Consider the following 56,094-nt stretch of genomic DNA (forward strand, 5'->3'; position numbering starts at 1 on the left):
ACAGATATGTGTGCGCTCGTGTTCAGAGCAGCACTATTCAAACAGGAAGCAGTGCCCATCGGCGGATGCAGACAGACAAGATGCGGCCACATGTACAACGGAATAGGATTCAGCCTCAAAAGGAAGGCTGTTCTGACGCAGGGGTGACCCTTGAAGTCACTCTGCTCCGTGAAATGAGTGGACATGAAGGACAAACACCGCCTGCTTCCACCTGTATGAGGGCCCCCAGCTAGAGAGTCAGATCTACGGAGACAGAAGGTGGATGGCGTTGTCAGGGGCGGGGCAGGGGTGTCAGGATGTAAGGAGGGCAGAGATTCAGTCGGAGAGGAAAGACTTCTGGGGAGGGAGGGATGGAGGGAGGGCTGGAGGGATGGCCGGCTGGCGGGCTGCATAACGCAAATGTGTTTCATGTCAGTAAACTCTATACTTAAAACGGTGAGGATGATACATCATATGTAATGTCTTTTACTACAACGAAAAATACAGTTAAAAGAACATTTTCTCGCATCCAAATCCCTGCAGGTGCCGTGCGGCTGGACCTGAGCCTTCCCGTGAGCTGGGCGGGCGGCAGGCAGTGCTGGTTCAAGGCCCTGTCAATGATGCCTGAGTCAAAGGGCCACGGGCAGGGAGGGCCCCGCTGACCGCCAAGCGGCTGTTGCGAGGGTTGGTCTGGGCGTCGGGGAAGCAGCTGCTGGGCTCCAGCATGAGACAGCCAGGCTGTCGGCATCACCGTGTAAATACGGGCGGCGTCCGGTCCTGCCAGGCGACGGGTGAGGGGCCTGGTTTCCCTTCAAAGGACGTCAGTTGCCCAGCCCAGGGCTCCTCCTCAAAGTCCCGGGAGGCAGACGGACAGAAGAAACAAGAAGACCCACCTCTCTCCTTCATACTTGACACCCAGCACAGGGAGGGGGACCCCAGGCGTCCCCGGGGCCTCCCTGGGTTTCCAGTGCATCAGAGGCTCTGTCCAGCCACCAGTTAGGAAAACAGCATCATTCCGGGGCGTTTCATGGAGGAGATGCAACGTGGGGACTGGTTTCAGAGATGCTGGGAGAGCGGAAAAGCCAATCCTGGATAGAAGTTGCAGCCGAAAGTCCCCCCACACCCAGGTTTGGGAAGGGAAGGCTGTCAGCCCCGGCTCCGGGCAGCCAGGAGGAGATGGACCAGGGAGGAGCCCTGCCAGGGCCCGGACCTGCTCAGAGCTGGGGGAGAGGACGCCTGGTTTTCCCTCCCTCCAGCCTCTGATTTCTCCTCATTGGCTCCTCCGGCTGAACCCAGCTGGGTGCCAGCCAGCAAGGGAGCTGGGGGGATGTAGTCTGCAGAGAACAGACGGCGGCCGTCCAGGGCACGGGAATGGCCAAGTGATCTTGGCTGTCACTGTCATCCAGACCTCAGAGATGTTTCTGCTTTCTGGTGTCATTGTTCTGTCCTGACATTGCCGTTTTAGGTGCCCCGTATGCAAAGGAATTGAATTCAAGTTGGACAGAATGGATACATGGGGGGTGGCGGGGGGCGAACGCACAGCATGCAGTAGTTCCCAGGCCAGGGATCGAATCCACAGCACAGCAGCAACCTGACCCATGGCAGTGACAGTATCAGATCTGCAACCCACTGAGTCAGCAGGGAACTGCTGAATGGATACACTTTAATTAGGCTGTAAAACTGGCACTTGCCAGGCCAGCCCGCCACCTCTGAGCCCCCACTGTGAACTCCAGCTCTGCCCTTGCCAGACTGCCCCGTGCCCTCGGTCAGCAAGGAGAGGGCTGTACCAGGCCAGGGTCAGAGGTGGGACAGAGGCCAACAGAGCTGGACTCAACCCCTGCACGGGGGGGGGGGGGGAGGCGGTGTGACAGGTTCCCCACCACCTGGAGAAGCAGGAGTTGCTTCCTGCCCCAGGGCTGGGCTTCCAGGTACCACAGCAGACAGAGGTCCCCAGGGCTGGAGGGCTGAGCACAGCCAGGAACTCAGCTGCTCTCTGTTTAGCCTCAGCCAAGGCTCCCGACCTTGTGGGACCTTGAGCCAGGGCCTTTCTTGGGATACAACCTGCTTTACAGGACGAGGGAGACATGACTAGGGCATCATGGGAGGCCCTGACAGGTGTGCGCAGGGCAGGCAGGGCCAGCATCCCCATCCGCCCTTCTGCGAGGCGTGGCCTCACACAGTCTCGTTGGTCCCTGGGTCCGTCCCCGTGAAGGAGGCAGAGGGGCTTGTAGCCCATCATACAGAGAGAAACCCAGGCACTGAGAATCCATGAGCACCGGCACAGCGGGTCCGGCTGGCGGTGGATTCGAGGCCCCGTGCCCTGTTCCTACTGCTTCCAGGGGACCGGTTGCCTCCTCAGCAGGAACACCTACGGGCTGAGGCGTCTCGCATTCGGCCCACGTGCGACGATGAGGGCGGAAGGGAGGAAGGAGGGAGGAAGAGCCACGTTGGGCAAGTCAGGTGGGGACGCGGGCTTCGGGCACCATCCTGCCCGATCTGAACCCGGGCACCTCAGAGAGCCCGGCTCGCAGGGCTGGGCTGCCTCCTGCCATCACTGCCTGGTGCTGGCAACTCACCGGGGGCTCACTCAGAGGCTCAAAGAGCCACGCCCTCCCATCCACTGCGGGGGGAGCCCCGCTTTCGGCCGGGCTTTTCCTCCCCGAGGGCCCAGTTTCCCACACTGGGACTCTTGTTCCCTTGGTCGTAAGGTGGGTGTGCAGAGGCTCCCGCAGGTGCATCTGCACCGGAACAGGGGAGCGCTTCACCTGCACTGTTAGGGAGAGAGTAGGATCCGTCACCTTTCTCCCGGGGAGGGGGTCCTGCCATCCCCGCCCACGGCGGCACCTGCAGGCTGCCGGTAGGACAAGCCCTTGCAGGTGGGGCAGGTGTAGTTCTCCAGGCTGGTCCAGGGTCGGGAAAGGTGCGGTGAGGGCCCCACTGGGGCGAGGCCTCGTCCTCTGACCTCCCCAACAGCCCCTCTCCTGGCCACACCAGACACAGGACTCGGGCTGCGTTTTTAGCTAAAAGGATGACCGTCTCCTCTGGCTTAGACATCCAGACGCACGCCACCGGATCCAGACACACACACACAAATTCCACTTCTGCTCCTTTTCAACCCAAGGGGCCTTCCAGAAAGCAGAACTTTATAACAGCAAAGCTTCCTGGATGGCAGGCAGGGCTGTGCCGGTGAACCCAGGCCATAGTTCTGACTGCGCCCTGTAAACCAGTAAAACCCACGCGGGGTCTGCCCACCTCCCTGCCTGCCATCACAGAAATCCACTCAGGGTGCCCAGGGCAGCTAAGTCAGTGCCCCGTTCAGGGCATGTAGGAAAATGACACTTCTTCTTGGGTTCACGTCGTGTGTCTCTGCCCCCAGAGTCAGTAAACAAACAAGCTGTCCTTGGAGCAGACAACAAACCAGGCATCTCCCCGTTCCCGAGCGTGGCTCCGCGACGGGGCCTCCGCCCTCCCCCGGGTCGTGTGCAGAACGGGCATCCTCTGAGCCCCGCTGCCGCACTTGAGGGCCGCCAGATTATCGATGGGAACAGGTGCTCCTAATTCAGCGTAACCCACCGAGCCCTGCTTCCCTTTCTCTGGAAACCTCCTGATTTGGGAGTGAAGACTCCTGGCTCCTCCCAGGCTGGCCTGGATTTGCCGAGGTGGGTTGCTAAATTTAATTGCCAGTTTCCATGCCATGTGATGGTGTGTGACAGGCCAGCTCACCCCGTGAGCTCGCCAAGGGGTTTAAAATAAATGCTTTCTGACGGAAAGGATGATAGAGATTCCTGTTATTCACCAGCGTGCCTGGCGATTGAGCTGCTCCAGGTCTCACGGCTGGGCCCCTGCAGTGTTAATCTCATGAGCTCCCGCCCCGCTCCCGAGAGAGGCTTACAGGGCCTGGTCGGGAGGCCTTCGCCAGCCCAGGCTGTCCCAGGTCTCTGCGACCTTGGAATGCAGAGAGCCCTGCGGGGCCGGCCTCAGGGTCTCCATCTGAAAAGAGGATGGCTAACAAAAAACCAGGAGTAGAGCGGATGCGTGGAGCTTTGGGGCAGCGAGCCCTGGATGCAGATTCAGTACTGACGTGAAATGGTCCTCAGAGCCCCATCCGCAGGCCCTTCAGGGAAAGCAGCATCCTTCTTGCCCGTTGTCTTTAACACACCGCCGGAAGCAAAATGCTGGCGGACCTGGCACCTCCCCATGACGCCTTCTGAAGCCCCCCCACCCGCGATGCTCAGCCTTCCTCTCCACTGAGCCCTGGGCAACCTCGGCCGCACCGGGGAGCCTGTGAGGAAGGCAGTGTCTCCTGGACCCGTGTGAAAAGAACGCGGGGAAGGAGGCTCTGAACAAAACTCGGCGGGAAAACACAGGCCCTGACCACCTCGCACCTCCATCCTTGCCCCCGTATCGTTCGGCCTGAGCTTTCGGTTTGGTGCGAGGTGGAGGACATGGGCACAGCTGGCAGATAAGCTGGAGATTCGTGTGCCAGGGGTGACGTCAAAGGAAGCTGCTCCTGGGAGGCGACCCTCCGTGGGTCTGTTCTGTCTCTGCTGGTGTCGCAGGCAGAGGCAGGGACTGCCCTCGCTCCCGCTTGTCCTTCCAAGGATGTCTGCACAGAGACCGGCCTTCGAAGACAGAGGGGGCGTCTCCCGCTGGAGCACAGGGCTGGCTTGTTTGCCGTCTAGTACCAGAGGTGGTCTGTCCCCAGGCTAAGGTTGCAGGTAGTGTAGAGCCCATTATAAAAAGCTGGGGTTTCCTACACCCGGCTGCTGTCCTGTGTCTTGCTCCACTGCGTGCAGAGGGCCCCCCTGGCCCTCTCTGCCCACCCTGTGGGCTGGGGCTTGGGGGCCCGGCACAAGAACACGATGACACCCTGGCTACTGCCATCACTACAAGCATTAAACTGTCCTCTGACTCTCATCCCCAAGTCTCATACCCTTTGCCGGCGGCCCTGAAGCTGTCACAGGCTAACTTGTTAACTCTGCAAAATCTCCAGACCTTCCCGGCGCTGGACAGTCGCCACGTAATGAACAGTTAAGGACGCTCGGCATCAGCTCCGTTCTTGTCCCGGCCAGACGATCGGCCTGCAATGCAAAGCTGCCCAATCGAGTTCTTGTCTCCAAGTAAACCGTCCTTAAATGGTTAAAGAGAAGACAATCCGTCATTTAAAAAACGTTTACATGTTCTATATAATCGCTGCCAATCTAATATTCAAAGGGTTTTCATGCAGATTCTGCGTAGCTCTAGAGAAATGAGCTGAGAGGCCCAAAAATGCCCCCTTAATGTAAAAGGAAAAGCAAATTTCAGCCACTAGAGCGAAGCAAAAATGAGTCAGCTTGGAGGAAGTAGGTTCAGTGCCAGGCTAGATGAGCACTTGTGGGAGCTTAATGGCAGAACGAGATTGGACTAGATGACTGCAAAGATTCCTTCACATCTAAGACGCTACCGTGAAGGAGGCTGTTTCAGCGGGACGTCTGCTCAGATGCGCACCCCAAGGAGCAGAGGGGAGCCCGCAGATCCGGCCGCAATCCCACGGCACCCGGTAGGACGATCGTGGGCTCCGTCTTAACGAAGGCCTTTCTCATGCAGAAGCGCAGCCAAGTCTGGCTCACCCAGACGTGAGCTGGGGCTGGAGAATTCGTGCCAACCACGTCCACCAGGGAACTGGTTTACAAACCAGGGAGCCAATGCCTAACGCTTCGAGCAAAAGACGAGGTCTTCCAGGGACTGCCATCTTCTGGTCCAGCATACGGCCCACCCTCCCTCTCCCCAGCAGCTCGGTTCTAACGAAACCAAATGAACAGCCAGTTGTTTGTCTGAGCCACCAGACCAAGAGAAAGGGACGGAAAGGCCTGGAACTCAAGTCATCTGAGGGGTGCGTTAGGCGATTACATCAGAGGCTGGTGAAACCTCTCCTCCCCAGGGAGGAAGAGATTTTGCAGCAGCCAGAGTGTTGGCAATGTCACCTTTGACAGAGATGGAAACGCTCAGAGATTCTTCGTTTCCTCCTCCCTTTCCAGACCCCAAGAGGCCATCGGTCTACTGCTTGTACTTTGTAGCAATAGCTACATTGTGATGAGTTTACAGAGTGTTTGCTGTTAATCCTTTTTTTTTTTTTTTTTTGTCTTTTTGTCTTTTTTGTTGTTGTTGTTGCTATTTCTTGGGCCGCTCCCGCGGCATATGGAGGTTCCCAGGCTAGGGGTTGAATCGGAGCTGTAGCCACCAGCCTACGCCAGAGCCACAGCAACACGGGATCCGAGCCGCGTCTGCAACCTACACCACAGCTCACGGCAACGCCGGATCATTAACCCACTGAGCAAGGGCAGGGACCGAACCCGCAACCTCATGGTTCCTAGTCGGATTCGTTAACCACTGCGCCACGACGGGAACTCCCTTAATCCTCTTTCTTAAGATGCCGAAGGAAATACCTTCGTTGCATCAGTAGTAAACGTGTATGAGGCACCCATCAGAAGTTCCAGGGCAGGGATCAAATCCGAGCCACGGCAGTGACAATGCCAGATCCTTAGCCCACCAAGGCGCCAGGGACCTGCGACCCACTGGCTCAGTTTCTCAGTCCCAGCTCGACCCCCTCCTAGCTGGGGTCCTGTACAGGATCACTGAACATCTAGAAGCCCCAGCTTCCTCGTCTGGAAGAGAGGACACCACCTCCTCATGGAGATCCACACTCACACACGGACCGCTGGGAAGCACACACACCAGATACTTAAGCAGAGAGGCACGGAAGCATCTTAAAGAAGCTGATCTCGGAGCTGGGTCTGGAGGGATGAGAAGGTGCCCGGCGCACAGAAGAGGAGAATGGGGGTGACACGGGCGCAGGGCTGCAAGCCCTGGGGCGCTGCACGGAGAGCAAGGAGAGCTTGCCCAGCTCCAGCCGGCTGCGCGCTCTTTGAACACCACGCTCTTGATTTCAAGTCGGGAGCGGGCGTCCCCTCACCAGAGTAAAGGTCGCTTGAACACAGTGTTAGGGATTAAGAATAACGAATCGAAAGCTGACTGTATCACTGGAGGACAGACTCGTGGTTGCCGAGGGGGAGGGGGAGGGAGTGGGGTGGTTGGGGAGCTTGGGGTTCATGGGTGCAAACCAGCGCCTTAGGAAAGGATACGCAATGAGATCCTGCTGTGCAGCACTGGGAACTCTGTCCAGTCACTTACAATGGAGCCTGACAATGTGAGGAAAAAGGAATGTATACAGGTATGTGTAACTGGGTCACCTGGCCGTTTGAAAAAAATTGACAGTAGAAAATTGATAGAACACTGTAAACCAGCTATAATGGAAAAAATAAAAATCGCTATAAATGAAAGAAATAAATAAAAAATTTTAAAAAATTATATAAAAAATACTTTATAAGATCTAAATGCCTAAAAAAAAGTTAAAGTAATCCCTGTGCCAGCCTTAGAAGCATAGAGGCCACGCTACAAGTGGTGGTTGGCTTCCACACAGCGCATCCGACGCCTGGCGTGAGGTCCTAGACCAGCTACCACTTCAGGGGGCAGGAGGGTCTGCTTCTCAGGCTTTAGCTTCGCAGCTAGCATCTTCTATTTAGCCCTTTTTTTATCCTGCCCTACAGCCTAGTTCCCAACTTGCTTTTGAGACTCAGAGCTGCCTCTGTAATGGTCTGTGTTGAGAGATTTCTGTTTCCTGTATTGCACAAGGCAAGCCTATGAAAAACTGTGCTCAGGAGTTCCCATCGGGGCTCAGTGGAAACGAACCCGACTAGCACCCATGAGGACGCAGGTTCGATCCCTGGCCTTGCTCAGTGGGTGGAGGATCGGGCATTGCCGTGAGCTGTGGTGTAGGTCGCAGACGTGGCTCAGATCCCGTGTTGCTGTGGCTGTGGTGTAGGCCTGATTCAACCCTGGCCTGGGAACCTGCATATGCCACAGGTGCAGCCCTAAAAACACCAGGAAAGAAAGAAAGAAGGAAAGAAAGGAAGGAAGGAAGGAAGGAAGGAAGGAAAACGGTCAGGTCCCACGAGGACATATCCAGCTGCTCCAGGCAGGCCGCTCGGCCACTGCCCAGCCCGCGGCACTGCTGGATCCGGGTGTCCCGGCTGGAATGGGGACCCTCAGAAGCAGGTCAAAGAGCAGAAATGACCCAAATTCCCTTCACATGGAAAGATTTTAACCCAGAGGAAGGTAAAGGGCGTGACTTTGATCTTTCCCAAGTCTGTTCGTTCCTTTTCAACGCCGAAAACCAACACCAGGCCGCCACAGTAATCCACTCAGCGAAGCTGAAGACCGTGGTGTAGAAAGTTCTGCGCTGACCAAGCTTTGCCTCAGCTGCTGCCGTTAAACAACATGCAAAAACACGTCCTTTAATTTCAGCTGTATAACAAGGAAGTTCCTTCCCTAACCCACTCGGGAGCCCGGGCTGTCACCAGGCCTCCAGGTGTGCTCTGAAACCAGACCCCACCAGGAGAGCCCTTCGTGCTACAACGCGCAAGGGCTGGGACGAAGCAAATCCATCTTCTGCCAGGCGCCGGGGAGCTGTCCTGACAAGGAAGAAGGTCCCAGCTCAATCTTTTCATCGGGTTCCGCTGGGCCACATAAAGTCCGCTTGGGGGTGTAGGTGTGGGGAGATGGGGGGTACACATGTGTCGTCTACCTTAAATACTGTATTCAACTGTGTCAGGAAAGGACAGGTAAATAAAGCAAAGAGAGGCGTTCCCGCTGCGGCTCAGTGGTAAGGAACCTGACGAGTATCCATGAAGATGTGCTTTGATCCCTGGCCTCGCGCAGTGGGTTAAGGATCTGGGGTTGCCGTGAGCTGTGGTGTAGGTCGCAGATGAGGCTCGGATCCCGTGATGCTGTGGCTGTGGTGTAGGCCGGCAGCTGTAGCTCCAATTGGACCCCTAGGCTGGGAACCTCCCTATGCTGCAGGTGTGGACCTAAAAAGCAAATAAATAAAATAATTAATTAATTAATTAAAATAAATTAATGAAATAAAGCAAAGAGAAAAGGCAGCAAAGACCATAATTTAAAAGGCTTGGAAGGAGTTCCCTGGTGGCCTAGTGTGTTAAGGCCCTGGCATTGTCACTGCTGTGGCTCAGGTCACTACTGTGACTCGCATTTGATCCCTGACTGGGAACTTCTGCATGTTGTGGGTGAGACCAAAAAATTTTTTTTCAATTAACAAATAAAAAAATGAAGGGCGTGGGAGCAATGAGAGAGTATTAGCTCACGCATTCAACCAACCCATCCGACTGCGCTCCTCCCACATACCAGGTGCTTTGCTGCATCCCAGGGAGACTGGGGGGGGGAGGGCAGGCACAAAGCCACACCCAGGAAAGTCTCCGATTAATATACAAACAGAGATGACACTGAGCAGCAGCTACAATGCAGGACAGGTGCAGGGGTCTCTCTGGATGACAGTCATTGACAGGTGTCATCCTCCGGGGGCCCCAGAACCACCCGAGAAGGGGCTTGTTCATTAAGTCTTTCCTTCCAGGGCAAAAGCGATGAAGTCTCTTGTAGCAAAGAAATATGAAGCACGGAGGGGAACAAGGACACCTTCGTAAAACATCGGAGCACAGGGAGATACCACATCCACACAAGCAATACACAAAGACTTCCACTTTTCAGCTGTGAAATTTATAACGCAGAAGTAAATAATGTCCTGAAGGTCCCGTCGTGGCGCAGTGGTTAACGAATCCGACTAGGAACCATGAGGTTGTGGGTTCGATCCCTGGCCTCACTCAGTGAGTTAAGGATCCAGCGTTGCTGTGGCTGTGGCGTAGGCCGGCGGCTGCAGCTGCAATTCAACCCCTAGCCTGGGAACCTCCATATGCCGTGAGAGCAAGTCAAGAAAAGGCAAAAATATAAAAGTAAAAAAAGTAAGCAGTGTCCTGATGAATAAGAAGAACACACAAGGCACCAGGGGCCCTGAGGCTTTTTTTTCCACCTGTACTGGACACAATGTCACCGTCCTGGGAGGGGCTGTGTCGGGACCACCGTCTCGCCTGGACCTCTCCTTCTTGGCCGCCTTGCTCACTACCTCACCGTGGTGGTTGGACGTGAACTGGGCAATTGAAATGTCCACAAACCCAGGGACTGGCCTCAGAGTTAAGAAAACATCCCTGAATCCGGTTCATCTCTGTGGTTCTGGATCCCATGGTAGAAGGTAACCGGGGGTCAGGGTGGAAGGAGATGCTGTCTGGACTCCCACTGAGACGCCCGCCCCCTTGGTCCCGGCCCCCTGTGCAGCTGGATGCTCAGCGCTCCGCCACCTCTTCTCTGATTGCTTGTCTGAATCCCTGCCAACCTGTCAAGTCCTAGGGCAGGGACAATGGCTTTTATCTTCATTTTCCCAAAGCTCAGCACCTTCTAACCAGGGAGAGAAGCAGCTCACCTTACAGATTCTGCTTCTTTATCCCAGCTTTTTGTTTGTCTGTTTTTGCTTTTTTTTTTTTTTGGTCTTTTCCAGGGCTGCTCCCACGGCATATGGAGGTTCCCAGGCTAGGGGTCAAATTGGAGCTGTTGCTTCAGCCTGTGCCAGAGCCACAGCCACTCGGGACCCAAGCCATGTCTGCGACCTACACCACAGCTCGCAGCAACACCAGATCCTTAACCCACTGAGCGAGGCCAGGGATCGAACCCACAACCTCATGGTTCCTAGTCAGATTCATTAACCACTGAGCCACAAAGGGAACTCCTACCCCAGTATTTTATTTTATGAGCTTGCACACATACACACCTCAAGTTTGGCTCATAGCACAATATTTTCTTAGCACAGTCCTTTATTTTTCATTACTATTTGAATTAATTTTTTTCCTTTCTATGGCTGCACCTGCAGCATATGGAAGTTCCCAGGCTAGGGATTGAATTGGAGTTATAGCTGCTGGCCTATACCACAGCCACAGCAACACAGGATCCAAGACCTATCTGTGACCTACACAGCAACTTGCAGCAACACCAGGTCCTTAACCCACTGAGCAAGCTCAGGAACCGAATCTGCATCTTCATGGACACTATGTCAGGCTCTTAACCTGCTGAGCCACAGCGAGGAACTCCCGAATTAACATTTCTCTTTGCATATGAATGTACTTCAATCTCCTGATTCACCTTTACTTTGTGTGAGGAACATTTTAAATGCAAACATAGGAGTTCCCATCGTGGCACAGCGGAAACAAATCCAACTAGGAACACCATGAGGTCTCGGGTTCGATCCCTGACCTCGCTCCTTGGGTTAAGCATCCGGCGTGGCTGTGGCTGTGCTGTAGGCCAGCAGCTGTAGCTCCAATTGGACCCTTAACCTAGGAACCTCCATATGCTTTGGGTGCAGCCCTAAAAAACAAAAAATAAAAATAAAAATAAAATGCAAATATAAGAATACTCGACTTGTATCAGAATCACTGAAATTATCAAATTTGTATTTCGTAGCTCCTATGAGCATTCATATTTTATTCTTATCTAAACAGCAGAAACACTAAATAAAACTAATCATACTGTTTCTTCACCTCTTGACACTGCGCACTTGACCAACGATTTCCAACCTCCGATTTCCGATTTCCGACAGGTAGGGAAGAGCCCAGGGAAGGAGCTGTGGCCGCCCAGCTCCTCCTTCCCTTCGTTCCATGTCATCATGTCCAGCCTAAGGCGCTGGCTAATCAGTGAGAAAGGACACGGCAGGGCCCTTGGCCATTGGTGCCTGTTAAAGCATCACTGCCTTTCTGCCTCTGAGGCCCATCCTGGTTCCAGGGGGAAGCGTGGCCACACACACACACACACACACACACACACACACACACACTCCCTTACTCACCCTTCCCCTCCCTGGCCTGCACACTTGCCTCGCTCGCCTGGACCCCCGTGCGTGGTGGGCCCTCCAGGTTCTGTGCTCCCAGGCACCGTGATGGCTCTGGGGCGAGAGAGGGTGGACACCCTATGTCCCCTTTGCTCACATTCCTCCTCCACGGCCCCTTCGACTTCATTCCCCAAACCCGACTTCAGAGATACAACGATGAAGAATTTCAGGACGGCAACAGCCTCGCATTGCACCTTAAGGCTTTATTAACCATCGGAACACAGGGCCCTGGGCCACTTCAAGGCTGCAGGCCCATAAAGCTGGCCTGGCTCTACTGAATGGCCACAACCAGCGGCATCTGGGTTGAAAAGAGCGAAAAGAGGACGCCTCGGAGATAACAGGAAGGAGGGCCGCTCGTCTGAGTCCGAGGCGCTGAGAGTATTACGGTGGGACTCCGACGGCCATCGGACGGGACGCTGACGTGCGACTAAACTCAGCAGACACTGACTGTGCTCAGCACCATCCAAAACCCTCCAGGGCCGGGTTGGGGTGGTGGGGGGTGGGGGAGGCGCTCCTTAAATGAAAAGACTGTCCCTGTCCTCGAGAACACTATTCTGGCTGGGGAGACAGTCAGCCAGAGAACCATACGACCAGACAGAGGTGACCACTGCCGTGACAGTATCACCACGCTCTGCGGAAGCACAAGTGAGAGAGTAAGTGACTCTGACCGGGAGACAGCGGTGTATGAGCCATCGGGGACAGGTGAACTGGTCCTTAAAGGTGAGAAAAATATTGATAAAAGATGGGGGGTGGACATGGTCTTAGTCTGAATCCCTCCAAGAAGCAGAGCCTGAGACAAGCGTCTTTGTGCAGGTAGTTTGTTTTGGAAGATAATCGATCTCCAGAAACAAAAATGAAGCGCCTGGGAGGGGGGGAAGCCAGCCCGAAGGTGTGCTACTGAGCGGATAAGTGCTTTGGACAGATGGGGCTCGGTCCCACTGGAACCCACTGAGGAGCCCCGCAGCATGCACTTCCACCCCAAGACCGTGGGAGAGCGGCTGATCCCCTGGCTCCCAGCCCCACTGGTCCAGGGCTGCCCGGGACGCGGCATGACCTCCGCAGCATTTCCAGGTTTGCACACGCCCAAGAACGAGCCGGCTCCCCGAGTCATCCCACACCAAGGTGGAAGAGCAGCCCAGAGGCAGGGAAGATGCACGTGGTGCAGCTGACGCAAGGCGCGGTCAGGCTACACCTGTGCACGGCGCGTTGCCACAGCAACGCCTGGAACAAAAAGGTGTGGTGAGAGAGGAGCATCAGAGCTGTTCCCCACAACCTGCAGCCGTGCTTCTCAGACCTGCGCCTGCGTCAGAACCCTGAGGGCTTGTGAACACAGACTCAGGGGCCCTGCCCCAGAGTTTCTGGCTCAGCAGGTGGAGAGGAGGGCCTGGGAGTTAACATCTCCAGCACGTTCTCCGTATGGGCATTAAGGCTTTTAAAGACAGCTGTCTGCTCCGTGCAGGGACACAAGACTGATCAAGCAGGAGAAAGAGAAGTTGCTAACACAAACAAACAAAAAAATACATCCGTATCTCTAGGGAGAGCAGGAATTGACTTCATCACGAGAGTAGAACGGGCCTGCGTTCACGCTCCCCGGCAGTCCAAGGGAACTGCTCATCTGTTGATAATCTAATGAGAATCGCAACAGCCAAGCTCGAAAACCAGAGTGGTGTTGGTTGCTCTGCTTGCGCCTTAACCCCACCTCCATCCAGACCCGGTCTCTGCCCTCCGCTCTGCCTGGGAAGCTCATCTCTCTGGCCTGGATCACCGGACTGGCCCGAGGCGGCGAGAAGAAACCAAAGGAGGGAGAAGAGGGGTGTTCCTCTCGGTGCTTCTCCGGGGCCGGGGGCCCAAGTGGCTGCCCTCCTGCTGGGGCCTCCTCCTCTCGTCCGCGTCTCATCAAGTCATCACCCCTCGGGCCATAAGGTGGTCACAAGCCCTTCCTGCTTCTGGCCCCAGGGCCCTCACCCTCCCTGCCTGGTCCCTTAACTCTGCCTGAAGTGTCTCATTAATATTCTTTTGTTCCATCCCTGGCCTTACTTAGTGGGTTAAGGATCCAGCGTTGCCGAGACACTCCTCTAGGACCTGGCGTTGCTGTGGCTGCGGTATAGGCTGGCAGCTGCAGCTCCAATTCGACCCCTAGGCTGGGAACTTCCATATGCAGCAGGTGTGGCCCTAAAAAGACCAAAAAAAAAAAAAAAAAACTTTTCTGTTCCAAGCGTATCTTGGAGGGAAAAAATTAGAGCCAGGTAAAGCTGCATAAATAGATCAGTATTTCTGAGTCCTCTGCCATGAAGAATAAGCCTGATAACACTCAAGGGAATATTGAAATTTTAAGACTTAGCAGGCTACAATGAAATACAAAACAGAATTTAAAAAAAAAAAAAAAAAAGATGAGTAACACGCAAAAAACACACCAGGGGCTTGAAGTGATGGCAATGATTAAAGACACACCACAAAAGCAAGGAGAACTTGACAGAGGCAGGTTTTTCTTTCAAACCCTAAGGAATTTGCTAAAGGCAAGGGCAAGGCCCCGAGCGTGCTCACTCGCATCGCGCTCTATAAAACGTGTCCCCATCCACACGTGCTCTGGGAACACGGAATCCTGGCAGGAGAAAAGAAAGCGAGGTTTAGGCTGTGGACATGAAAGCCTTCCGCAGCATCTTGGGAAAAGTGAGATAAGATCAGACCAGAAATTAAAAATCTGAGAACATACTGATAACGCGTGTTGCAATCCATCGAAAGTTTGCCTCTTGCCTGCTGCATGCATCTATAATACACTCAACCAAAAAACTGCGGGCTCTTCTGTGTATTTTTAGCCTACCCGTGGCACCCCCAGCCCCAGGCTCTGACGAGGGTTCTGGGTTCAGCATCTCAGAGGATGCGGGCTCTTCCTGTGTCTGTCTTCAGGGACCAGACAAGCTGGAGAGGCCTGGAGGAGTTGTCATGTCCGGGCAAGGACAGCCAGTCACTCCAGGTGGCAAAGGGACTTTCTTAAGGGAGCCAGTGGGCGTTGCACGGCGAGGGAGGATTTCACTTGAGCCCCACAGCCCTTCTAAATGGCCCTCTGTTCTCGTACTGTTTACACTATGCCCTGTTGTTTTCCAGATTCCCCAGGTTAAATCCGGCACCCCCACTAAGGCTATTTGAATCCTTCAGAATTCCTAGAGCTTCTCTGCTAATCCGACGTGTGCAGTGCTTTGCTTTCAGCTGGGTGTGAACACAGGGCGAAGCACTGCTTTTGTTCGCTACCGCGGGCTTCCTCCCCCTGTGGTCACCTAAGACGTGGTCCGTGTCTCTCATCTTCTTGTCAAGGAGTCATTCCTGTGCACTGGTTAGAGGATTTCGCTGCAGGTGAGAGGCTGCCATTCTCATCACACACGTGGTTAATACTGACTGAACACTTTCTAGATGCTACGAGATGTGTACGGACGCCCTGAATCTTACCCCCATCCTGTGAGGTACCCCCCTGTTTACAGACGAGGAACTGAGCTCGAGCGAGATGCGGAGACTTCAATCCAAGGTCACGGCTCGCCGGTGGCAGAGCTGGGCTGCGGATCCAGCTGGCCCCTTCTTTAGTGTACCCCAGCAGTTCTCGGCTGGGGTGACGTCATCCCCCAGGGGAGGTGCAGCAACGTCTGGAGACACTTCTGCTTGTCACAACCGAGGGAGTGCTGCTGGTTCTAGTAAGTAGAGCCCAGGGATCCCCTAACCGCTCCACGAGGCCCAGGACAGCCCCTCCCGCACGTCATCCAGCCCCAAATGTCAGGGGTGCCGACCCTGTGAGACCCGGCTCTAACCTCTGCCCCTCGTTACATGCTAACCCCTTTGGTTTGCTTACGTTTCTGTCTTAGTGTTTGGCAGGACCTCTCGGTTGGACTACGTCCTGATCACGTCTGTTTCATCTTTATCCTTCGTTTTTTTTGTTTTTTTGCTTTTCAGGCCACACTCGCGGCACATGGAGATTCCCAGACTAGGGGTCAAATCGGAGCTATAGCTGGCGCCTACACCACAGTCACAGCAACACAGGATCTGAGCCACGTCTGTGACCTACACCACAGCTCCTGGCAACGCTGGATCCTTAACCCACTGAGCAAGGCCAGGGATCGAACCCACAACCTCATGGTTCCAAGTCGGGTTCGTTTCCGCTGCGCCACAGCGTGAACTCCCACTCTCAGCTTTGCCCTTGATCAGCTGGGGTGAGAAAGCTCTGCTCGTCCCCTGCCCTGTGCCTCCAACCCTCTCCCCTCCCCTGAGTCGGAACGAAGGGCTGGCTGACTGCTCAGCGGAGCGTTCACTCTGTGAGAAGAGTGTGTCAAAGCCGGATGTTCTGAGACGGGCTCTCTGGTTCCGGCAGGGCCTTGGCGAGAGGCACGCAGGCAACTGTGCAGATACCTTTTTGCTGTGACTGTCATAAGGCAGCGGGAGGGAGAAGCGAAATCTCTCAGCGTTTGCCCACCTCTCCTTATTCTCTGAAACAGCACAGCCCTGCTACAGTTGCTTGAAAAGTGCAGGGCAGGGTCAAGAAATGAGGCTTTCAGCTTTTAATTTTTTCACAAAGGTCTCCGATGCCTCGAGGCTCGCTCATTTGGGGCACAGCGATGTGTGGCTCACATGCATTCGCCTTTGGGGAAGAGCCAGCAAGAAGCCGCACCCCAGTCTCGGATCCAGCTTTTCCCTCTGTCCGACCCACGGCCTTGCTTCTTGGAGGATAAAGAAGAAAAGCAGACAGGCTTCCTTCTCACGCTGTCTATGAACAGAAGGGATGCTGCAGATTCCATGATTATTTGAAAAGACGCCTCCCTACCCCCCCCCCAAATGAGACCCAGAGCAAGCTCGAAACTTCTAGAAGGAAAGAGCAGAGGAAGGTCTGGACATCAAGGGCACAACAGGGCTGCTGGTGTGACGCAGGAGACAGCCTGGCAGCACAGAGAACTGGGAACGGCTCCTAAACCCGGTATGCTCCTTGGGCTGGATGTGAAAATCTGATAACCATGACTTTCAAGCTCTTGATGGGCAGAAACTTCTTGAAACACACCTGTGGCTCGGCTGCTAAGTACAAATACCCTGATGGAGAGAAACCCTGGGAGACAGACACAGACGACAGCCCCCACATTCCGGGGACAAGAGCCCTGGAGCAAGCGTTTCACCAGAGCCACGCTCAGCCCCAAAGCCCTTCCTCGGTGAACTCGACTTGCCCGCAGCAGAGCGGGGGAGGGGCCGGCGTTGGCAGGGCCCCCACTCTGGGCCTGACGAGGCCGTCTGGTCCCGACCTCGACGGCCTCCAGCTTTCCTATGCAGACCAGGCACCTGCAGACCCCAAGGAGAGCCTGAATTCGGGGGGCTCTGGGGTGGGGCCTGAGACTCTGCATTTCCGACAAGCTCCCAGGCCACGCTGGTCCCTGCCGGTCCTCGGACATCACCTTGAGCACCAAGGAGGAGATGAGGACGTGAAAAGCAGTCAGGAAGGGTCGCGAAGCCAGACCAGTCTTTTGAGACACAGAATCTGAGCCCATCCCACCCCGGCTCTTTGCGGTCAGAGTGACGTTCCGCCCCTGGGGCCTGGCAACTCCAGGCCCTGGGCAGCCTGGCGCACGCTCCCCGGCACGGCTCTGGCCTCCTTCAGCTTCTCCCAGGACAGAGCAGCGAAGGGGCCACACGTCACCTGCAGCGCCCCCCCCACCCCACCCCCGCTGCCCTCCTCCCTCTGCGAAGCCTTCCTGGGGCGGCTGCTCCCCACGGCTGCCGTCCGATGCCTCTAACCTCACACCCAGGACATCGAATCGTGACGGTTCTTAATTCTCTAAGTCCCCCGCTAAGCTGTGAGTCCTCGGGAGCAGAAACCGCATCTTCTGGATTTAAGTAACTCAGCTTCTTCACATAATTACCTGGCAGCTGGGACAGTTAAAAAAATATTAGGAGTTCCCGTCGTGGCACAGCGGTTAACGAATCCGACTAGGAGCCATGAGGTTGCGGGTTCGGTCCCTGCCCTTGCTCAGTGGGTTAAGGATCCAGCGTTGCTGTGAGCTGTGGTGTAGGTTGCAGACGCCGCTCGGATCCCGCGTTGCTGTGGCTCTGGCGTGGGCCAGTGGCTACAGCTCCGATTCAACCCCTAGCCTGGGAACCTCCATATGCCACGGGAGTGTCCCAAGATATGGCAAAAAGACAAAAAAAAAAAAAAAAAAAAAAAAAAAAACAAAAAAAATATTACACAAGGGACGGAATTAAGTATCACACCCACAACCACCATTCTCCCCTTTCCTTCCTCGTCTTCAAAAGTCTCTAGGGCCTCACATGTTTGAGGTCATGTATTTTCAGCGGTTTTAAAATGATCATAAGGAAGGAACCTTTATGGGGTGCCCTCGGCACGTGCTAAACATCACGCTACGCGCGGCTGTCTTCTTACGGCATTTAGCCTCCTAACGCTCGCCGTGACTCTGTGACGTTGTCACTGTCATGGCTGTTCCCATTTTAAATGTGAGGAAACCGCAGCACAGAGAAGGTAAGTAACTTGACCAAGAGTCACACGGCTAGGAAGTGCTCGCGTCAGGATTTAAATCCAGGCAGTGTGGTGTCAGAAACAAGGAGGAGGGAGTTCTCATTGCAGCTCAGGGGTAACAAACCTGACGAGTATCCACGAGGACGTGGGTTCAATCCCTGGCCTTGCTCAGTGGGTTGGGGATCCTGCATTGCCGTGAGCTGTGGTGTAGGCTGATAGCTGTAGCTCTGATTCGAGCCTTAGCCTGGGAACCTCCATATGCCTCAGGTGCAGCCCTAAAAAAAAAGGAAAAAAAAATTTAAAAAAAGATAAAAACAAGGAGTCTGGAGTTCCCTGGTGGCCTACCGGTTAGGGACCAGGCATTGTCACTGCTGTGGTGCAGGCCGGATCCCTTGCCCGGAAATTTCCTCACACTACAGATGTGGCCAAAAAAAAACCCCCAAAAACAAGGAGGAGGAGACGCTGGAGGACCCCATGATGAGACAAAGGAGCGCAACTCCGTCCTGCTCCTGGCCCTCCTCAACCTGCCCCAACTTAGAAAACACACAGCCTGGGCCACCTTCCGTCTCTACAGCGGACTCAGGGGGAGCTGGTCCACACCCTGGCGTCTCCTCCGTGTGGTCTCAGCCCTCCTGAAGGAGGCAATGCAGGTGTGAAGCCTGCACATCATCCCACGGTCTAGGCGCAGCCCCGTAGGCAGAGCCCACCATCACCGAGGGCTTAATAAGAGCCAGCCCCACACTGGATGCCACCAGCCCGACCAGGGCCCTCTGGGAACTTAGAGCAGATGAGGGCAGGGGCGGGGCAGGGGCGGGGCCGGCTTCCCAAGAGACCCTCCACGGCCCACTCCCCAGCAATGCTCCCCACTGAAAGGTGGGCTTGCCACGGGGGCTGTGCTGTGATTCAGCTTCCCCCCTGCCCAAACCTGCCTCCCCCGACCCCTCCACTGGCCTTAATCTCTAGTAAACTTGTCCAAGGCCTGCATCACTGGCCTTGGAATAGGATGTGCCCTTTCGTCTTCCTTCTCCCTGGTGATCCTGGCGCTTTACAAACCTTCGGCCTCGGAGTTCCCATTGTGGCGCAGCAAAAATGAATCCAACTAGGAACCATGAGGTCGCGGGTTGGCTCCCTGGGCTCGCTCAATGAGTTAAGGATCCGGCGTTGCCATGAGCTGTGGTGTAGGTCGCAGACACAGCTTGGATCCAGCATTGCTGAGGCTGTGGTGTAGGCCGGCAGCTGTAGCTCGGATTAGACCTCCAGCCTGGGAACCTTCACATGCTGTAGGCGCGGCCTTAAAAAGCAAAAAAAGAAAAAAGAAAACGAAACCTCCAGCCTCCACAAGCTATGTTTGTTCTAGAAAAGACGATGCACTTCTGCATGCTCCTGCTCTGACTCACGGCCACTCTCTCGGCAAAGGTCCTTCCCTCCCCCACGTCATCTACCCGGCAACCATCTAACCATCCCTTACGGCACCGCTGACTGGCCTGCCTCTCTGGGGCTTTTCTGCACAGACACCCTCCCAGGCCGAGACGCTTTGTCGGCTCCATCTTTCGCCCCACGGCGCCCTCTGCACGCTTCAGGGCGATGCTGACTACACCGCTCTCGCTGAGACACCTGAGAGCAGATGCTCCTCGTTCCTTTTTCCCAGCCCAGCGCTGGGCAGGCAGTGGGAGCACATGGAACATTCCTCAACCCAACGCCTCTGCATGTTGCATGTGTGATGAGCGGCCGGTGGGATTTCTTACGTGAATGGCTGGTTCACTTAAAGCCCTCCTGCCCCCACCCCCTGCTCTCACAACAAGGGGTCCACGGTGGCACAGGTGTGATCCACACACAGAGAGTGAGCTCAGCCTCTAGAGAGAGTTCAAGTCTTCCCTCTCTCTCTCTCTCTCTCACACACACACACACACACACACACACACACACACACACACACTCAGGCAACTCACACACTCACAAAGCGCAGGACGGTGTCCCCACGCTCCATGACCAAGCCTGTGTCAGGGAGCAGTGGCTGGGGCTCCTCTTCCTCATTCACTCACGAGGGGGACCAGAGGCCACCCTCTGTCCCCTGTCTTAGGTCACTTTTGCATGTCACACTTGGCTATACGGCACATCCCTCTTGCTCTGGGACTTTGTGGAGGGGAGCCATCGTCCTTGGCCATAGTCCTGACCGGGGGCGGGGCAGGCGAGAAACCCTAGGAAGTGGAGCCGCCTCTGGCATGTGGCTGTAGGGAGGGGAGGGCAGGGGGAGGGCGGAGACAGGGCTCATGACTGGTTCCCTCCCTGAAAAGGAGGCTTGGAGGGGACCTTTACACCCAAATGTATCCACACGGAGTCTCACGAGGTGCCAAGCTGCAACCAGGAGGGCGGTGACTCAGAGCCTCGACGAAACAGCACAAGTGGCTCACAGCATGTCAGGCACTGTTCTAGACACAGAGACAGACTGGGAGCTGCTGGAGGTGGCCCCAGCTCGGGCCAGTGCAGGGTCCAAACAAACACTAGCTCAACATCCGAAAACATATTTTGCACTCGACTGTTGTTTCGCGCACACACACACAAAAAAACACCAAAGAGGGAGCATCCATTCCTTAGAGCACCCCGAAACCTTCCTTCCCAGCTCCCCACTCCCACTCTCAGACGCGGCGGCGGCTGCCCCAGAGTCTCCTTCCTCCCGGTCCAGGCTCCTTGCTCCCTGACAACCCGCCCAACCCCTCCTTAAACGCAGAAGCAAGAGGCTGAGATGACAGTTCAAGGAAAACACAAACACATCTTCGCCCAAACCTGGGTCCCATGCCAGGGACCAAAGAATCCAGCCAGAGTCCAAAAACGGGGAGGCCCAACAGGGAGCACGTTTTTTAAAAGGGGCAAAGATACAGCCTCAGGAGGTACACGGTCCTCCTCCACCGCGGCAGAGCTGCCTCTTGCAGGGAAGGCCACTCCAGATGGTGCTTCTCAGGAGGATGGCGAGAAGGAGCAGCAGCAGCAGCGGTTCCTGCCAGGAGGCAAGAGATGCTTTGTCTTTGTTTATTGACCATTCCCGACACATCGAGCAACCAGTGTGTACTTTATCATCGTGCTGGATGGAGATCCGTGTAAAAAAAAATCACTCGTCCAGTGCTAAAGAATGGCCTTCGGCTGAAGGCAAAGCCGTGAAGTTAATACTAAACTCAACCAGACATGTTCAGCCCTTGCAGACCCAGGAGCTCCCAGTCTGCATCCCCCAGCTGACTCCGGTTTGCAGGAAATGGAAATTTCGGTCTTTGTTCCAAGCCCACCACCAGGGGAGACTGGCTTTGTTTTCACTTTGTAGCCAGCTTACCACCGGTGAGAAGAACCGCCAGGGTTCTCTGAGAGAGGACCACTGCCCAGGCCCTGCCTGTGAGCTCTGCCCATGCATCTGCCAGCCAGGGGTCACAGGGGCACGAACGGGGTCTTCGGATCACCCCCTTTGGAGACCAGAAGTCGCAGTTCAGCAGGATGAAGGGGCTGGCCCTGGTCCCGCTCTTAGTACCAGGGGAAGCCACATCGCCAGCCCCGGAGTTGGTGCCCTCGCCTCCTGGGACCTCCTTGTCCAGACCATCCTGCAAGAGAGGCAAGAGAGGGGGGCGCCCCGCTGCTGGGCAGAGCTCGCTCACAGCTCACCGGAAGCCTGGGTCTGCCTGGAGGACTCCCCCGGCTCAACGGAGCAGCTGGCCACTTTCTCAGGGACGAGCCCCACCTCCTAAAGTACCAAAGACACAAACTGCCCAAGTGGATCTGGAAGCTTCCTAGGCAGTGACTGTTAGAAATAGAATTTGGAATCAAGTGCCCCTGTTTCTATTGTTTGACACACTGCAGCTCTGCAACCCCTCATGGAAAACTTCGATCCCTGTGTATTTTACCGAATCTGAAATTGATTCAATCCCACTTCAAACGTCTGTCTTTCATTCTTCTGCTCAACTTTCTGAATAACTTAAAGTTTAAACAAGCAGAATTTAGCTTTCTCGTTAAACATTGAAATGAATGATGAACTAATGGGTGACGGGTTATTCTAATGTTACTGTAACAAAACCCATAAATCATGGCTATTATCATTTTTCTAAAACTATATTTTGTTTTCAATGCATAACTCTATCTTTGTTTGGGAGAGAGCTCCCTGAGACAACTTACTATGGAATATTCAGACAACTAGATCTCTCATCCATGACAGGGCAACCTTCACTTTGGAAATAAAAGAATTTTTTTTTTTTCTTCTTTTTTGGCCACCCCATGGCATGTGGAATTCCTGGGCCAGGGATTAGATCTGAGCTGCAGTTTTGACCTAAGCAACAGTTGCAGCAATGCCAGATCCTTAACCCACTGTGCTGGGCTGGGGACCAAACCTGCATCCCAGGACTCCCAAGATGCCCCCAATCTCACTGCACCACAGCGGGAACTCCATAAAAGACCTTTTTAAAGCATCGAAACAAGGTTGGGTGGATACCTTCCCTTGTCTGATTTAAAACGGAGTTATAATGGTAGTTTAAGTAACTGAGGCATGAAAACTCATCTAGAATCACACCAACCTAGCAAGCTTTTGTTATTTTCCCTTCCAGATGCTTGAATAACGTCACACATCTGCAGTCTTATCCTGTACCCTTTCTTTTTGTTTGTTTGTTTGTTTGTTTTTGCTTTTTAGGGCCACACTCGCAGCAGATGGAGGTTCCCAGGCTAGGGGTTGAATCAGAGCTACAGCTGCCGGCCACAGCCACAGCCACAGCCACACCAGATCTGAGCTGCATCTTCAACCTACACCACAGCTCATGGCAACGCTGGATCCTTAACCCACTGAGCAGGGCCAGGGCTCGAACCTGCAACCTCATGGTTCCTAGTCAGATTTGTTTCTGCTGTGCCACGACAGGAATCCCCCCCGCCCCCGCCGCTTTATTTTTTGTTGTTGTTGCTTTTTCAGGGCTGCACCTGTGGCATGTGGAGGTTCCCAGGCTAGGGGTCAAATGGGAGCTGCAGCTGCCGGCCTACACCACAGCCACAGCAATGCAGGACCCTTAACCCACTGAGTGGGGTCAGAGATTGAACCCACCACCTCACAGTTACCAGTCGGATTCGTTCCCGCTGCACCGCAACGGGAACTCCTACCCTGTACCCCTTCACCTCTGCTCACTGGAAAAAGAACTTGTCTTTGGACAAACGATCAGTGGGTCTGCCCCTTCTCCATCCAGCCACCCTGGGGGCCGGGGTGCTCACACACTCGGCCCTTTTCCAGCATTAAGTGAATTATGAATATTTACATATGCTCCTGACTGCCTCGAAAGGCCTTTACAGCCACTGTCTCTTCTCATCCTTGAAGGAACTCCGTGGGTTTGACTGTTTTCCTAAATGCGGGAAACGGATCACATGTTTCGTTGAGCAGGTATCCGACAGCAAGCTGTGTCTCTAAAGGACCAGACAGTAGGCATGTGCCAGGTTTTGTGGGCCCTGCGGTCTCTGCTGCAGCCGCTCAGCTCTGCCACCACGGTACAAAGGCAGCCACAGACCACACGCCCATGCGGGAGCGCGTGCACGTCCCCGGGGGGGTTTTATTTACAGGCCCCGAAGGGAATGCATGCTGTCTTCACGGGTCACAAATCATTATTCTCCTTTGGACTCAGCCATTAAACATGTGCAAGTGCTCTTCGCTTGCGGACCAACAGGTGGTGAGCCAGACTGCCCCGCCTGTGGGCCGTGGTTTGCCAGGCCCTGGTCTAGAACAGAGGCTCCTGGAATGAGGAAGGACCCCGGAAGCTCTGAGGTCCCTGCTTCTCTCCTCACGGGAAAAGGATCAGAAAGAAGCTTCCAGAAGGTAGCGGTCTGCATGGCCTGCCAAGACAAGGCCCCAGATACTCTGACGCCTAGTTCAGCACACTTTCCACCAAAAGGCACGGCTTAGAATAAATGCAACGAAGAGGCCAGTTAGTGAAATAACTGCAGAAACTGCTCCGCGTCCCGCCCAAGACCAGAGCCCGTCCTCTGGCTGGCTTTCCGGGCCTTGAGAAACCCCACGGGTTCCAAGGAACAGCACGGTGACTTCTGCCCTGCTGCTTCCTTGCTGCTGCAACTTAACTCCTTTCTCCCTGAGTTGTGACACCCGTAAAATCAGGACATTGACCTGTGCCATTTACCTCCTATGACGGTCTCACTGTGCAGCCCGGGCAGCAGCCCCCACACGGAACACGAGCACCCGCGAGGCCCACTCCCTCCCAGGTAATCGCCAGCAAGACTCCCAGGACAAAGCCGGGTGGCTCTCTCTCTCCCGCCCGCTTGCTCTTGCTCGAGACTGCGTTTTGTTGCCTCTCTTCATTTGCCTTCTCCTGTTTCAGCAAGAACAAAGGCTCATCAGCTAGAGGTGGCCGGGGGCTCCCCCACAAGCAGCAGCTGGGATCCGAGTCAGGCCCCCTGCAAAGCTGGAACAGACCATCGTGCTGGGTGTGTGTGTGGACAGAAGCTAGAGAGAGCGTTAAACTCCAGGGGAAGGGGAACAGAAGGAGCCAGGCAGAGCAGGGACAGTGGGCCGGAAGGCCACCTGAGCCAGAGTTTCATCCTGCCCCGTGGGAAGAGAGCAGGACATGCTGCCTAGTTCCTCTTCTCTGAAGCGTTGCCTCCATCGGCCTCCTCCTTCTGAGCCGTCCAGACTGGGGGCCCAGTCCCACCGCCCGCCCGGCACGCCCCGTGGCAGAGGTCCAGCATGAGCAGCGCGTGGGGGTCTGCGGGCCAGGCCCCCGTGTGCTCTGGGAGCCCCCGAGACCAAGGCGTGCCCACTCCATCCTTCGCTGGCCGCCAGCACACCCGCAGGAGGCCTGCCCCGCAGCGGCAGAAACGCTGCTCAGTGCTGCTCAGGGAGTGACCAACCCGAGATCCAAAAGAGAAAAAGTCCACAAAGATACGACCCAGCCCTTTTTTCATGACAATTTAAAGTCGGTCACAGAGGTGCCTGGTGCCCTGATGGGAAAGCTGGACGGAGCCGAGTCCCCTTGGCCCTCCAGTGGGACAGAAACAGTGTGGGCCGTGGACCCCGAAGAGCCCCCGAGCTTCCGGGGGAGGAGTGGGGAGATGCTGGGGTTCTTTCCACAGTGAGGCACTCGGCTGGCACGGGCCTGGGCTTCCTCAAGCTCCTAGGACGTCTTTGAGGTGGGTCGGCAGGGGGTGCGTCACAGGCACCCAGCTCTCCAGCATCAGCCTAGGTGCGACCCTCCGTGTCCAAAGAAACAAAAGGAGCAGCCCAGCTAGAAAGTCGGAGAGCTGTCCCCACAACAGCCCCCTCTGTGCTGCAGGTTCTTCTGCCCCAAATGGGCAGTGTCACCACCTTCCCCCACCTCACCCCTGACTTGAAATGTCACCAGGCCATTTTTGCATGTTGCTTTATTCAGACTCCTGTTTTGAGAGCCGTACCTGTGGCCTATGGAGGGTCCCAGGCTAGGGGTCGAATCAGAGCTTCGGCTGCTGGTCTACACCACAGCCACAGCAACACCGGATCCTTAACCCACTGAGCGAGGTTAGGGATCGACCTCGAATCCTCATGGATACTACTTGGGTTCCTAACCTGCTGGGCCACAATGGGAACTCCTACTCAGGCTTTTTTTTTTTTTTTTTTTTTTTTTTGGCTTTTGTCTTTTTGCCTTTTCTAGGGCCACTCCTGGGGCACATGGAGGTTCCCAGGCTAGGGGTCTAATCAGAGCTGTAGTTGCCGGCCTACACCAGAGCCACAGAAACACGGGATCCAAGCCGCATCTGCAACCTACACCACAGCTCATGGCAACGCCAGATCCTTAACCCACTGAGCAAGGCCAGGGACCGAACCTGCAACCTCATGGTTCCTAGTTGGATTCGTTAACCACTGCACCACAACGGGAACTCCCCTATTCAGGCTTTTTAAAAAAATACATATTACACTTTCATCATTTATTTATGTGGCAGGCACTGAGCTGAGCTCAGTGGAGAAAGCAGACGAAGAACAGTGATGCTTCTGAGAAGTTTGTGGGCAACTTAGTCAACAAACTTTTATTAAGCATCTACTAAATACCAAGTGCAAAAAGAAAAAACGTTAAATGAGTTAATTAGGCCCATAATTCAATGAAAAAGTTTAGCAGAGATGTAAACCACGGCCGTGCATTGTAAGTGGCACAGCAGCTGCTGGAATAAATGGGTATTAGGCACAAAAACTTCCCTCTGTGTGGAAGTCAGAGAAGTGGCCACAGCGTAGGATTTTAACTGCACCTTGAAGACGGGACAGAAATGCACGGTATCCGTGTAGGGACAGGCGAGAGGAAGAAGAGGTTGAAATGTAGGGACCGGGTGTACAGACTGGGTAAGGACCAGACACAAACCCTATGACTCAGACAACAGAAGGCTACGTGGAGTTAGAAGGAAGGAACAGAAAGGGAAGGGGCCACCCTGCTAAAAGCAGAACTGGTGACACGCCCCATGAACATGGGGCACCAGGGAAGCAAGGAGCCAAGGACGGGCCCAGGCTTGGGTTTAGGAAAGACGACTGGTGCCGAAAGAAGGAGCATGAGAGGCCAGGACCGAAGGAAACGCGGGCTGAGATTCTGACGGCAACGTGTCGTCTCCCATTCAAGGGCACGTCCCAGCCACAAGTCCAACAGGACCATCCCCCAGAGGAGGCCACCACGCTTTGACCACCGCAGGGTGTGGGGACCCCCGAGGACAGAGAAGCCAGTTTTTGTGATGTAGGAACGGAGCAGAGGGGAGACGGTGAACGCAGCAAGGCGGGGAGGGACCCAGGCCCCCGACAGGGCCTTCTTAGGGGAGGGAGTACATCCTGCTGACCCAGGTGCCACCCGGGTCCTGCAGAGGAAAGAGGTGAGCTCCTGGGAAACTCTCGGAGGAGCCAACACGTGCGTGAGGAGGAACACAGCGGGGGTGGGGACGGGTGAGGGCAAAGCCGAGGTCCCCTCCTTCACGACAGCTCTTGCCGTTTTCCATGCACTGCTGCGTGTGCTCTCACACACGACTCCCTCTGGAGCAGAGGTCGATCGGGAAGCTCTGCGGCAGTGACGCATGGCCGGACCGGGTGCTGGAAAGAGGAGCTGGAAGAAAGAGCAGCTCGAGAAAGAAAGGGCCATTCATGGCTGACAGGTGTGTGACATCTGCAGCTCAGAGGTTTGTTAACAGCCCCTTGGCCCCAGAGCAGTCCCACCTGCCCATCAAATAAAATCTGAAGGCACAAGATTCCAGCAGCCTGGTCAGACCCACCCGCAAATCCCTGCAGACGGCGGTTAGGACGCTCAGCAGGATTGATATTTGACACTCCATCCTATTTCGAAGTTGAAAACGACTTCCATGTCACTGTTCCACACACTAGAGGCTCTACTAGTTTTTGAAACAGCTATATGATAAAACAGGCTGTGAACATGTTAAAAGGATAAATGCCATCACGCAAAGGCCAGGTCACCAGGCCTTCGGCCAGAAGCCAAGCACAAGGAAAGCACTTTGGTCAAAAAAGTACAATGTGTCTGAAGGCCTGTAACATATTATACAGAATATAAATTATTAATGTAATTTAACTGCAAGTGTTAGCTAAATGCTTACTAAGGAATTTTTTTTTTTTTTTTTTTTTTTTTTGTCTTTTGTCTTTTGTCTTTTTAGGGCTGCATCTGCGGCATATGGAGGTTTCCAGGCTAGGGGTTGAATCGGAGCTACGGCTGCCGGCCTACACCACAGCCGCAGCCACACCAGATCCGAGCCACGTCTGCGACTTCCACCACAGCTCACAGCAACACCGGATCCTTAACCCACTGAGCGAGGCCAGGGATGGAACCCACATCCTCATGGATACCAGTCAGATTCGTTTCGGCTGTGCCATGACGGGAACTCCCGCTTACTAAAGAATTTTAAAAGCAAAACAATCTAATGGCATACACTTGAGATATGCAAGCTGAAAATTGGTAAAACAGTATAAAACAGCAGGGAATGATTTGGTCTTAACTCTGGGCAGATGAGAACTTAATTGACAATCAGTCTTCTAGGGTTTGGGGGTTGTTTTATTCTGCATTGAAAAAAAAAAAAAGATGCCCACAATTCTTGATGTGTGGACACTTTCTAGATTGTTCATTTCTACTTGTCTGAGTTCTTTGCTATTTCTATTACCAATATTTTCTCCTCAAACATAAATATACAGCCACTTCATCACAAATACCCTCCTGTAACAGAGAATTCAGTGTAGTGAACTGGATTTGCTCTAAGATTGAGCCTTATGATTATAATCAGAATCTTACTAGATCTTCTCTTATGAACGTTTTTATAATTTTTGATACACGTTGACAAATGACTTTTTATGAAAATTACACCTACTCACACTCTCACCTAAAGCATCTCACTGAATTCATGCCAGCAGGCGGTATCATCGTTTGATCTTTGCTAATTTCAAAATAGCATACATACCAATTTTATTTTATTTTATTTTAGTCTTTTTGCCTTTTCTAGGGCCACTTCCCGCGGCATATGGAGGTTCCCAGGATAGGGGCTGAATCAGAGCTGTAGCCACCAGCCTACGCCACAGCCACAGCAACGTGGGATCCAAGCCACGTCTGCGACCTACACCACAGCTCACGGCAACACCGGATCCTTAACCCACTGAGCAAGGCCAGGGATGGAACCCACAACCTCATGGTTCCTAGTCGGATTCGTTAACCACTGTGCCACAACCAGAACTCCAACATGCCAATTTCAAAGTGGCATATAATTGGAGTTCCTCCTGCAGCAAGGTGGGTTAAGGATCCGACTGCAGCAGCTCAGGCCACTGTGGAAGCAGTTTTGATCCCTGGCCTGGGAACTTCCATACACTGGGCAGCCAAAAAATTAAAAAATAGAAAAATAAAGTGGCCTACAATTATAGTGCTAACTTGCATTTCTGAGTGACGCTGAACATTTTCTAGCTGTTCTGTCCCCTCTTCTGTGATGTTTCTGTAGCTGTCCTTTGTCTAATTTCTTTGGGAGGGTGGGAAAGAATGGAGGTGATTCAGTTCTTACCAATGCATCCGAGCTCCACCAGCTCCACAGCTTCGTTCTGTGAGCATTCACTGAACACCAGCGTGTGTCAGGCGCTCGGGAAAACAGCGGAAAGACCCTTCCTCCCGTGGAGCTGGCTTCTGCGGTCTTGGCCATATCTGCTCATGTGAAGCCATCGGTACGTTGCCATCTATGTTTTGAGGGCATCATGTACCCCAGGCAAGGTGTCCGAAGCACAGGGCTTAGCCGTACTGCAGGGCCCGGCCCTGCTGCGCCTGGGCACGTCCTCACGACACAAGCGCACACTCATCTTTCTCAACAGTCCCAGGCAACCTCCCTCGCACACCTCAATCCCACAGAATCTGTTCTGACCCTCACCTCCACCTTCGCACAGGGCTGCCTCACTCCCTCCGCTGCCAGAGCAAAGCACCGAGCCAGATCAGCCCTCCAAAAGCTAAGCCTCGGAATTAGAGCCGGAGAGAGTCTATGCTTTGGTGATTTGGCAGAAACAAACCAACCAACAAACCAAAAAAAAAAAAAGGGAGAAACTGGTTTTATTCCAAGGCAGCGGGGGTGCAGGGCTTGACCCTAAGTGGCCTTAGGGTCCTGTCACACCCAAGCACCCGAGGACATTCCAGGTCTCCTTATTCAGGCTGGGGGTGCTCTGGGCTCCCTGGTAAGGGGGCCTCTTGTCCCAGAATCCCTGAGGTCACCTCGAACAAAACAAAGCGTGTGTGTTTTCTCTCGAACTCTGCTTCCTCCATCAGGGACAAGGTCCTGCCAGCCTCATGCTAGCTCCTTCCTGCCTCTGTGACTCCACCCAGCCTCTGCGCTCTGCATCCTGTGTAGGGAGGGGCGCTTGGGCTCCCAGCCCGCTGCCTGCGCCCCGCCCTAACGGGCAGCCCACCCGGCCCACGGCACGGGCTCCCGTGGTCCCCGTGCCCCTCCCAGCCGCCTCGGTCCCCTGACCCTGTGCCGTGGCGGGTCCTCCTCCAGGCTTTTCTGCTCCCCATGACTCACTGCAATGGGGGGTGTGGGTGGCTTTCTCTTTTAGTCCCAGTGCTGCTTTAGGCACATGGAGTGACCTTCTCCCCACACCATCTATGTCAGTCTGCGCTGGCTGCCGTGACAAAAGGCCCCAGACGGGGCGGCTTAAACGTCAGAAGTGTATCCCTCCCCGTCTGCAGGCTGGAGGTCAGAGGTCAAGGTGTCACAGGGTCGGTTTGTCCTGAGGCCTCTCCCCTCGGCTTGTGGAGGCCACCTGCCCCCTGTGTCCTCACCCCGTTGTCCCTCCGTGTGTGCTGGGCCCTCATCTCCTCCTTCTAGAAGGACACTGGTCCTAGGGGACCGGGGCGATCTCCCGACCCTGTTTGAGCGTCATCATCTCTTTAAAGACTCCACCTCCGAGCAGAGGCACTTTCTGAGCCGGGGGCGGGGGCGGGCAGGGCTTCACGTGTGAATTCTGGAGGCTACACTTCAGCCCCTAACAGCATCCGGGAATATAACACTTGTCAAGGTGTCTCTACATCACACTCCGGCCACAAGCCAGAAGCCCAGCACCCTCCCCACCGCCAATCCCCGCCTCTTTCGAAGGCCCCTCCCTCCAGACTCAGCTCTCCCTTCTCACCAGGTCCTTCAATCACTCGACTCCTTTAGACACAAGGCAGCCCTCCAACCCCTCCTGGCTACACTGCCTCCCGGACCCTCAAGAATCCACAGCCAATTACGCCCCCGCCCCCTTTTCAGGGCCAGCGGCCCCCATCCCAGCATCTGCACCCAGCCAGTGAGGATGGATCCAGGGATGCTCTTATTTACGGCCGGTGTCCATTCCAGCCCCTTTGGATGTGTCAGGGTCTGTGCCGTGCTCCCATTCTGCAAATGCCTGTCACCTCCTCCACCCCCCGTCTCTCCCCCCAGTTCTGCCTCCTCCTCAGAGGACCTGCTCCCACCCACTCGGCCAGAGAGGAGAAGCCCCCCTCAGACCACAGGTGATGGGACCAACGGCAGACGTGGCCTTAAGAGCCCCTCGCGGAGTCAGACCTCCCGCAGAGCGCTGGCTACCGGGCCCTCCTAGGCACGGCGACGCCCCCCGCCTCCAGCGCTCAGGTGATGAGAGCAAGGCCCTGCAAAGCCCCAGGCTGTGAGGAGAGGAACCGAGCGGACGCGCCCCAGAGATGAGGGTGGAGGCCAGAGCTGAGGCCGCACGGATGACTCCACAGCCCCCGGGACAGCCTCTCTTCCGCCGAGAGGCTGCCCGCCACCCCCGGAACCCCCTTCCTGCAAGCTGACCAGCATCCTGTTCCTGCCACCCCGCCACCCTTGACCGAGACACCTTTCAGCACAGCTGCTGGCCCGTCCCCCCCCCACCCCCCGCCCGCTTTCCCCTTCTTCTCGTCTCCCGGACTCTCGGGCCCGTTACTTTGGACACGGCCACACCGCACACAGAGGCTGATTTTTCACTCCAACAAATGCTGCCTGGCCTCGTCCCAAAGAGAACAAGCGGCCACCCCGTGACTTAATCACACGACAGGTGAGCCGGGCCGTGCCAGCAGCCACCCCAGCTCGCCTCAGACCTGCTAGAGTTTCCGAACAGCAGTCCCGGCGGCTTGGGTTACCCTGTGGCACAGCCAGGCTCCGCGGCGCCTGGGCCTGGTCGCAGCGGGGGGGCGCCGGGTGGCCGTGCCCAGGAAGAGGGGTCTCGGGCAAACTGTGTTCCAGGGAACACTCTGCATCCCAAGTCGCTTAGAACCTCAGCAGTGCGATTCGTGGTTGCCATGGCAACTGATAAGCCCCGGGACCCGGGGAAGGCTCCAGCCTTCTCAAGGCTCCTCGGGACGGGGGGGGGGGGGGGGGACCCTCAAAAATGCCTCCCTTCAGCCCTGGCTGAAAATAAACTTTCTCTTGCACGTTTTCTGACTTTTTGTAAAACTTTCTCTCCTGAGAAAAAGCCACTTTTTCCCGCTGTGTGACAAGGGAAATATAATCTCTTGCGATGGGGCACGATGGAGGATACGGTGAGAAAAAGCGTGCACGTGTGTGTGTGACTGGGTCACTGTGCTGCACAGCAGAAACTGACAGAGCACTGCAAATCCACTATAATAAAAACATCAATGAATAAATTCCACACATGGGAGAAAAAAGAAAAATCCACTTTTTCTCTGGGGGGGTTCCTAAAGAGAGGACGTTCTTGCCATTTTTCTGGCATTTTTCCGTCAAACGTTGCCGTCTGGGGCTATGGATCTGTTTCATTTACTTGTGTCCATTCGGGCTTTCCCTCCCTCTCCCTCCCGCTCTCCTCCAGGCCTCACTCACTCACAGATAAAACACCAAGCAGCACATGGCTGGGGGAGCTGCACGCATCCTTCTGGAAGCACCTCAATGAAAGGGGCGTGGGGCCCTGACACGGGGCAGGGCCTCTTCCCCACCCGACAGCTCATGGCTCTGAGAAGCAGGTCTCGTCACACAGTGAACCACGCACGCCCTGCACTGCAGCCTGTTTTGTTTTGTTTTTTTGTCCTTTTAGGGCCGCACCTGTCGCATATGGAGGTTCCCAGGCTAGGGGTCTAATTGGAGCTGTAGCTGCCGGCCTACACCACAGCCACAGCAACACCAGATCCGAGTGGCATCCGCAACCTACAGCACAGATCTCGGCAATGCCAGATCCTTAACCCACTGAGCGAAGCCAGGGGTCGAACCCGCAACCTCACGGTTCCTAGTCGGATTTGTTTCCGCTGCGCCATGACGGGAACTCCGCAGCCTGTTCTTGGACGGCCCCTGCGGAGAAACAAAGACTGACCAGTCCTCCGAGTGGGAAAGGGCGCAAACCTGCTCTTTGGGTTCCCGGCTGCTTTGCGTCCGGCTGATTCCCACAAGTGGCGGCAACTCAGGTAAAGGCGTGATGCCTCGGCGCACGTTTTCATTAATGCGAAGGAGAGAGAAGGGGATGGTTGTGGGAACGTGAGCCAGACCTGCGGTGCTGGGTGTGAACACGGTCCGCGCAGGCCCGGACACGAGGCAAGGGGGAGAAAAGGCTGGAGGCTGGGGGGGGCACACCCAGCTTAGGGGCCACTGCCCAGCACCCCGTTCCTCCGCCCCTGACCCTGGGGGCACGGGCTGTGCTGTGATCCATTTCCCTAAGGTATAAGCCTACGGATCTTATGTTCCACCTTATATGCCACGTGGGCCTTCTCCTCTTTGATAGCTAGGATTCGTTTCTGTCAGTTTTGATTAAACGGCTTATAGTTTTGCTTTCAATAACAAAATATATCTATGAAATACCACTAATTGAAAATCCTGCATGAAAAAATGTTTACATTATGGTAAGTATGGAAGTTTCTAGCTTTTTTTTCTTGATTTTTTTTTTTTTTTTTTTTGCTATTTTAGGGCCACACCCGTGGCATATGGAGGTTCCCAGGCGAGGGGTCCAATCGGAGCTGCAGCTGCAGCGACGGCAACACTGGATCCTTCACCCACTGAGTGAGGCCAGGGATCGAACCCACATCCTCATGGATCCTAGTCAGGTTCATTAACCACTGAGCCATGAAGGGAACGCCTTAATATCTTTACTTTAAATTCTTTATTAAAATATAGTTGATTTACAATGTTATGTCAATTTCTGCTGTACAGTAAAGTAACCCAGTCATACGTACATATGCATAATTTTTCTCATATTATCTATTATCTTCCATCATGCTCTATCCCAGGAGATTGGATATAGTTCCCTGTGCTGTACAGTAGGACCTCGCTGCTTATCCGTTTTTTGTTTGTTTGTTTGGTTGGTTTTTTTTGCTTTTCTTAGGGCTGCACCTACTGCATATGGAAATTCGCAGGCTAGGGGTCAAATCGGAGCTGCAGCTGCCAGCCTACACCAGAGCCACAGCAATACAGGGTCCTTAACCCACTGAGCGAGGCCAGGGATCAAACCCGCATCCTCATGGTTACTAGTCAGGCTCATTATCACTGAGCCACAACAGGAACTCCCTGCTTATCCATTCTAAACGTAATCGTTTGCACCTCCTAACCCCAAACTCCCCGTCCATCCCACTCCCTCCCCCTCCCCCTTCGGCAATCTCAAGTCTGTTCTCCACTCTGTGAGTCTGTTCCTGTTCTCTGGAAAGGTGCATTTGTGCCACATTTTAGATTCCACATATACGTGATAGCACATGGTGTTTGTCTTTCTCTTTCTGACTGACTTCACTTAGTATGAGAATCTCTAGTTGTATCCATGTTGCTGCAAATGGCTTTATTTCATTCTTTTCTATGGCTGAGTAGTAGCCAATTGTGTTTCTTCTTAATCCATTCATCTGTCAAGGGACATTTAGGTTGTTTCCATGTCTTGGCTACTACGAAAGTTTCCAGCCTTTTTCACTTTAATCATCAAAACAATTTTTTAAATGTAGTTTTTGATAGTTTGAGGTTTCTTAGAAATGCAACTATGGCCTTATTGCAAAATAAGAGTATACCATGAAATCTCAGTTCACCAGAATATGCCATTTTCTACATGTGCTACAAGCAGAGAGGACCCCTGAGAGCCCATCGGAGCATCACTACCTGGAAAAAAAAAAATTCCTTGCAGAGACTCTGGTCTTTCTGGTCTAATGCTGTGCCACATCAAGTCACCACCTGCCTTCTCTCTGGAATAGTACCAGGCTTAGCCCGGCAGGAGGAAGGAAACTGGGCAAATGACTGGCTTGGATTTTTAAGCCATGTTTGATCAATGAGAAATCATGAATTTCACCACCACAGAAAGATGTTCCCCATATATTGTTAACTAAGAGATCAATTTGGAAAACAAATTTGTAAAGGGTACACCCCAGGGTTGAGTTGAGGCAGGAGCTTGGGTGACAAAGGCAGACGTGAGCAGCAAGTACAAGGAGACAGTTGCAGTGGCCCAGGGATGAAAGAGGCTGGTGGCGGCACCCTGAAAAGAGGAGGAAGTACACAAATTAGGAGAATTTTGATTAGTCTTTTTTATTACAGGCCATTGAGATTTTAGCACATGTCACATTAAAAACTTTGAGGAGTTCCCGTCGTGGCGCAGTGGTTAACGAATCCGACTAGGAACCATGAGGTTGCGGGTTCGGTCCCTGCCCTTGCTCAGTGGGTTAGCGATCTGGCATTGCCGTGAGCTGTGGTGTAGGTTGCAGACGCGGCTCGGATCCCGCGTTGCTGTGGCTCTGGCGTAGGCCGGTGGCTACAGCTCCGATTCAACCCCTGGCCTGGGAACCTCCACATGCCGCGGGAGCGGCCCAAGAAATAGCAACAACAAGAAGAAAAGACAAAAGACAAAAGACAAAAAAAAAAAAACTTTGTTTGGGCTCAAGTTCAGCCTTCATGCATGGAGCTGGATTTTAACCTCTGTTACAGAAGAGGGACCGGCCAATTTGTTGTATCAGTCAGGATAGGCTGGGTTGGATACGTAACAAACAACCCCATCACCTCTGTTGATTAAGTAGCAAGTTTATTTCCCTCTCTGTCTATACACAGAACAGCTCAGCAAGTCACTCTGGAACCCAGGCTGACAAAGTCTCCATCCAACACACGCCTCCACCGTCTCCACTACAGCAGGGGGGAGACGTGGTGAGTTTCATCGCTTCTCCTCGCAATTAATTGGCAAAGCAATACCTGTTTCATTCATCAGTTTGGTTCAGAGGAGTCATTCCCTTAGATAACATTTCACTGATACACCATTTTCAGAACCTCAGACTTTGATGATTCCGTTAAGGAAGTGCCCCTACAAAGGCTCTGTCTACATCAGACAGAAGATCCCTTCCTTTATTCGGGTCACGTATGCAAATGGATGGACGGATGGATGGACAGACACATGTATATGAATATGTATATGTATATCCACAAACGCACAGGCACACCTGTAAGAAAACATAGACGAATGAGTTAAATGTTTATGGATCTTGGATGGACCCTGCAGGAGAGTTTTCTAAGTAAACAACGCTTCACGGAGGCAGAGTTGAGCAAAAAGAAAGAAGGCTTTGAAACCAGAGAGCCTTGCCAGTTACTCTCTCGGAGACTTGCCAAGACACGAAACAGCGTCTCAGCCCTGGGGTCCTCCAATGTGCAATGGACACAATAGCCACACGTGGCTCTTGAATAAAATAAAGTACCTAGGAACATAATAGGTAGCCAGCAAATGGTAGTTGCTGTTTATTTCATTTTGCTTGCTAAAAAAAAAAAAAAAGAAAGAAAAAACTGTCATTACTTGACATGTCTTCAATAAAATGGCATAAACATCTTCAAAAATCCACATTTCCGATTACATGGATACCAATTAATAAACATTTTGGTGAAAGCACACATTAGCATTCAAGCGCGCCGTCGTCTTCTCCCAGAGTAACTGGTTCTATTGAGATGCTGGGTGGAGCCGTGCTCCTGTCATCGGCTACGCCTTGGAACCGTGAACAAATCCGGACTTGAGGAACTATTTATTTAAACACTGACACATGTCCCTTTGGAAGCTGAGTGTTGAGACGGATCTTAAGATCCGTCCGCAAGGTACTGATGTTCCAGGCTAAACTGAGATGTTGAAAGACTGTGCATCCTGGTGTAACTGCAACTAAGGTTTTCACTCAAGTTCGATTAGTACTTTTTAACACGCACTCAGCTTTCAGGCACGCTGACCCTTCAATCCTTTATCACCCGCTCCCCCACAATTTAGTCAGGAGCACGTTTCAGTTGCCCATTCCAGTTTCGCCCGGTCCCCTGCCTCGTGGGTGCTGAGCCGAAGCCCATCGTACAGGGCTCTTCTCGGCACATCGTTATGCTGCGCCTGCCGCAAAGCGGATTCCTTGATTTCCGAGATGATACACCAAGAGTGAGTCCCAGTGACACTCCTTCTGCTCCGAGTCTGTTCCAGTGTCAGAGGGGCTTTTGCCTCAGTTCCTGGAAATGCAGATCTCAATCTAGAATGAGCATCTATCTCCGTGAAGACCCTGGCTGCTCACCTGGAACCTGGATAACAGGCCACCACAGGCCACCGGCCAGCTGTGGGCCACGCTGGATTTTCTCGGTAAGTGGTCCATGGCTGATTTTTGTCTCTGATGTTTTTGTTGAGAAGCAGAACAAGTGTTAGCCGCATGTTTAGTTTATGAGAAAGACAGCAGGAAACATCTCTTTTCTGCCCTCAAGTAGTAGGGTTATGACTGCATTTTTATTTCTCTCCAAAAATTCGTATTACGTTAAATAGGAAATGTAACACAGTAATTGAAACAAATTGGAAATTTCTATGACCATAACATTTATGAGTTCAAATTTCATGTGAGCACATGGAAATAGTTAGTGAGTGTACATTGGCAACGTCCAAATTACACCTAATAAAATGGCCAGAGAACGAAAGGTAACGTAAGATGATTTATTTGTCCTCCCTAATTTGCTGTTTTATTTCAATCCCTAACTGCTCCCAGTTCGCCAAATCCAGCCACTCTGTTCACCCTGAACTTTTGATAACGACTGCCAGGGTTGTCGATTCGGTTGTTAGCAGTCTTCCTTGGCTGGTCAGAAATTTAGCAGGTGTGAAATAGAGTCCTGTCCCCTCTGCATTCTTGCTGGTCAGCTGGGCAGGGTTAAGAAAGATGCCAAAGATCAAAGGCCCTTGCCCCCACTGGGCTGAGCAGTGCCCTGTGTCCTTACTCCGGGTTAAACCTGGGGCTCGTCAGGGACGGGAGAAGGGCGCGTGGGTGAGCTGCTGTCATCAAGAATGAAAGCCATGCCCTGGCCCACTGCGGCGTGGGCCTCAAGCAGGCAGAGGTTCAGGACCTCTTCAAACAGGCCCTCGGCGTCTCCGTGCCCAAGACAGGCCCATGTACACCTGGGCTCATCACTGCCCTCTTTCCATAAAACTAGGTGTTGGACTCTCTGTGCGAGCACGTGCACCCAAGGGTCCCCCTAACCATCCCCTTACGACTCAGGCATCATTTAACGGAAAAGGTGAGCTGTGTGTTGGTAGATGCAAACTAGTCCATTCAGAGTAGATCAGCAGCGAGGTCCTGCTGTACAGCACAGGGGACTGCAGCCAATCTCGTGGGACAGACCTTGATGGAAGGTAAGATAAGAAAGAGAATGTCGGAGGTCCCATCATGGTGCAGCGGAAACTAATCCAACTAGTAACCAGGAGGGTGTGGGTTCGATCCCTGGCCTCATTCAGTGGGTTAAGGATCCAGCATTGCCATGAGCTATGGTGTAGGCAGAAGACACAGCTCAGATTCTGTGTTCCTGCGGCTGTGATGCAGACCAGCAGCTGTAGCTCTGATTCAACCCCTAACCTGGGAACTTCCATTTGCCACGGGTGCAGCCCTAAAAAAAACAGAGCGAGAGAGAGAATGTGTGTGGGTGTATACATGTATCAGTGGGTCACTTTGCTGCACAGCAGAAATGGACATGACACTGTAAATCAACTATATTCTAATTTTTTAAATTAATTTACAAAAGAAGAAAAGCGTGAACTATTTGGGGACCAGTGGCGCCGCAGGATTCCACCACGAAAACAAGCTGAGCCTTCCATTCATCCTCTCTACCCCGCCTGAGTCCTCCCAGCCCGCCCGCCACACGGAGGTGGCCTAAGGGGCAAACCCACGGGAGCCAGAGCAGAGGGAGCAGACCTGGGAAAGTGCCAACGCCTGCCCTGAGACACGCAGTAAGTTCGCGTGACTTTGCAGCCAGATCGACGACGACAAACAGAAAAGATCTGCTTGGGGGATGGGGGTCACGTTTTGAGGAGGCGAAGCAACAGAACCGCAGGATGGGGCTGCGGGGCTCCCGCACTGGGAGCCAGAGAGCCTGCCTTCGGGAGCTCCCAGGGCAGTGCAGCCGGGGCCCCCACCCCGCACCTGCTCCCCGCCCCCCCTCCGCCCCCCACGCAGAAACCGTCAGGACCCCAGCCCCTCCTCGACCTGGGTGTTGCCTGTCACCTCTTTCCACACCGAGCCCCAAGTGTGGAATCTGGGTCTCCTCACAGGCTCCCGACAGGTGGCCCACAGTTGAGGGGGACAGGCGGCCAGAGGCGGGAGAGAAGAAAGGGGCTCAAGAGCGTCCCCAAGTCACCGAACGGGGAAAGGTTCCTCTCCTTCCATCCCCCGTCCCCAGAGGGCCCCAGGGGGCCGTCCCCATCCTTAGAGGCAGCCTGGACTCTTCATGAACCGTGTCCCCATGAGTCACGCCGCCCGCCCTGGACGGCCTCCTCCCTCCTGTCCTGCCTTCACCCTCCATCAGCCCCCGCCTGCAGGCCACGAGGAACCCAGCCGCTTCGGCCGGGCTGCTCCCAGGCCACGGACAGGGCCTGACGCAGTGGAGTGGGCGTTCCTTCCTCCAGCCCTCTGTGATCGCGGGGTGTTCGAGAAGGGGTTCAGATCCTGCACCCCGCGGCGAAACACAGACGACTCCCCACCAGCCAAGAACTGGGGCCAATTAACACGGACCCCACATGAAGATACAGACCCAAGTTTCTGAACCATCGGCCCTAAGAGGGAACGAGGGCCAGAGGAGATGACACATAAAATGGGTGCCTGCCCAGAAGAGCTTACACACTAATACGTATACAGGCGGGAGCAAAACATGTTTTTCCCATACAGCGTGTTGCTGAGATCTTGCTCTTAATGGCATAAATCTTTGTAAATCCTCCACACTGAAAGATGAATTGAGGGAAGCGAGTGTGGGTAGCAGGAGGCATTTCAGGCGGCCTGAGGATAATGCGACAAGCCCGGAGACTCACGACGGAGCAACCGCGTGGAGGGTCCTGCCAGGAGGCGCAGGTGCTGCTGCTGCTGCTGCTGCTGCTGCTGCTAAAGAACGTCCCCTTCCAGCACCCTCTCTGTGGGCCACCAGGCCGCCGGCCCAGCCCACCTCCGCATAGCTCCCCTTCCCGAGAAGAGCAAGTCGGCGCCAGCCAGCACCCTGGGAGCCCAGGCTTGGGTCACCACTGTGTTCCCAGCACCTGATGCCAAGCCAGGTGCACCCAGTCCATGCTCAATACATACTTACTGCACAAACAAATGAAAGGACCAAGGCACCTGCAGAAAACAGCCCTCCCCAAAGAATCTGCCTTCCAGGATGCACATGAGACGCAGCCTCGGTCCCTTTCATCAGTCAGCGTCTTAATTATGTCGCCCTCGCAGCAGGTGAGCTCTGACGGTCGGGCTGGAAGGAAAGGGAAGCATGGCTCATCTAACCACGGCCTCTCCCACATGAGAAATCGGATCAACTCCACCAAACGGGGACTATCTTAATTACGTGCCCAAACAGACCCTCAGTGGCCTGGAGGGAAATCACTTCCCTGGGGAGGCATAAGGACCCCGAAAACCCGGCTAGTCCTGGGGAGGGTCTCTTAAGAGGTTTTCTCCCGGTGCTCACCTCACAAATTCTACCAGTTCATGGGTGAGAAAGAGATCAGCTTGGTTTTGTTTGTTTGTTTGTTAGGTTATAAAGACATACCCGGCAGCGAGCAATTCTCTTAAGATTCTTTTCAATGTAACTTTTACCGAATAGCTGTTCCGGGCAAGCTGCTCCCGGAGGCACTCGTGAGGGACCCAAAGGTGAGTTCCGTAGCCCTGCCCTCGGAGGCAGTGGGTTCAGGAGAGGCCAGACGAGTGTATGTCCACATTCTCAGATCACCCCGACGCAGGGCAGGCCCCGGCGCCCACGACAACAGAGGAAGGGGGCTCAGAGAGAAAAGGAACCGGGGCCTGGCAGGTGGAGACAAGGGTGTGACGGGGCCTTGAAGGGTGGACGGGGACTCAGGGCGGATGGAGGAGAGCAGGGGCACGTCGCGTGAAGGAGCTGGCATCGCTTAGGCATGGCACGGAAGGGAATGTTTAATCTGCACCAAGGGTGTGTTGGGCACTTTAAACGCAGAACCATGTAGCCCTCACAGCAACCCCGTGAATCATGGGCCTCTGTTTTCCAGAGAAGGAAACCGAACCTTGAAGAGATTCGTCACGTGCCGAGTGAGGGTCAAGGTGACAGGACACATGCAGGCAGAGCCCGGGATGCAAACCCTTGTGTCACTGTGACTCCAACGGGCTTCTTCCACCCAAGAGGCTGCCTCGGGCGGGGGCGGGGGCACATTTCAGGGCCAGTGTGGCTGGTTTACGGGACCAGGGGAGGAAGGGGCACCCGGCCTGGAGGGTGAGGAAGGTGGGGGAGAAAGGCGAGACGAGGAGGAAGGCAGACGGAGGGGCCTTTGTTCCTGCTTGCTTTTTAAGGTGCAGGAAATGAGAGTCAGTCTCGGGGCCCCAGGGAAAGCGGGGTGGAAGATGAGAAGCAACAGAGCAAGACCACAGGGCAGGAGCGAGGGCAGCGCCAGGGCCAGGGGTGGCCCAGCCCCAGGGAGAGGGGACAGGCCTTCCCAAAGCAGGATGAAGGAAAGGAGAACCAGGAAAGGAGGTGGGGGGGTCTCGGCGCGGGGTGGGCTGGACGGCTCAGCCAGTCCGGGGTCTGTTCCGGGGACAGGAGGCCAGCAGGGTCAGCCAGGGCTCGAGCAGGGTGGAAAGATCTGGCGCAGCTGTCGTGGGAATCTGATAGCGGGCTAAAAATGGAGCGAAGAAAGGACGATGGCCACAGGCACCGAGCGAGGACCAGGCAGGACCGAGCGAGGACCGGGCGGGCACCCAGCGATGACCACAGCGAGCACGGGCAGCAGCCGGCATCTCCTCCGCAGAACCCACTAGAGAGGGATGCGGAGTGGGCGGGAAGGCACGGTGGAGGGTCCGGAGGGTGAGGGAGGGGGACACTGTTGAGAACCTGCCCCAAATGGCTCACCAAGGAGTCCAGACACAATGGGGAGCGCGGAACAGACGCAACCAGGATGGGTCCAACACAGGGAGGCCTCCAGGGCCACAAGGAAGGCTGAAGAGGTTTAGTGGGAACACGTGACAGGGACAATGTCAGAACTATTTAAAAATAATAATCATGATACAAAAAGAAAAAGAAAAAGGGGCAATGTCAGGACACAGGTGGCGCTACAGGGGGGCTTCGGAGATGACGATCTGAAAGGTAGCGCCCCCTGCAGGGCGCTAAGGTCCAGGGTGTGTCTCTGCTGGGGCGGAGGAGAGAGAGGGGTACAGGCCACTGGGTGGGGGTGGGAGGAGGACCCGGAGCCTGAGCCCCGCAAGTGCCCGCAGGGGCACTGGACTAGGAGGGACGAGCCAAAGGCGAGCTGACTTGTTCAAAGTGACGTTCAGCTTCGTTTCCAGTGAAATAGTGTCACAGCTAGTGCCGTTCCCCACCCACGCCACCCCAGCCCACCCCACCCCTAAAAAGACAAGGCAAGTAGCACAGGCCGGGTAGAGTCCTCCCCCTTCCCGAGACCCAGAGAAGGGAAGGGTACCACACCGGGCAGGGGCTGAGAGCCTCTGATTTACAAAGCGTCTGCTGCTTTGACCTTCAGCGGTAAACAAAGCCAGCCCAAGGGTCTATCCTGTGTCCAGAGCCCAACAAAAGGGCCCGTGGGCAGCCCAAGCCCTAATCCCGCAGCGGCTCCAGACGCCCACCCCGCCCGGGGCACTGCCTCATCACTTGCTCCAGGCCCGCAGGGGCCCAGGTTCACCCCTTTGACCTGCAAACGGGTTTGACCCCACCTGCTTCGACCCTGGTCCTCTCTCGAACAAGCTTTAGACTCACGGTGGCAGGCACTGCCGGCCCTGCCGACGTCACCGGGGCAGCAGAGCAGTTTACTAACGCTGGCCTTTGGTGGGGCTTAGGATCTGCGGGGCACAGGCCGGAGAAGCGAGTGGAAATTGCTCAGTTCTGCTGCGATTCCTCTCATGACATTTCCCCCCAAAGTGTCCCACTGCCGCCGGAACACCCCAGGGCCTGGGGACTCACTCCGCACAACAGGGTCTGCTCGGCGGCTGATCGGCTCCACTGGGAACTTCCCCTGCGGGCATCCGAGTTCCTCCCTTGATGGTTGCGTGAGACCAGCCAGGTTCCTCTCCCGTATCTACCAGGCTCTGAAGGCAACCCACACAGCTCAACCAAGCTTCGTGCCTCCGGGAGAAATGGCGCCAGTTCCCGCCTCTTCTCCTGAGACACGTGCTGGGCATCCGTGGGCTCCCCGCATGATAAATGGCCAGCGCTGGAAGAGGGCTGACTGTGCCAGCTGGTTCCCAAGCCCCAGACGCACACTGGCTCCCGGAACCCTCACACCCAGGCAATGTGCTATTATCGGTGCCACCGCTATTCCCACTGTACGGATGAGAAAACTGAGGCCAGGAGCAGTAAACCACTTTCCCAGAGCTGGTACCAGCCCCAGAGCCCAGAGTCCAGCTCAGGCAGCTGGATGTGCCCCCTCCCCCAGGCCAGCGGCTCTCAAACCAGGCAGCCGTCAGAATCGCCCTGGGAAGTTCTAAAAACTACCGAGCCTGGGATCCACCCTGCGCCTGACTTTATGGGGCATCCTAGCTTTCGCAGGTGTGCGGACGATGGCCCCGAGCAGCCAAGGTGGGCGAGGACTCTGCCAAGAGCCTGCAGCATCCGGGCACTCTGGCCGGCGCCGCTAGGGCTGGATGAGAGGGGAGCCGTGGAAATTTGCGAGCTTCCCTTGCGGAGGAGAACTCAGGGACAGGCCCAGATGTGGGTGACGAGAGCCAGCCTTGCAGGAGGGCAGAGTAAACAGTCCCTCGGCGGCGGCGGCGGGTGTGAGTTTAGAGGCTCTGGGAGGCCCTCATTCTCCAAAGAAACAGATAAGCTCGAGGAGACACGAAAGCCTCTTCTGACCAGACAACTGGCCTCCAGGGCTTCCTCTGCGAGGGCTCGTAGGGGTCACAGAGCCCACCTGTGGCCCAGAGCCACCGTCTCCTCAAAGTGGCAGCTTCCGCCACAGCCGCCACCCTCCCGACCTGCCCTCAGAGCCAGAGAGGGATGGGGGGGCTGCCAGCCCTTCCCGCCCCCTCCCTCCTCTTCACCCGCAGTCCACACGCTGAGGAAGGCCTGGACACTCTCTCCGGCCCTTGGGACACTTCCGGTCCCTGGGGTGTCCCCAGACGGCCCTCCCACCGTGCCCCCCTTTGCTCCCCTGTCCCTCCACTCGTTTTGTCTGTGGCCCCTAAACTCAGACTACTTCTTTTTTACTTTCATGGGTGAAGGGTGGGCCATCGGATGTGCCCTGGTTGCTGCTGGAAACTCCCACATCCCTCCGCTCCTTGCCCTTGCCCTTCCGGGTTGGCCTCAGTGTCAGGGCACAGAACCGGGACTCGGAGCTGCTCACAGGGAAAGGGGGCCCTTCTCCTCCTCTCACCTCGCCCCCCTCCCAGAGCCAGCCCGGCACACCCAGAGGGCAGGGACGACGACGGAGCGGGAGTTAACAGGCGGCCCCAAGCCCGTTCATATTTAATGCGAGCATCTGAATGCAAATTGACCTCGCCTTTGTTTCCGCTCTCTTTCCTTTCCCGGCCTCCCTCCTCCACCGTGAGCGCCCTTCCTCCAGGACAGACAGGTGCTTCCCTCGGCTAGAAGGTGGGAGTGGAGGCTGCACGCCCCGCCCTCACGGAGAAGCACAGAGGCGGCACGACTGGAGCAGATCCTACAGCTCCAAGCCCCATGTTTTAGGATATTTCCAAATGCGAGTGAATTCGGGGCCTTTACTCTCCGTGGGGCCACCGTGACGCCCAGCCTGCGAGAGGAATCCTGCAAACAGGGTTAGGGTCACCTGGAAGCCCCTAAAAATCATCCCTCTCCAAACCTGTAAATCCTCTGCAGCCGAGAAAAAGCAGGTGGCTCAACAGACAGCTCTGTTCCCACCTCCACCGTCTACGAACCTGGCTGCTTTCCGGGCTGTGGCACCAGACTGCGGTTCTGGGGGTTTAACGCAAAGGGGAGAAGGAAATACTGTATGATTTTACTCTACGTAGAATCTAAGAAAACAAACCAAAATCCCAAAACAAATGAAAAACCAAATGAAAACAATCATGTAGATACGAGAACAGAGTCATGGTCCCTGGAGGGGGAGGTGGAGAGAGGGCAAAATTAGGGAAGGGGAGCAACTGCATGGTGACAGATAGAAAGTAATTTTGGTGGCGACACGCTGTAGTATAAACAGAAGTGGAAATATGCTATACACATGAAACGTATAATGTTATAAATCAGTATTACCGCAATTTTTTTAAATGCTTTCTACATTTATGGGGGAGGAGTATCTTCCAGAGCAAAGAGATAACAAGACCCAAGTGGGCTGCGTGTATATCCAAGGTCCTGTCCCCACCCGCTCCTCACCCCAGCACGTGGTGTACCCAGTGTGGGCACTCACTCACAGGAGGTGGTTTGGGGCCCCTGTGAGGTGAGCCTAGGATCACGGCAGGTAATGTTACTCTCCAACTGTCCATCAGGACAGTCAAGAGCAGCATCCGGCAAAGAGGGAAAAACAGAGCAGACGGAAAAGGAAAAAAATAGGGCAGAATAACACGAGTTATTCTCAGATTTTTGGATCTAGAAGTTAATTTTTAAATCCTCAGCTGAAGAGTTCCCTGGTAGCCTAATGGTTAAAGGATCCGGCATTGTCACCACTGTGGTGCAGGTTGGATCCCTGGCCTGGGAACTTCCGCATACTGTGAGCACAGCCAAATTAATTAATTAATGTTAAAAATCCCCAGATGGCTCCTATGGAAATAGAAACTTCATTTGCCACACCTGGGCATCTATCCAGAGAAAACCATGACTCGCAAAGACACATGTACTCCAATGTTTGTGGCAGCACTATTTTCAAGAGCCAAGACGTGGAAACAACCTAAATGTCCATGGACAGAGGAGTGGATCAAGAAGATGTGGTACACATACACAATGGAATATTACTCAGCCATTAAAAGAAACGAAATAACGGCATTTTTAGCAACATGGATGGACCAGAAATTATCAAGCTAAGTGAAGTCAGTCAGACAGTGAGACACCAGCATCAAATGCTTTCACTGACATGTGGAATCTGAAAAAAGGACACAATGAACCTCTTTGCAGAACAGACACTGACTCACAGACTTTGAAAAACTTACGGTTTCCATAGGAGACAGGTTGGGGGTGGGGGGGATGCGCTGGGGGTGTGGGATGGAAATCCTATAAAACTGGATTGTGATGATCATTGTACAGCTATACATGCAATAAATTCAATGAGTGATTTAACAGAGAAAAGAAAAAGAAACCACAAAAAAGGAGGAAAAAACTTAATTTGCATTCTTGACACTCTTGAATGGGAAGTGAGGGCAAATGAGTAAAACCCAAGACGTCTTGCCCTATAAGCACAGGAGAAACGGTCCTGTGTGGACCTGTGCAAAGAAAGGCATTTCAGCAGAGATGAGGTGATGCCTGAAAGGAGGCGAGGTCACAGCCGACACTTGCCTCCGCAGGCGGCTGTTCTCCAGGAAGGCCCAGCCACAGCGGCACCTGACTGCAGCTTTGAGAGTCGGGGAAACACAGCAAGTGCTACCCGCTGATAAGGCCTGTTCCCGCGGTGGTTTAGTGGACTCGCTCTAGGTCACGATGCGTTTGGAATTCCACATCAGCGAAGTCTGCAGGACCGCCCTGGGGCTGTTGGGAAGGACCCGTGGAGAATTTTAAGCCTCTTACGTGAGGATAATGCGAGAAATATAAGATGATGATCATAAAAATAACTGGAGCTGGAAAGGGTGGCAGTTTGGAAAGAGCCTTCTCAACGTGGTAATATTTATGTCGGGGACACTGAAGCCATCATTGGGGCGATATTTGCTCCACAAAGTAAAATTGAGGCCGTTCTTTGGGGCTGATGGAGGGGCCCAGAGGACACGGGGTTTCTCCACCAGAGGCCACGTGCTCCACCAGGCGGGCACCAGCATCTGGAGATGGGGCGACAGAGGTCGTGTAATTTGTATATTTATCAACAAAAAACATTGGCTTTAGAAGGGCTTCCGCAGTTCCCGGAAGCTCGCCGAAGCGGGAAACCTCAGCCCCGTCCAGCCCTGAAGTCGGAGTCCGCCTCGTGCCAGGAGCTCCAGGGACGCACGTGCACGCGAAGCCGAGAGGAACTTCCAAGACCCTTTGCTGGTTGTCAGCCGACAAATCCGCCCCAAACCCACCACGGGGTCTTGGAAAAGGAGCTTCCGTGCCAACCAGAATGTTGGGGGCTGGAGCAAGAGTTGACAAAAGCCAAGAGGCCTTTCCATCCGGCCTCCTAAAATGAGCTGTCAGCCCCGACTCTTGTCGTTACTTCGCCGGGACTTGCGACAAATTCCAGCAGACGCCCGCTGTTTTCTCCTCGATCACGGATGAGGGCGTCTGTCCAGGGCTTCTTAACGACCATGGACATATCGGCCTCCAAGCTTTTTCTATACAGGACACATGGACACGGTCTGAGAAAGTCACACCCAGCACGCTTCGCTGTTGTCATGTGTGATACCACGTGCTCCATCGGCACCTGTTAACAGAGCCTCTGGCACTCCTGCCAGGGCGGGATCGCAGCACGTCCCACTGGTGTTTCTCATCCTCGCAATTATCCACAGAGGTGCTGCCTTTGAGTTATTTCCTGGGGGGATAACACCCCCTAAAGATAAGGCACCTGACCTAGAAGACCTCTCATGAGCTGTGGGGTGCAAAAGTGGCAGCATCCAGGGTCAGACAGGTGCTGGGCAGAGGTACCCAGGAACACTGGATGCTCTGTCTGCCCCTCCAGGTACACTGCCCTCCCCCCTCCACCCTGCCCTCAGCTTGGCTGCCGGCCTTTAGCACTGTGTCCCCCAGGCACTGTGTCCTCCAGGCACTGTGCCCTCTATGCACCGAGTCCTCCATGTACTGCATGCTCCAGGCACTTTGTCCTCCAGGCACCGCGTCCTCCAGGCGCTGGGTCCTCCAGGCGCTCTATCCAAGGTTCCCTGGCTTCCTGGTGGGTTGGCCAGTCAGGGGGCCTCCAGAAGGCTCTGGGGGAAGGAGAAAAAGGGGGAGGACCCCCGCCCCTGGCAGAACACAGACTGTCCTTTTCTGTGTTCCCCTACCACAGCTTCTGTTCGGAGTCTTCTCTGGACGCCAGGAGCCCCTTCTTTTGCTTTCCCCTCAGGCACAGGGTCTCCCCAACACTTGCCCAGGTGCGCTGCCTTCCCCTGCTGGTTTCCCGTAACCTTGCCTTCGCCTCTGTAAACAGTCTGTCAGTAAGTTCTCCTCAATGACCTATTTAGGCTGCACCTTCTCTCTGCTGCCAGGAGCCTGGGTGGTGTGCCAGAGGGCTGGGGGACAAGGGACAGGGACTCTAACTAATGGGGGGAGGGGCATCGCAGCTGTGCCAGAAGCGTCTGCCAGGCTGCAACCCAGAAGGCAAGGATATGCTAGCTGGGCACGGGGGCAGAGGAACGAGGGAACATCAGGTACAAAAGTGGGGGCGAGAAGGAGACCGGTGCCCTCTACAACCTCCTAGAGCTTCGGGACGGCAGAGGCGTGGGAAGCCAGCGGCGGGCTCAGAGCTGCATAAATCAGGGCACGCCCACCAGGGAATTTCACGTAGCTCTTAACAGCTACCGGTCACAGACACATCTTTTTCTTTTTCTTTTTCTTTTTCACAACCACACCTGTGGCATATGGAAGTTCCCAGGGTAGGGGTCAAATGGGAGCTGCAGCTGCCAGCCTACGCCACAGTCACAGCAATACTGGATCAGAGCCACATCTGCAAACCGCTCCACAGCTTGTGGCAACTCCAGATCCTTAATCCACTGATCGAGGCCAGGGATCAAACCAACATCCTCATGGACACTATGTCAGGTTCTTAACCCACTGAGCCACAATGAGAATTTCTTTTTTTTTTTTTTTTTTTTTTTTTTTTTTTTGCCTTTTCTTGAGCCGCTCCCATGGCATATGGAGGTTCCCAGGCTAGGGGTCGAATCGATGCTGTGGCCACCGGCCTACACCAGAGCCACAGCAGCTCGGGATCCGAGCTGCGTCTGCAACCTACACCACGGCTCATGGCAATGCCGGATCCTTAACCCACTGAGCAAGGCCAGGGATCGAACCCGCGACCTCATGGTTCCTAGTCGGATTCGTTAACCACTGCACCATGACGGGAACTCCGGGAATTTCTGTTTTAATGACTTAATATATTCACTCAACAAATAAGCTCCTCGTGCATATGCCAGGCGCTGAGGCTGGAGCTTGAACACAAATTCCCTGATCACCTACCTCGATGGCACTAGGAAAGGCACATAATATGAAAACGATGAAGAAGGCAAACATAATTGCTTATCTATACAGACGCTGGATGACCACAAAGCATACGGGAAAACAAGGAAAATACACTACTAGGTCAGCTGACGTCATCTTTAAGGGATGAGAATCACGAGCTATGCTTTTTTTCTTTATACCTTTCTACCCTCAGATGAGATTTTCTGTCAATGTTGTGCTTTTATTTTGTGAAGGATTAGCTAAGATTTTTTGGCTTAAGTGACCCTCCCTTCAGAGGGGATGAGAGCATATTCTGTAATAACTGGGGAAGACTGCTGCGTATCCTGTTCAGCTGGACCCCGCATCTTAGTCACTGATGCCTCTCCAACTCTTCAAGACGACCCAGAGGAAGACAAGGCGGCAAAGCCCTTGGGCTTCTACCAAGGAGCCCGGAGCGGGAGGCACCGCACGGACCACGCCTGCAACCTCATCATCACCTGCGCTGGCCCGTGACCTCGGCTGCAGGTCACATCCAGACACAGGTGTCTGCTCCACAGGTTCCTCACGTTTTCTGCCCAACACCTGGGGAGGGATCTTACTGACTTCCGAGCGCTCAACCCCACCCTTGCCTCCCAGGCTCACGGTGGCATCGTGACTGACGACAGCTGGGGATCCCTGCCCCGGCTTCGCCTCGGTGCTCCCTCCACTCCTTCAGAAGTGACACACTCGCCTCCACCCCTTACTGGAAGGCCCTGGTTTCTGGCTTGCTGTGTCCTGCCCCACAGCTCCAAGCAGACACCCGCCAAGGACTCCAGAGGATACACCAGGCTTCCCAAATGTGACATCCACTGCCAGCTGCAAAAGTGTACTATCAGCTGATGGCAACAATTTCTAAAGCTTTTTTTTTGGGGGGAGGGAGGTTTATTTAGAAAGGGGAAAATAATATCAATATTGAAGAAAGAGTCATTAGACAAAATCCAGGAGCCAGGTCTAATTTTTTTTAAGTATGGTAAAAATCTATATATCAAAAGCCAACGACAAACATTGTATTGAACAATGAAATGCTAAAGCCATTCCATGAGAATCTGGACTATGACACAGAGGCCTCCCTCACCAAAATTGTTCAGCCTGCTTTTAGAAGTTCTCACTTATGCAATAAGACAAGAAAATTAACTAGGGAGTATAAATAGTAGAATAAGATACAGATATGGTTATAGATACAGATAAGTACACCTAGAAAACCAAGAGATTCTATTTTAAAAACCCATTATAAATACTAAAAGAATTTGATGAAGTCACTACATATAATAAACGTACAAGAGTCAAAAATTCTTATTTATGCTAGCAATAACAAGTTTTAAAAGGGAAAGAATGTGTGTATATATATGGATAACTGAGTCACTTTGCTGTACAGCAGAAATTGGCACACTGAAAATCAACTCTAATTTTTTTAAAAAAGGAAATATACAAACAACTCATACAGTTCATTAAAAAAACAAAAAACACATGAAAAGATGTTCAACATCACTAATTATTAGAGAGTTGTAAAGCAAAACTACTGTGAGGTACCACCTTATACCAGTCAGAAGGGCCATCATCAAAAAGTCCACACACAAAAAGAAGTCCACAAACAGTAGGAGTTCCCATTGTGGCTCAGCAGGTTAAGAACCCAACTAGTATCCATAAGGATGTGGGTTCAATCCCTGGCCTCACTCAGTGGGTTGAGGATCCAGAGTTGCTGCAAGCTGCAGCGTAGTTCACAGATGCGGCTCAGATCTGGCGTTGCTGTGGCTGTGGCATAAGCCGGCACCTGTAGCTCTGATTTGACCCCTAGCCTGGGAACCTCCATATGCCTCGGGTGCCGTCCTCAAAAGAAAAAAAAAAGAAAGAAAGAATGACAACATTGTAAATCAACTGTACATCAATAAAACTTTAAAAATGAGAAAAATAAAACATTTTCCAAAAAAAGAGGAAATAAGAGTTGCAGGATACAAGGTTAATATACAAAAGTCAATAGCTTTCCTATACACCAGCAATTTGAAATTAAAAACATAATGCTATTTACATTAGTACCCCAAAAAATAATACACTTAAGTAAATCAAAGTATACACAAGATATATATGAGAACAACTACAAAACTCTGATGAAAAAAAAATCAAAATAGAACTAAATAAATGGAAAGATTGTCCATGGATAAGAAGAATCAACATTGCTGAGATGTCAGTTCTTCTCAACTTGATCCATGGATTCAATGCAACCCCAGTCAAAATCTCAGCAAGTTATTTTGCAGATATTGTAAACTGATTCCGAAGTTTATATGGAGGCCAAAGACCCAGAATAGTCCACGTGGCAGCGCAGGAGAAGAACTGGGAGGACTGATGCTTCCCAACTTCAAAATTACTTCAAAGCTACAGTCAACAGGACAGTGTGGCAATGGCCAAAGAACAGACCAACAGAGCAAAGGCACAAAATAGAGAGCACGGGGGACCCGCAAAAATAGAGCCAAGTGATCTTTGACGAAAGAGCAAAGGCGATACAATGGAGCAAAGGTAGTCTTTTCAACAACTGGACTTCCACATGCAAAAAAACCCAAAAATAAATGTACACACAAACCTTACGCCCCTCACAACAATTCACTCAAAATGGATCCCAGACTTACATGTAAAATACAGAATTATGAAACTCCTAACAGATAACAGGAGAAAACTCAGATGACCTTGGGTGTGGCAATGATTTTCAGACACAACACCAAAGGCACATCCAGGAGAGAAATAACTGAGAAGCCGAACGTCATTAAAATTAAAAACTTCGGTTTCTGCAAAAACAACGTCAAGAGAATGAGAAGACAAGGCACTGATGGGGAGAAAATATGTGCAAAAAAAACCGTCTGATAGAGGACAGTTTCCAGAATAACCAAAGAACTTTTATAATTCCACAATAAGAAAACAAACAACCTGATTTTAAGAGAACCCAGCTCACCAAAGAAAATATAAGCACATGGAAATGTGCTCCACAGCCCATTACCAGGGAAATGCAAATTAAAACGACGAGATACCACGGCATACCTACCCGAATGGTCAAAATCTGGAACCCTGGCAACTGCAAACGCAGATGAGCATGGGGAACAACAGGAACTCACGTTCATCACTGGTGAGAATGCAGGAGGTACAGCTCCTCTGGAGGACAGTTTGCCAATTTCTTACAAAATTAAACAGACTCTTACCGTGCGGTCCAGCGGTCACACTCTCTGGCATGGTCCAAAGGAGATGAAAATCTGTGTGTACACAAAAGGCTATTCAGAGATGCTGGCATCACCTTTAGTCCTAACAGCCAGAACTCAGGAGCAACCAAGATGTCTTTGGTGGGTGAATGGATAAGCTGGCACATTTAGACAAGGGAAGGTTATTCAACACTAAAAAGAAATGCCCTATCCAGCAGCAAAAAGATACTGAGGAGACTTCAATGTATACTGCTAACGCAAGAAGCCAGTTTTTTTTGTTTGTTTGTTTGTTCTTTTGTCTTTTTAGGGCTACACCTGCTGCATATGGAGGTTCGCAGGTTAGGGGTCAAGTCGGAGCTGTAGCTGCCGGCCTACACCACAGCTACAGCCACACAGGATCCGGGCTTCGTCTGCAACCTACAGAGCACAGCTCACACCAATGCTGGATCCTTAACCCACTGAGCAAGGCCAGGGATGGAACCCACGTCCTCATGGATACTCGTCGGGTTCATTAGCGGTGGAGCCAAGACGGGAACTCTGAAAGAAGCCAGCCAGTCTGAAAGGGCTCCACACTGTATGATTGCAACTACATGACATCCTGGAAAAGGCAAAGCTGGAGACACTATAAAGATCAGCGTTTGCCGAGTTAGAGGGATGACCGGTAGAGCACGGGGTTCCAGGGCCATGAAAATACGATACCATACGGAAGGATGCATGTCATTACGGCAGGTGCAAAGCCCATTAACAACTCCCAGGAAAGGAGACTAGTCTGGGTAATAGAATAAAGTCTAACCTGTTTCTTCTTTTCCTCTGTGCTTAGTCGAGTTGCACTGGCTCACGGGGGCCCACACAGAGAGGCCTGGACCCGGGGTCTTCGGACCAGCGTTCCTGGTGTGAATCCCGGGCACCAACACCTCAGCTCCGGGTCGGGTGCAGAAATACCGCGAGACCCGGGATTTCAGGCCGCGAAGCAGGCCGTGTGCACATGCGCTGCGCACGCGCTGCCCGCGCAACCCCGAGAAAAGCACAGCTGCGCCTGCGTCCGCGGACAAAAGCCCCGCCCGCTGCGGGGATCCCTGAAAAGCAGCGGGCCCCCGCCCCCAACACTGCCAAACAGGAAGCATGTGCTTTTTTTTTTTTTTTTTTTGCCTTTTTTTTTTTTGCTTTTTTTTAGGGCCACACCCACTGCATATGGAGGTGGTTCGCAGGCTAGGGATCAAATCAGAGCTGTAGCTGCCGGCCTAGACCACAGCTCACAGCCATGCCGGGCCCTTAACCCACTGAGCGAGGCCAGGGATCAAACCCGCAACCTCATGGCTCCTAATCGGATTCGTTTCTGCTGCGCCACGACAGGAACTCCATGTCCTAACAATTTAAAAAAAAAAAAAAAAAAAAAAAAAAAAAAGGAGAAAATACTCTTCTTCCTAACAAGAGTAGACAGTAAAATCTTTGAAACAAGAAATACAAAATTTAAACCAAGTAAGCTATAGAATTTTATTAAAGAACATAAAACAAAATGATCCTGAATGAGAAAACAACAAAGTAATATATCTCCTCCAAAGTTAATATAATGGTTTATTAAGAATTTCAGTTGCAACACCAGGTAAATCAGGTAAATGTTTTCATGGCAGGTAAATAATATTAATAGTTCCATGCAAGAAAATATATGCGAAAACGGCCAAAAACGTATTAAAACAAAAATGGTGAGGGAGCTTGCCTTTCCATGTATTAAAATGAATGTTTTAAACATGATAAACTCTATAGAGTTGGCACAGGAACAGACAAATGGGTCCGTGAAAGAGAATAAAGGGTCCAGAAGCAGATGCAAGGGTGTATGGGAACCTGCGATGAGACAGAGAAGGCACATCAATTCAAAGAGGGGGAAATGAATTATTTCATAAATAATGTTGGCGTAACTACGAAGCATCTGGAAAAAAATTTAATTACACGCCCTGTTCCCCATACTATATTAAATAATAAATTCCAAGAGAGATTGCGTTTTTTGTTTGGGGGGGAAGCACATGGAAATTCCAGGCTAGGGGTCGAATAGGAGCTACAGCTGCCAGCCTACGCCACAGCCCCAGCAACACCAGATCTGAGCCGCATCTGCAACCCATGCCACAGCTTGGGGGAAATGCCATATCCTCTACCCGCTAAGTGAGGCCAGGGATCAAACCCGCATCCTCACTGACACTATGTCAGGTTCTTGACCTGCTGAGCCCCAGTGGGAACTCCTAAAGATTGAGTTTTAGTGTCAAAAATAAGCAAGGAAAGTTTTTTTGTTTTGTTTTTTTGTTTGTTTTTGTTTTTTGTCTTTTCACCTTTTCTTGAGCCACTCCCGCAGCATATGGAGGTTCCCAGGCTTGGGGTCTAATCGGAGCTATAGCCACCAGCCTACACCAGAGCCACAGCAACTCGGGATCCTTAACCCACTGAGCAAGGCCAGGGATCGAACCGGCAACCTCATGGTTCCTAGTCGGATTCTTTAACCACTGCGCCATGATGGGAACTCCAGCAAGGAAAGTTTTAGAAGAAAATGTTGGGGAAAAAAGCATTTGCTTGAAACAGAGAAGGTCTTAAGCAAAACAAAAATCTCAGAAGCCAAAACAAGAAAGCTTGAGAGATTTAACTGCATGATGATTTTGCTCTGGTGTCACAGTATTCGCACGACAAAAGATGCCATGAGGTGAAATGATAAACCACAGGCTGAAGGAAAATACTTGTATTGTCACAGCAGACCTAGGGTTAATATCCCTAATATTTTTCAATCCTATAATGTAATAATAAAAAGGGAAACAATCAAAAAAGTAAGAAAAAATAACATGGGCCATTCACACAAGAGAAAATACAAATGAGCAATAAGTTTATGAAAAAAATGCTCAATCTCACTAAAGTTTATAGGATTAGAAATTAAAACGAGACATATTTTGACAAAAAGTTGAAACACTGACAGCATCCGATATTTGTGAGAATGTGGAGAAATTGTCACTCTCAGATGTTGCTGGTGGCAGTGTGATTTGCTCTATTTTTTGCAAATTAAATTATTCAGTTTAAATTAAAATTAAAATTGGGCATACCCAGAAATTCCAGGTCAAGATATCTATTCTAGGAGTTCCTGCCGTGGCACAGCTGAAACAAACCCGACTAGGAACCATGAGGTTGCAGGTTCGATCCCTGGCCTCGCTCTGGATCTGGTGTTGTGGTGAGCTGTGGTGTAGGTTGCAGGAGCAGCTTGGATCTGGCATTACTGTGGTGTAGGCTGGCAGCTGCAGCTCTGATTCGACCCCTAGCCTGGGAACCTCCATATGCTGCAAGTGCAGCCCTAAAAAAAAGACAAAAAAAAAAGAAAGAAAGAATTGAAACGTTGAGACTCGGTGACCTGTGCTTACTCCAAGCCACGTGGTCATCAGTGGCCTTCGGCTCAGGTTCGACTTCGGTTTCGGAGGAGTCCTGGGTCAACCTGATACCAGCGTGGCTCCTCGTGA

The 56,094-nt window shown here is 53.2% G+C and overlaps 1 long non-coding RNA gene across 2 annotated transcripts; it reads right to left on the reverse strand.

The window, feature by feature from the left end:
- Window positions 1-436: 436 nt before the first annotated feature.
- LOC146401158 (uncharacterized) lies at window positions 437-53,552 on the reverse strand. 2 transcript variants are annotated; one of them, XR_014809552.1, is made up of 3 exons: window positions 53,403-53,552; window positions 52,613-52,663; window positions 437-5,109 (listed from the first exon to the last, which is right to left on the reverse strand). It is a non-coding gene; the product is annotated as an uncharacterized LOC146401158 (long non-coding RNA). The 2 variants fall into 2 exon arrangements; XR_014809551.1 differs by lacking the exon at window positions 437-5,109 and adding an exon at window positions 33,840-35,202.
- Window positions 53,553-56,094: the final 2,542 nt, after the last annotated feature.

The sequence above is a fragment of the Sus scrofa genome, chromosome 7 (genome assembly GCF_054392235.1).
Source record: "Sus scrofa isolate SSC_HxYL_T2T_F1_AM1 chromosome 7, Sscrofa_HxYL_maternal_Yorkshire_Landrace_v2.0, whole genome shotgun sequence".
Classification (NCBI taxonomy): Eukaryota; Metazoa; Chordata; class Mammalia; order Artiodactyla; family Suidae; genus Sus; species Sus scrofa.